Source organism: Panthera pardus, unplaced genomic scaffold (genome assembly GCF_024362965.1).
Source record: "Panthera pardus isolate Hobbes unplaced genomic scaffold, ASM2436296v1 HiC_scaffold_17, whole genome shotgun sequence".
NCBI lineage: Eukaryota > Metazoa > Chordata > Mammalia > Carnivora > Felidae > Panthera > Panthera pardus.
In genome coordinates, this window is record NW_026526732.1 from 32,264,817 (window position 1) to 32,328,631 (window position 63,815).

The 63,815-nt window shown below is 39.5% G+C and overlaps 4 protein-coding genes across 4 annotated transcripts; all 4 read right to left on the minus strand.

Moving 5' to 3' along the window:
- Positions 1–19,434: 19,434 nt before the first annotated feature.
- LOC109249842 (trace amine-associated receptor 6) lies at positions 19,435–20,526 on the minus strand. Its single transcript, XM_019420413.2, has one exon. The coding sequence runs from the start codon at positions 20,524–20,526 to the stop codon at positions 19,489–19,491; it is 1,038 nt and encodes a 345-aa protein (XP_019275958.2). The 3' UTR covers positions 19,435–19,488.
- A 9,720-nt stretch (positions 20,527–30,246) lies between these two features.
- LOC109249843 (trace amine-associated receptor 6-like) lies at positions 30,247–31,755 on the minus strand. Its single transcript, XM_019420414.2, has one exon. It carries the CDS (start codon positions 31,586–31,588, stop codon positions 30,551–30,553), a length of 1,038 nt encoding a protein of 345 aa, XP_019275959.2. The 5' UTR covers positions 31,589–31,755; the 3' UTR covers positions 30,247–30,550.
- A 9,015-nt stretch (positions 31,756–40,770) lies between these two features.
- On the minus strand, positions 40,771–41,802 carry TAAR8 (trace amine associated receptor 8). The gene has a single exon (XM_019420416.2). The coding sequence runs from the start codon at positions 41,800–41,802 to the stop codon at positions 40,771–40,773; it is 1,032 nt and encodes a 343-aa protein (XP_019275961.1).
- Positions 41,803–49,174: 7,372 nt separating this feature from the next.
- Positions 49,175–50,221, minus strand: TAAR9 (trace amine associated receptor 9). Its single transcript, XM_019420404.2, has one exon. The coding sequence runs from the start codon at positions 50,219–50,221 to the stop codon at positions 49,175–49,177; it is 1,047 nt and encodes a 348-aa protein (XP_019275949.2).
- Between the last annotated feature and the right edge of the window lie 13,594 nt (positions 50,222–63,815).

Here is a 63,815-nt window from a genome sequence, read left to right on the forward strand (position 1 = left end):
TAATCAGTTTTATCAGGACCTGCCATAGGTCAACATTCTAATATCTAGAATCTTTATTTCCTAACCAATGCCAGAATTTTAGCAAAAGATGCTCTGGGAGTTTGAGAATTCAGCTTGCATGGTAATTCAGCCAGCTATAGAATTGGGCCTGGGGCTTGGTTCTCAGAAACTCAGTCCTATGGCTATGGCAGAGAGGGGACTCTTTCAAAGTATTCAGGGAATGTTCCAATCCTTCATATGGGCCTTGAGCAAAGAATTCAAAGACTCTCAAGCTCATCATTTTCTTTCCCCAGGTTCTCCAGAGCAGTTAAAAGAAACTAGCCAATGTATTACACTTCTATTTTAACTAAAATGTGGTATGGCAGCAAATCCTTGGTCACCAGAGTCTCGTCTTCTGTAGGCACTTGATTACAGGTATCTACAATAATAATTTGAGTAAATGTTTTGCCACTATAGGCTATGGGCTAAAAATTCTCTTTCTACCTCTGGAAATGGGGTCATGAATGCATCAAAGAACCAATTCCAGGAAACCCCGAACCTATTCAGAGAACTCATCTTAAGATTCAATTCCTCTGGAATATAGTTCTTTTATCATTTTATGGAATCGGTCTTTATTTCTGAAGGTATGATCTGTCAGGATTTTTATATTGTCCAGTATTTATATAGCCATAACAGCATTCTTATGCTCATTATGTGAATAGCATATATTTTTTTTAATTCTTTTTTCCTTTAAACAGTGTGTCTCTTCTAGACAGCAATAGTGGAGATTTACTGTTTTTATGCAGCCTGACAATTTTTTGTCTATTAATTGGAGAGTTTAATCCACTTACATCTGATATAAATTTTACATATTTAAGTTAATTCTATTATCTGATATTTGTTTCTCATTTGTTACTTTTGTATTTTGTTTCCCTGTTGCTCCTTTCTTGCCTTAGTTTTTGTTAAAAAAAACACTTTTAGTTACCGTTATTTTCTTCTTTGGGCTTCTTATACATGGAGAAATATAATATGTAGACTTAGTAGATTCAATATTATTAGGATGTCCAATCCTTAAATGTTACCAGGAAAATATAACAATCTTAAATATGTATACAGTTAGTGGTAGAATATCTACACTCATAAACCATAAATGGCAAAACTAGAAGGAGAAATGAGCAAATTCACTGTCCTGATCAAATATTTCAGTATGTCCTTCTATAACTTTTACAGATGAAATTTTACACCAATAACAAAACCACAGGTTTTGGTTTTTTCCTAAAAATTGACAAGGTGATTCTAAAAGTTGTGTGAAACATAAAGACAACAGAATAGCCAAAACAATTTTAGAAAGAACAGCAGAGTGGAAAGCTTACATAACTTGACTTTAATACTTACTATCACGTTTCGGTTAAGACACTCAGGTATGAACCTAAACACAGAAACAAGATCAACAGACTAGAATAGCGAGTCCAGAAGCAGGTTCACATGTACACGGTTGATCGGTTTTTGACAAAAGAACAAACATCATTCACTGGAAAAAGAATAGTCATTTCAAGAAATGCTGCTGGAAGTGCTAAATACCCATATCTTACTACTGCTAATGCTACTAAACCTCAAATAATAATAATAATAATAATAATAATAATATTCCTCACAATATATTTAAAATTAATATGACATGAATTACAAAAGTAAACATTAGGAGTAGAATTACAAGAATTTCAGAAAGACCATAGAAGCATATAGTTGTGACAATGAGTTAGGCAAAGCCTTCTCAGGTAAGAAACAAAGTCGCTAACCAAAAAAAAAGTTGAACTTCATTAAAATTAAAACCTTTACTCATCAGAAAAACACTCTCAAGAAATCGCAAAGTCCAACATTCGTAACATATATTTAGAAAGGACTTGTACCCAGTCCACTCAGTAGTAATAAGAACTCTTAAAACCCAATTACAAGTGGGAAAAAATGTTAATGAATAGTTCACCAAAGTGGATACATCAATGGCCAATAATAACATGAACAGATTCTTAATATCACCATTCATTTCACTAAAAGCATCGCGAGATACTGCTAACATCGCCTGGACTGTTTAAAACAAAAAGAAATGGGAATACTGATATTGAAGACAACTTGGAGCAGGTGGGATGCTCACAGATTGTTTTGGGGCCCGTAAAATGGTGCAATTACTTTCCAAAACAGTTTGTAGTTTCTTGTACAGTTAAACATAAGGTTCCGATATGATCTAGCAATTCTACTCCTAGGTATTTCCCAGAAACACATGAAAACGTATGTCTACGCAAAGAATTGCACATGAATGTTTATAGCGAGTCTGTTACTAATAACCCCAAAGTAAACACAATAAATGTGTATCAACAGGTACATGGATAAAGTAATTGTGATTTATTCATATAATTGATTGCTATTTAGCAATAACAACGAACCACTAAATATTGCCAATAAATGGATGAATCTCCCAGACATTAAGCTGAGAGAAGGAAGGTCACAGAAGAGTACATATTGTGTGATTCATTCCCCGAGTGATTTTTAGACCTCACAAACTAATCTGTAGTAGTAGAATGAAGATCACTGGTTGCCTAGGGCAGGAGAAGAGAAATGGGTGAGATCTACTACAAAAGGCTCAGGAAGTTGCTGCGGCATTGAAAATGTTCTATATTTTGATGGCAAAGATGGATCTATTTATTGTAAGTCATCAGCCTGAACACTGTAAAAGTGTAAATTTTCCACACACAAATTATCCCTCATAATGAAAAAGCTGGTTTTTAAAAATGACCAGAACTCATTTATTTAAAAACAAAAATCTTTTTCAAAGCCTAAAGCTGAGCTCTGTTCTAGAAAGCTAAGAGGAAAAAGAACTTTGTCAATGGTAAAATCTAAAGTATAATGTAGGAATATCCACATTCCAAAGATTTTTCTTCTTTAATATCTTCCCAACAGTTCCCATTTAGAAACAAACTACCAAATAAACAAAAACAAAAAGCCTTAGCAGAAACCTGCTTTTTAGGTGGACATATACTTCCTTTATGTATTTCCATGAAGGAAACGCTATATTTCTATACCCCCATTTTGCCAAATCAGAATTATTAAAACTCAACCTTAGACATTCCAGATTTTAATAAATGATTATGCATTTAATTTCTTTAACACAAATCAACAATGAAAAGGAGAAAGAGCTTATTTGAAGGTTTTAGTGACAAACAGGAATCGTAAATAAATGGTTCTTAACAAAAATGGTAATGCGGTCTCCAGTAATTGGTAAGAATGAACAATATGGCTTTCAAGTTCTATACAAAGGTTTTCAAGGAGAGGCACTATTTCTATTTCTATTTCATGAAAAAGTCAGATGTCATCTGGAAATTAGAAGAGTATAAACTTATTTTTAGCCTAAAGATAATCATTATTTAGATTTTTTTTTTCTTTCCACACCTTGCACTATGGGGATTCAATCTTCAGGGCTCTGGGTATTTGGAATTATTTGGCTACTTTCCTGAGGGGACAGAGTGATTTGGGCATTGATAAAGCTCTGATAAATTAGGGGGAAAATGCTAATAAAAAGTGGCATTATGCATGCATCACATAACAGCTCTTTGATGACCAATGCTTCTCAGATATGAACTAGTGGGCGATACGGGGAAAATATTTTTTTAATTAAAATAAACAGCATCTTATGTAAAGATGAAAACTAACTGCTTATTCATTACAAAGTGAAATATTTTATAAGGTGAGGATATGAATCAATCACTTTTTAAACATGAAAATAGGAAATTTTACTCACAAAAAAATAGGGAAAGAATGTACTGGCAATTACTGGTATGTTGTATATATCTTTTTTTTTCCCTAACGATTTTTGAAAACTGGAATGCCACTTTTAGCCGTAGAAGACAGTTTCCCGGGTATCGAAATGAAGAATCATGAGCAGTGATTTGCTCCCCCCTGCAGCTGGGCAAAAGTGCTTTGAGAGCCTGCATAGATCCTGTGTCAAAACTGCCTACTCACCAGGCTCCCCCATGATTCTCTATGCAGTGTTTGACTTTGGGGTCACGCTTTCCATATTTGGAAGCCTCTTGGTGATGATTTTGATTCTTCATTTCAAGCAGTTGCACACACCTACAAACTTTCTGATCGTGCCCCTGGCCTGCGCGCACCGACTTCTTGGTGGGGGTGACTGTCATGCCTTTAAGCACAGTGAGGTCCGTGGAGAGCTGCTGGTACTTTGGGGAGAGTTACTGTAAATTTCACCCTTGTTTCTAAGGGTCTTTCTGCTACGCTTCTATCTACCATTTGGGTTTTATTTCTCTCGATAGATACATGGCTGTCACTGACCCTCTGGTCTACCCTGGGAATCGCCTTCCTGTGATAGCTTTCACTATCACTGATAGGCTACCAGTGATAGCTTTCCTGATTTCATGGGTGCCATGCTTCATTGATCCAATAATCGATGCCTTCTTGGGTTTCATCATACCCACATATATTTATGAAATATTGGTTTGGATTGCTTACTATAATTCAGCAATGGACCCCTTAATTTATGCTTTCTTTTATCCTTGGTTTCAAAAAGCCATCAAACTGATGGTCACTTGGCAGAGAAGCTCTTGAGAGAGAATTCCTCAACAATAAGTTTATTTTCTGAGTAAGTGTAAGTGATAGATTGAGAATAGATTCACAATGAACATGGCATTGGGAAGAAGAAAAATGAATCATAACTGTGCAAGATCTTCTCATGTGACATAATCGCAGTATGCTTCAGTTTTGACCCAAACACTTAAATTCAGGCTCACAGTTCAAGTTCATAGTTCTTTGGTAAATGCAACATCAAAACCCATTTGTGGAAGGAAATGGCACGGCCTTGGAGCCAGAAATGCCTGGACTGCAATGCCAACTTTGCCATTTAGCACCATGACCTTGGGCTGCTTCATTTCCTCTGAGCTTAACTGTACTTCTCTGCTTACTAATCACTCCCTGGTAGGATTTTTCAGAAAGATTAAGACAATAATATAAAGGACCTAGTATATTTTTGTTATTCTAACCCTGCCTTTGGTTACTTTATATTAGTTCTGCTCAAGCTATATCTTCTCTTTGTTTCCTTGTAATATTTTTTTAATAAACTGTAAATACAACTAAGAGACACTTAAGGAGGCAGTGACTCTTTGCTCTGACAGGGTAAAGGAATGGGTCTGCACTGCCTGGTGTTCAGATTGATGGGTCCAAACGTGTGATTTCAGAGCCAGAAAAAAATCAGTCAAGAGACATATCTCTTAACTGTAATATCAATGCAGGCATTTACAATGGGAAAGATAAATGGCATCATAAAAAACATTTATTCAGTAAGCTTCCTCCTGGTAAGTCTCCTCATAGAATTACGGTAGGCTTCAGAAATTTTGCCAGTTAACATATGTTTAAAGAAAGGGTTTTAAGCTTGTCATTCATCATGTTAAGATTAATATTCAAATTAATTTATGTTTTATTCATGTAATTGAACTTTGTTCCAAAAACTACTTACAGAAGCCTTCAAGGACATATGTGAAAATGTAAATTAAAAGTATGTTCAAAAGGAGAAAGAAAGCTGAAATATAGGGCATAAAAAGAAGCCAAGAAAGAATCTGCAAAATACATTTCATATGACCCACAAACTTGGTTCACGGGTGAAAAAACAAAGCTGAACTGGTCATGCAATTCACCATGGATAAACCAAGCCAGTTATTTCAGAGACTTTTCGTGGTACTAAGACTGAAGGGTGCTTTATGCCCCATGAACAATGTGATACGTCACTTGATGTTGTTCAGCTCTACTTTTATTGCCATCAGACACGGAGATTTTTTTTTTTATATTTTTTTAACGTTTACTTATTTATTTTTGAGAGACAGAGAGAGACAGAGCATGAGCGGGGGAGGAGCAGAGAGAGAGGGAGACACTGAACCTGAAGCAGGCTTCAAGCTCTGAGCTGTCCGCACAGAGTAAGACGTGGGGCTCGAACTCACAGACTGAGTATCAGATCTTGGGAGCAGGAGTGAATATATGTCAGAATATTCTTGCTGTATTTTTCAAATTTCTAGAATAATTTACATCAACAGTATCTACTACACAACATTTCTGTTCTTACACAAATGCTGTGAAGTGGTAAACCTTTCCTGAAATAGTGTATCATTTCCAATTCTACTGTGCTTATGAGAAACTGTCTTATCTCTCTCTTGTCTTTATTGGATTTTGTATATGATTAAAGGCACCCTAGAATGTTTAGTATCATTTTACCCACAACTCTTCAGTTCCAACACTGAATATCGTCAATGTCTTACGATTCCAGTGGTTTTAGTGTAACGACGTTTTCTCATTCTGTTCCACAGCTAGAGAATCCTCCTCCGGACTCATTTTAAAGATAAAGAAGCTAAAACAAAAGTGTTTAAGAACTCTGGTGAATATCGTAAAGCTTCTGGATTCAAGCAAGCACTTTCAACATCTAGTTTAATACGTTTACACTTGTCTTTTCTCTCTCTCTCTCTCTCTCTCTTTTTGGGGGGTAGCCTCTCAAATAGATTCGACAAACCATTCCATTTTTACCACTTTCTTCCTAGACCAACATACTATGGTACTTTTATAAGTGTTTGAAACTTTCGCTTGGAAGACACCAGCTACTTCCCTCATCGTTCTCTTCTGTGAACTTATTCTGGTTGTGTGCTGCCTTTGCTGTTGGCCTTTGCATCAGTGAACATTTATTAAGTGCTTCTGTCTGGTGGCAACACGTGGGCTCTGGAACTGGAAAGATATAACAATAAAGCCAATTTCAACCTAATAATGATTCATCCATGTCACGGAGCCCTCTCACTGGGTGCATGGGATCCCTTAACTGCACTCTCAGTCTTCTCAACAACCCTGCAAGAGGGCCAATGTTATTCTATTTCCTAAGTGAGGAGACTGAGGCTTAAAGAAGTGAGTAGAAGGCCAAGGTAGCATATTTGTTCAACAACAGAATCTTATTCATAGCCAGGCAGACAGAGAGTAAGTGCAGCAAACACCAACTATTCTTCCTTACAGAGGAGACTGTGGCCCCACCTCTGTAGTCAGGTCATTGGGAGCCATTTGGAACATGGGACTTTCCTTCTACCAAGGGTAAGTATGAGCATCATAAAGAAAAGTGCAAAGTTCTTTGGGGAGCTGGGGACATCGGAAGGAGTAATTGATTTGCTACGGTGTAACACAATTTTTTTTAACATTTATTTATTACTGAGAGACAGAGACAGATGGAACATGAGCATGGGATGGGCAGAGAGATGGGGACACACAGAATCTGAAGCAGGCTCCAGGCTGTGAGCTGTCAGCACAGAGCCCGACACAGGGCTTGAACTCACAGACCGCGACATCATGACCTGAGCTGAAGTCGGACGCTTTACCGACTGAGCCAGGCACCCCTATGGTGTAACATTTTAATCCATAGTTTCCCACTCATCTATACTCCTTCATTCTGGAAATAGTATATTTTTTTATGTTTATTCATTTTTCAAAGACAGAGAGAGACAGAGCACAAGCAGGGGTGCGGCAGGGGTGGGTGGGTACACAGAATCTGAAGCAGGCTCCAGGCTCTGAGCTGTCAGCCCAGAGCCAGATGTGGGGCCCAAACTCACGAACCGTGAGATCATGACCTGAGCCAAAGTCGGATGCTCAACCAACTGAGCCACCCAGGGGCCCCTTGGAAATAGTATTTCCTGTACAACGCTTTTCCCCCTGAGACTGAAGGGAGGGCCATTCAGATAAACTGTATCTTAACTGCTAAGTCAGGGTTGGCCCGCACATCATGCACAACCATGATCTTGTTGTTTTATACTATTCATTCTTTGGCTCCTTTGCACCTTTTCTCCACACAAATCCCCCCATCTCATCTAATCGTTGTTGAGATTAGAAGTTTCATTTTCTTTTTTCCACGGATCAGTTGTTAGTACATTATTATGAGTAACAGTATGATTATGTTTGCTCATGTATTTAACAGTCCCTTGCAAAGTCTCTCTGTTTTTCCATGTACAAAGATAAAAATAATAGAGCTTGTAGAAACATTTCTGTATGTCCTCCTTTCTCAGGAACCGCCACGCCCATTGTGTCCATGACATTACTCTCTGCTTTCTAGTGATCTGTTGTTCATAGTTGTTTATCCCAAAAAACTTCATGACTTAGGAGAATGTCCCTCTTGTTCTTCTTTATACCCCCAGCTGGACCTTACACTGTACTTGGAAATAATGGATAATCAATAAATGTTTACTGAATAAATAGATGTGTATTCATTTAAATATAGAACATTTTTAATAAGTTTATATAGAGTGTGCCTGGTCACATTGAGAAAATAATAGAATTTCCTTCAAGCTCTATTGATAGGAATGGCTCTTACCTCTTTAAAAACCTTATACTAAGCATATTTGGGGTTGTCTTTCTCTCGGCTCTGATTTTTCAATTGTTTGATCCTATCTGACCTTTCAGATTCTGTATGCATCATTCTTTATGCCTCACAGTGCTTATGATTATCAATGCTGCAGAAACATACGCGTTTATTTGTAGTATACGAGTGTGACCATTCATGGTTATGAATTTTATTTGAATTACCCTCTGACAAGAGTCTCATTCCCTAACTATAGGGCATTGGTAGTTGAATTCAAGGGACACAACAATTCCAAATCCAAACATGTATTTTTCTACACTCCCGTTACCACCTAGACATTAGACTGTGAAGGTAGACTCCTCATGGCTTGAAACTGAAAGTTATCTTTAAAATAATCTAAATTAAACCATCCTCTGTTGGATGCAGGCTGCGGCTTATGTAACCCCCACAAGGTCTGATTGCGGGCATCTCGTGAATTCGTGTAGAGTGTCGGCCACACTCCAGCAGCATCCGGGTGTGCACAGGGCCCGAGTCGATGCGCCCTCTTGTCCTCCAACACGGGCTCACAGTACAACCGCCCCATCCTGAAGGTTGCCTCAACTCTCCTCCATTCGATCTGGCTCACCTGGTTCTATAGATCCATGGTCTGCTCAAATATATACACAGACACATGGGGTTCTCAGTTAGCTTTGAAGAATTTTACAAGACTTCAGTTACAATGACAATTTGAACCAAAATTAGAATCCTGGTTCAAAAGCGAAAGTCCCTGAGAACTGGAAAAGAATTTCTCCATGGCCTTCGAGGACAAGTACTCTGAGGAGCAGCGTGATGCTGGCATGATGGCCATCCCTTAATTTTAAGCTGTTTCTTGGTGGTCCCTGTTTAGGAGCTTTTAAGATTTTCTTTTTGTATTTGTTGCATTGCTGCCTGTGTGATCTTTTCTGTTTGTCTGTCCTCTTCGCATTTTCAATCTGAAGCCTCGGACCTTTCTTTTACCCAGAAAAAGCTTCCCCTACAATTGTTTTCAATATTTTCTTCCGTTTACTCTTTGTGATTGCTCTTTCTGGAGCTTAAGATTTCTCCCAGGCTCTGTTGGAAAGAACAGCTCTTACCTCTCTGGTAACCTTATACTGTGTGTATCTTGGGTTGTGCTTTACTCTGGTTTTTCAATCAATTTGATCTCATCTGGTTTTTATCTTTCAGAAATACTTTTGGGGACATTTCACTGGGATTTCAGGAGTAAGGTACAGTGGTTAACTATCTTTGTAGGGCTGATTTTCTGACGGTAGGCACCAATTCAACTATTCCAGTTGTGAAAACACTGAAATGCTCACTACTGGTTGGTAAATATCTATTTCCCTGAGCCGCCATGAACCACCTGTTTATTTTCCGTAGAAAGTCCTCCCCAGACTGCAAAGGCTCCTCCTGATCCAGCTCTTGAAAGATCAATGCAAGGCTGGGGCACCTGGGTGGCTTGGTCGGTTAAGAGGCCGACTTCGGCTCAGGTCATGACCTCACGGTCCGTGAGTTCGAGCCCCGCGTCGGGCTCTGTGCTAACAGCTCAGAGCCTGGAGCCTGTTTCAGATTCTGTGTCTCCCTCTCTCTGACTGTCCTCCGTTCATGCTCTGTCTCTCTCTGTCTCAAAAATAAATAAACGTAAAAAAAAGAAAGAAAGAAAGAAAGATCAATGCAAGGCTAAGGAGGACGTCTCCAGGGCTGGCTTTGCCCGTCAGCATAGCTTACATTCTGACCGTCATTGCCTCTGTCTGCTTTACAGTTTTTTTTACTGTGTTGAAATATCAACCCTGACTATTGAGCTGGAAATCAAGTGGTCACACGCTGAAGAGCACTTCATCAATGATAAATTTATTTTAGGTCATGAATGCTTAAATAGGGGAAATTTAAGAATGAATTCAGAATTACCGAATGATCGTTTAATTAATTATCATTTGTTTCTAAGAAATGAATGCGATCTCTCAAAATGTGTGGTAGGGTGGTGGGACGTATTCTTCAAATTAGTCAGGAAAAGCATGAAGGAATGAGTCTCTGGTCATCAGATTCATCCTTCCTGCTTGCTAGTTTAATTGGAAGTCTGACTCATTGAATATGTTACTAGATTTGAGACAGTCTGTGCTTGGTTACATCACAAACATCAAATGGCTTCACCATTCTATCTACTAGAGCAGGCAAACACACTTTGACTCTCCCTTACTCATTTTTAATTCTCTAAGCAAATCTTATTGCTTTCCACTCAACTTCCACTACTTATAAGCCCATGATAAATTCTAGCTAATTCAGATTAAAACTTTAAAAGCACACCCAGTTCCATATTTTTTCAGTGGTGTCTAGGCCCAGGCCCTTGGGCCCTAGCATACAGAGGAGTATATATCTACTTTTCACTCTTTCTTCCTCTCTCCTTTTCTGCTTCTGCTTCCACCCGCCCTCCAGAGTGGGGCAGCAATGGAATAAAGAGAATATTACTAATGGGACAAAAGCTGTCCTCATGCCTGGTAGGGTCACTGTCTTGGTGGACAATGCCCTGAATGTGCCAGGTACCTAAGTGGAGGCTCTGTGATGAGGTGTATACATGACTTCTTTTGGGGGGCCAGGGAGCCTGCCCGCCATCTGGTCCCCTGATATCAGTGAGCCACTCCCGTTGAACTTCCAACTTCTCCTTAGAGTCTGTCCATGAAGGGAAACCTTATAGACCTTTCTTTCTAGGGTCTCTCCATCCAGGGAACCACTCCATTGAAGAAGGTACTGGCAAGATGATTCAAACTGATTCCCTGTTTAGATCTGCTTATTCAGTAGCCCTGCTGACCTGCCCTGTCTTCATGTCAAGTAGGGGAAAGTAGAGTTGGAGGAAGATGGCTGTGAGGCAGACAGGCCAGCAGGAAAAGAGGCCTGTCTTGTCACCTACTCAGGTGGCACTGATGCATGCCAGGGAGCAGAAGGATGGACTGTGTCCTGCAGGGCTGCCTGAAGAACCCGCATACGTACTGCACAAGAGGGATGTTACTGGAAGGCTCACAACACCAGGGTCATAAGCATGAAGCAAATGTGATGAGGGAACCAAATTCGGTGTAAAATTATTGTTCTCCTCTTCTTCTACTCTACCTGTTCCCTATGGAGAGGAGCAGAAAAGGAGGATGCGGTAAGGAATGAAAAATCAGATGCGTCCCATCCCTAAAACCAGGCTTTTTAAGTTCAGACTCGGCTAGCATTGGAAATAGCGAGGACAGGGATATTCAATTAGATACAGAGGATAGTTTTAAACTTGAGTTTAAAATTGGAGTCATTTAATTTTTAGAAATTGAATTCAATAAAATTGAATTTTTAACACTCACGAGTGACTGTAGAGATATGCCTGAGATTTAATGAAAGAATAAACAGGGAAGATTTGCTAGAGCCCATTTTAGAGACTGTGATTTGGGGAAAAATTAATTTCATGCTGCTTCTCATCCCAAAGATTTCCATAAGCAATTAAGACACATCTCTAAGAAATACTTGTTAAACACAAATTAATTATGTGATGAATCAAAATGAGAACTGATTCAGTTATTCATTAACTTGAAGGATTGCTTAGACTGGCAATTGAACATATGGATTTTGTAACCAATGCCAACCAATGTTCATTTACAGTTTAATCCTCTGACTCTGATTAGTGTTTGGTTACCTCTCGCCTCTAGTCCAAAGAGACAAGAGTACAAAACATTTCCCTCCCCTTCCTCTCATTAACAAATGTATGAGTGTGAGCACTGGAAAGAACACAGAGCTCATTAATGCATCTTTCTTCCTGATAATGAGAATTGTCTCACACTTTCAGTCACTGGGGAGATGTTTATTTAATGACTTTTTATGTTAGGAATGTCTGAGAAGTTCAAAACTTTCAAAGTGATTGTCGAGTGCAGAAAGAGACTGAAAACTTTGTATGATGCAAGATAATCAAAGTTTGCCTCCAAGTCCTGCCCTTGATGTTAGAAAATATAATCCCTGAAAAGCATGATTGCCACTTACCCTTGATCGTTATCTGATGCATTCCCTCAAGATGGTCTAATGAGCAAGATAGGAAGACTCATACATGTGCAAGAACTGTAGATTTAGGAAATGCCTCTAATTTACATGGCATCTCAGCTCTGGGCTAGTTGCTGTTTATAGACTAACCCCAGATATGAGTGTATAAAATAACCTAGATTCTGCTAATAACTTTCAATGTTATAGAAGAAAGAAAGAAAGAAAGAAAGAAAGAAAGAAAGAAAGAAAGAAAGAAAAGGAAGAAGGGAGGGAGGGAGGGAGGGAAGGAGGGAGGGAGGGAAGAAGGAAGGAAGGGAGAAAAAGAAAAAGGAAATCTGCATAAGAATTCTTTTTCTTAGTAGAAACCTCATATTTCCTTCTCTAGAAGGTTGATTTCTTGGACATCTGCTTCCATTGGATCATGTCAGATTTATTAACAGTCCTTATTACTTCATTGTCTTTATTTAGCTTAGAGTTGACCAAATGCTGCCCAGGTTTATTTGAGGGAGTAATAAAAGGCTTACCTGCTGAAAATACTATGTTTGCTATTAAAAATATCAGTGGGGAGCCCCTGAGTGGCTAAGTCGGTCAAGCGACTCTCGATTCTGGTTCAGGTCATGATCTTGTGGTTCGTGAGTTCAAGTCCTGCATCAGGCTCTGTGCCGACAGTGTGAAACCTGCTTGGGATTCTTTCTCTCCCACTCGGTCTACCCCTACCCCCTCACTCTCTCTCAAAAATAAATAAACTTAAATTTTTTTTAAATAGTAATGGGTCAAGATAGTGGTTTCTAGAAATTTGGATCAGAAATAATAAAACTGGTTAAAAAATTTGGAGAACTAAACAGATTAATTACCAAATTTTAACTTTGCCAACTAAGGTCATGGTAAAAAAAAAAAAGCAGCAATAGCACCAGGGACAACTTCCAGGTACTTTGCCATAATTTCATGTGAATAATGTTTTAATATCAAAAGTTGAAGAAGAATATAACCTGAGAATAAAGGACAGTCCTGTAAATTGAATAAAATTTCCATCATGCGACACATGTCCCATTGTTATTTTTCTCATCTTCCTCCCCGCAGTGAGAGGTTTGCCAAAGTCCAGTGCTGTTCCCAGACTGGCATCTCCGGATAAGACAACACCAAAATGCATAACTGTTGAGAATAACATTAGAGACACGTTTCCTTCTGTGTGGAGTCCCTGCACCTTCCAGAAACCTAGCCCTCACCTGATGACTGTGCTTCCCAGCAGGCAGGTGATGAGGTGGGTATCCTCCTTTGTTTGTCCTCGTGGTCCTAGAGCATTCTTTCTTCACCCTCCCTGAATACCCATCTCCTATGCTCTCCTCAGTATTGTCCGGCATGGACCCCAGGGTGCTCTTTCCTTATTTCACGTGAATGTTTAATACCCTGCACTCTCTCAGTCTCTCCAGCACTGCTCTCAATACGTACAACATGTAAAACATAAATACCTTGCTGTATTAGTGCTTGAGAAATAGTAATTCGTAAATAACATAAAAACAAAAAAAATAGAACTGTCGTATGATTTAGCAATTCCCCTGGATATATACCCAAAAGAATTAAAAGCAGGATCTCAAAGAAAAAAAAAAAAGAAATATTAATTCCTATAATCATCAAAATAACTCCACGAAGAAGGTAGTATTGGTATCCCCCCTTCACAGCAGAGAATACTGAGGCCCAGGAAGGCTGAGAAGTTGGGGAGAACTGGATTCTAGCCTAGACCGACTGGACCCAGGGTCCATGTTCCGGTCCATGTGCTAAGCTGCCTTCGGGGTCCTGGAAATCCTCTCCATCCCGCCTCAGTCTCTCACTCACACCGTTATAGTCGTTTCCAAATTAGGGCATCATGAAAAGGGGTGATTTTTTTTTTTTTTTTCTCTTTAAGCCGCAGGATACTGTCTGGCTCTCAGGCTAGAAAACGCATTCACAGAAACACTAACTTTGCCATTCAAATTTCCCCACAGGGCCTGAAGGGAGCCAAAGCATGCCATAAGAGTCCCCTTCCATTCCAAAGCCTTTCTTGCCAGTGAGGCAGGGTACACACTAATAAGCAACCAGTGTAGACTCACTCCGCTTTGCCTGAGTACCAAACTTAATGACAGGGGCGCCTGGGTGGCTTAAGTGTCTGACTCTTGATTTAGGCTCAGGTCATGATCTCATGGTTTGTGGGATCGAGCTCCATGTGGGGCTCTGCACTGAGCACAGAGCCTGCTTGGGATTCTCTCTCTCCCTGTCTCCCTCTGCCCCTCCTCTGCTCACGCTCTCATGCTCTGTCTCTCTCTCTCTCAGAATAAATAAAGAAACATTTTAAAACGTATAAAAACAAACAAACAAACAAACAAACAAAACCCAAATGACATTCTCGGTTAACAGAGGCACAGGTTCAGGCCATCTTAAAACAAGCAGTTCTTTTCTGTGTAGAGTCTGATCTGCCCACATCACCCACTGTTCAGAGACCAGGAGAAGCACGTGCTCATATGTTCCCTAACTTCGTGGGCGGAAAGTACCGTGGCCGTGGCAGTAGCTTCTCCTTCTGATGCAGCCCCTAAGGGTGCGTGCATGAATGGACACGTATGCACAGAAGTGCACGCACATGCGTATGCACATATGTGTGCGGAAATGGCCCAGCCTTTGGGATCTCCCTGCGTGTCTTCAAGCAGAAATGCCACACATTCAGCCCCCAAGGCCCCTCTGTGCTCTCCCAGCCCAGCAGATCCTTGCGGAGTAATTCTCTCTACTCCGTAGCCCAACAAGGAAAAGGAGACCTAACCCATCGGTTGGGTGGCCCGTGCTCCTCAAGACTGTCGAAGCCGTGAGAAACGAGGCCCAGACCAGAGGTGGCTGGGGAGATGCGACAACGAAGTGCGATCCTGGATGGGATCCTGGAACAGGAAGTCATTAATGGAGACGCTGGTGGCATCCAGATAAAGGCTGGGGTTCGGTTAACTGTATTCTACCAATGGCAGTTTCGCAACCGTGACAGAGGTCCTATGGCAATATGTTAACAATGGGGGAGACAGAGTGCACGGTATTCAGAAATTCTGTACTAGTTTTGTAACTTTTCTGTAAACCTAAAATTACTCCAAAATAAATTTACTAAAAACAAAAACAAAACCAGGCAGTATGGGTGGGAAGGCCCCCTCTACTGAGGGCAGGACTTTCGTGCTGGGAGGAAGTAGAATTACCCAGGAGAGACCCCACAGCAGCCGCTTGCCTGGGGACTGCTACTGATGCCTCCTAGGGCGTGTTCCACCTCATTAGTTACAGTTTGAAGGGAAATACGTTGCTTAACCATGAAGGTTTAGGAGTTACTTATTTAAACAACATCTTTTTGGATCAGTGTCACCAGCTGGGACTTTGAAGGGAAAAGGAAAAATCTTTTTGACGTCCAAGGGATGCCATGCCATTTGAGTTCCCAGAACTTTCTTCCTTCCCACTTTTAGGTGCAAAGATTGAGGTGTGTGCCCAAGCCAGAACAGCTGGCATTTCCAGCGTCTATCCATGGATCCCCTCAACTCCCGAGTTCTCCCGAACCTTTATCTTCCCCTCTGCAAAAAATAGGCTAATCTGATTTACAAACATTCTTTCCCCCTGGTTAAAACCCTAAAAAACTTCAACAGCATGGCAATGTTATGGTTAACAGATAATGAGGGATCCAATGATCTAGTATCTTCACTGTTATAAAATTCATCAGGAATCAACTATAATAGCCACAGTTGCTCAGCATGGAAATCATCCAAGAAGAAAATTTAAATGTCTACTGGCATGTTTATAGAAGTTAAAAAAAATTTTTTTTTGTAATGTGGACCAAAAGTAACTGCTAATACATTGTTGTATATGAAATAGATGTTTAAAGAACCTGCAGCAATAAAAAAAAAAAGTAGTCCCTAAAAGATACCAAGGCAGCTGCAATTTAGTTTCATTAGGTTAAGAAAAAATATAGCAAATATATATTTTCAAAAGATATTCTCCTAAAATAAAGCAAGGAAGCAAACAGACAAATCTAATTTCAATGTTCAGGTAAGAATAGAGATATATGTTAGAATATCAATTTTAGTATGTTTATTTCATCACAAACACTAAAATGATAACGATAAATGCAAAGAAACCCCCCTCACAAACTGCCCATTATATATAAAGCTGGACTTTGTAAAAGCATATAGAAATATGTGCTTTATATATATGTATATATAGAAATATACATATATGGGAGCCGTGTTACATCTACTGTTTTATAATCTGAGTCAGAGTGTTTTGCTTTTGTTTTGATTTTAATAAAAAAATATATTGTGCTTGTCTTTCCCTGTCAAGAGTTATACAAAGAATGCCCTGGTCATGCTTATTTCCTTGCCTGGCTCTTTTCTTAGGGTTACTTTCTAGAAATGGAACTACAGAGTTAAGTGACATGTATGATTTAAATTTAATATAAATATTTTAGTTCACTTCAGAAAGGAGGAATTAAATTATATTTTTCCCAAATGTATAGGAGCATGTTCAACTCTTATGAGGGTGCATAATTTCCCACACTCTAATTAACATTGGGTTTTATGGATCCTTCTAATATTTGCCAATTTGATATATGAAACTCTAATACATTTTTATTAGTATTTTAATTATTTGTATATTTGGTATTTTAATGTGTTCGTTAGTCATTTGTATTTTCCCTCTATAAAACTGTCTATTGACATGTTTAGTGTAGTATTTGTCTATGTCTTACTGTTTTGTAAAAGGCTTTTATGTTTTGAAAGCTATTAACCCTTCTTCATCATGTAAACTGCCAATAGTTTTTTCAGCGTTGTCTTTTTTTCCTTAACGTGACTTTGTTTTCTTTTAAAATTTAAAAAATCTTAAAGTAGTGCATGAATCCCTGTGGGTTTTCTGTTATTATTTCACCAATGAAAAATTATAAAAGCTTTATTTTCTTTAATTTTTATAAATCTGATAGAAATCCATTTTGATTTTATGAAATACATGAAGCAGGATGCTGAACAATATTTTTATCAGAAAGTTAAATACCACATCAACATTTCTTTCTTTTAATATAATTTTTAGTGTTTATTTATTTTTGAGAGAGAGAGAGAGACAGAGTGCAAGCAGAGGAAGGGCAGAGAGAGAGGGAGACAGAATACGAAGCAGGCTCCATGCTCTGAGCTGTCAGCACAGAGCCCAATGCAGGGCTCGAACCCACGAACCATGAGATCATGACCTGAGCTGAAGTCGGTCGCTTAACCGACTGAGTCACCCAGGCACATCAACATTTCTTGAATCCTTTTCCCATAAACACAGTGTTATTTCTTTTTATCATGGAAAACATATAAACTTTGGATACTGTTTAATAGAAAAAAAATGACATAAATTTTCTTCCATGGTGATTGAAGATAAAAAAATAAACCTCCTGATAAGAAAACTATCATATGAATAGATAATCACTGTTGAAGAAATTGTGCCATCTGCTCATGATTATTCCCACATTTACATTATATGCCCCCAACATATAAAATATGAGTCTTGTCCTGAGTTTGAAATAGCTCACCTTTATGGTTGAGAGACATTTTAGAAGCTTCAGAAAACTGCCCCTCCCCGCCCCGCTCCAAGAAACAAGCTGTTCAAATGAAAACAAGTTAACCCAGTTCAATAAAAGGCAGGAAATACAAGACACTAACAGGGAACATGGGATCAGGAAATCTTTCACAGTGAAAGAAAGGTAAGAAAGGAAAGTGAGTCCTGAAAGACAAAAACAGCAACTGACAAAGCAGGGAACTGCACAGATTTAAGGACCTTTGTGCCAACCATTATTGAGAAAATACATTTCTATCAAATGTTTAAAGATGTTCATTTCACCAAGGAAGTAAAAGCCTATAGGGTATGCTACTAAAATTGAGGTACCATTTCTCCGCCATCATTTAAAATGTCATTTTAATGTGCTATAATTCACATTTATAATTATTAGGAAATTTGCAACACATCACCAGATTGATGTCTTTTTTTCTCAAATTAACAATTTAGGTTAATTTAGAAATTAAATTTGTGGTCGATGAATGCTCTTTTACTTATAATAAGTTTTTCCTGCTCTCCCAAACCAAGGGTAAAGCATATATCAAAGAATTTAGAGCAGAGTTAACAATAACCAACCCAATAAAATATCTCATAACACATGAAGGTGTTATAAACCCCTAAAAAGAATCAGTGAATGAATCAATTGCATGTGGTAATCATGAGACCAAAAATGCTACACTGTGCCAGGGTATCAGCTGTTTTTCTCTCTTTTAGCCATCCTAGCCTCGCAAGTTCCTGATAATGATTTTGTTTTGTACTAACTAATATTTTCAATCTCTTTAGTATGTTTTCTAGCCACAAGAAAAATATTACTAGATGTAATATTAAGAAAGCTAAATGTGAAAAATAATAGAAATTCTATCACTATCCAGAATTGATTTATAACAAGCTAGCAACCACGTATGGAACAGAGGGCACTTACCAATTCCTTCATCCCATCCTCATAGGCACCCAGTGTATACGCTGTATACAAGAGGCAGGATCCAGGAGCTGCTGAAGCAAATTCCTGACACAGACACCATGCAGACATCCAGCATAATAGATTTCACTGCTGCCCCAAGTTTTCCTTTGGGAAAAGCAGCAAAACAAAGCCAAAAACAAACAAAACAAAAGCAAAAACAAAAACAAACAAGGCAACAACCATGTGAAAACTAACCACAGAGAAATTTTTGACAAGTTGGGAGTGAGCAGAAAACTTTCTAAGGAAAAGAGGAAAGAATTTTTTTTTTTTTAAAGGTGTTTTCAGGCTACGAAGGGAAGAATCAATGAAATAAAAGAGCAAAAGGGAGGGAGGGAAGTATGTGCAGAAAAGGAGGTATGGTGAGCTCTGTAGCCGTTAACAAATAGGGATTTGACATTTACCAGTCATGCAAATTGTTTTTTGAGAAATGACAAGGAAGTGCACCGTTAATACTGGAAAGCATTGATTTATCCTGTTAAATTTGAAGAGTAAATGGTTTTCTCTTCATTAATAGTCTTACTTGATTTTTACCAACTCGTGTCATATGGAAATTGTAAAGATTGAACTTCGTCAGTCCAAATGCTTACATTTGTTCAGAGAACAAATTCATGGTGGCTGAACTGTCCTCGAAAACCCAACCACTCATGATAATTTTTAAGGCCTTCCTGAACCACGGGTAAAATAAAGCATAAATCAAAGGGTTCATGGCTGAATTGTAATAAGCACACCAACAGCAAATCTCATAAATGTAGGCAGGGGTTATGAAGCCCATATAAGCATCAATTAATGAGTCAATACTATACGGTAACCATGAAATCATAAATGCTACCACAGTGATACCCAGGGTTTTTGCTGCTTTTCGCTCTCTCTTGGCCACTCTGGATTTATAACTAGCTGATGACAATTCTATTTTGCCCCCAGTGTCTTCAATCTTTTTAGCCTGTTGTCTAGCCACAAGAAAAATATTGCTATAGAGAATTATCATAACGAGGGTAGGTATAAAGAAGGATAGAAAATCTATCAACACCCAGTTTTGATTTACAACGGTCTGACAACCTCCTACGCAGTTGACGGCACGAGATAATTCCTCCAGCCCGTCATCATAAGCACCTGTGTAGAACACGGCACCACTGTATACAAGGGGCAGGATCCAGGAGATGCCGATGCATGTCCCCGACACGGACACCGTGAACTTGGTAGGATAGACCAGAGGCTCAGTAACAGCGATGTACCTGTCGATGGAGATGAAGCACAGGTGGAAGAGGGAAGAGTAACAAAACGCCACATCACAGCACGTGTGGAAGGTACAGAAACTCGGCCCAAAGTACCAGCAGCCCTCCACAGACCTGACCATGCTGAAGGGCATGACGGTCACCCCCACCAGAAAGTCAGCACAGGCCAGGGAGGCGATGAGAAAATTGGTTGGCGAGTGCAGCTGCTTGAAATGTAGGATTGAAATCACCACCAGGAGGTTTCCAAAAACGGCCAGCACTGCCCCCAAGCTGAACAGTGCGTAGAGAATGAGCCGGGGTCCGGGCGAGTAAGGGGCTTTCACGCAGGATCCGGTCACGTCCTGGTAGCAGAGCTGCTCGGATGCAGAGGGGGACGAGTTGGTGCTCATGGTGCACGTGGAGACGTGAATACGCCAGGTTGTCTAAAGAAATTATCAGATACTATTACTAATGTTTTTCCACTTTCCGCTTTCCACTTATAAATCTTAAATGCTTTCTATATAACCAACTAAAATTGAACAAAATTATATTGTAGGGGCACCTGGGTGGCTCAGTTGGTTGAGCGTCCACCTCTTGATTTTGTCGAGTCGTTGTCTGGCATTTCCTAAGTTTGAGCCCTGCTCCCCTACTTGGGGTTCTCTCTCGGTCCCCCTCTCTCTGCTACTTCCCCACTCAGGCTTGCTCATGCTCTTTCTCTCAAAATAAATAGACATTTAAAAATTATATTGTATAAGGTTAGTGGTGTTAATTTCAACTAAATAATGCCTGGTTTCTTTAACTTGATAAAATTCCCTTTTATTCACAAAAAAATATGGTTTTCTTTTTACCTCTAGTGTTCTTCTTTGCAACAGCTGCTGATATGGGATGTAACTGTGGAGTTGAAGGATCACCTCCTCTTTATCTCTGTGTTGTCGGACCTGTGTTACTAAGACATGCAGTCCTCCCACATAAATAAATGCTATCAAAGGGGAAATCCCTGCATGGAATCCCTATAGTATAAGGTGTGAACTTGGAAGATTATTTTCAACAGTGATGATTAGGAAAGGTATTCTATAAAACAACTCTTAACATTAAATTAGCTTAGCCATCACGCTTCTTGGGCCAAAGATTTCTTTTTTCTTAGACTTGAATCTTTCCCCTATTGTCAGTCCTGATGAGGTACCTCTTTGGGTTTTTGTACAGAGACACAATATGGTGTAAATAGTGAGAGTTAATACTTGGGTTTTTCTCTCTTGGCAGGAGCCATTCTTGTATCTGCACTGGCTACCAAGAAACAAAAAAGGTAACATACATTAAGGACGGTTTGAGATTGGTGAAATACATCACACACAAGCTTTAAAGAACAGCATGGTATTTAGACACACCAGCACTTCTGAGGTATTATGACTATCAGTGCTGGTAGAAAGGAGATCGGTTCTGTGCTCAGACATTGTCACTGGAAGCATATCTGTGATGTCTCTGTCCACGTGATAAATGGGCAGTGAGCCCTCTGACTACACACATTTGTGGTTCTAACTGATAGAACTTCTGTTCCGATGCTGAATGAATTCAAATAAGGAATAATGACCAGAAAGTTGGAAAATGGGAACACAATTCCTTGGTAATTTCCTAGCCCTGCAATGTTGAACTCCACAGAGCACTACTCAGACTTCTCGAAGAAAGGGTCAAGACTCTTGCCACTGCAGGGCTGTGACCTACACATGTGTGAACTTGCTTTTCAAATTATAAAGTGCCACAGGTATTATTATTAATCCATCTGTCCATCTGCTTCCTAATCTAGAAAATTAGATTCTTTCTAATATTATTTCTAATATTTCCTGAGAATCTGGTTTTGTAAAATAATAGTAATTGTTTCCATAGGCAAAGGTCTAGGCCAGGCTTTCTCAATTTCAGCACTGTTGACATTTGAGATCAGATAACTCTGATGTAAGGATCTGTCCTGTACATTGAACAGGATTTAGCAGCGTCCCTGCTACTAAATGCTGGTAGATTTCAGTAAAATTTCCCCAGGAGTGTAAATCAAAAATGTCTTCAGACATTGACAAGTGTCCTCTGGAAGATAAATGTCTCAATGACCTGCCTATTGAGAAACATTATTCTAGGCAAAAAATAATGATACATGATGCACACATTTAGGACAGAGAAATAACTTTATATCTCCCTTCATACTCTGAGATATATTCATTCATTCATTAATCAATTCAATATATATTTGTTGAGTGCCAGGAGTTGGGTGAAAAGCAATGAACAAAGGAATGAACAAAAAATCTGGGTACACATGATCCCTGTCTCATGAAGTTTGCAATCTTGAGCCGGAAACAAACCTTAAGCAAGTAAACAAACAAATGGATATATGAATACAAATTGTGAAAAGTAGTAAAAAGGTAAAAGACAGTAGCTCATGATGCAGGAAGCACTTAGGCAGGTGTGGATAAAGAGGTTTCTTCAAACAGGGTAAGGCAAACAAGCTACTTCAATATTTACAGAATTTTAATATAATATATGTGGGGGAAAGGAAATGAGAACAGAGTAGAACAATAGCTGGGGTTTTCTGATGTTTTCTAGTAGAGGGTAGCTTAATAAGAAAGGAATATTATGCCCAAAAAAGAAAAAGGCAGAGAGATGAGAGACAGAGACAGAGGCAGAGAGACAGGGATGAAAGTCTTGCTGTGGTCTAGAAGCAGGAATGAGGGGAAGACCTGATGCTTGTTCCAGAAAGAACCTGGACAGAAGCCCAGATCTCCGTACCTTAGTTTATAAAACAAAGAGCTAGACATCTTCCAGTTTTCTACCGGGTCTAATTTCTAATTATTCCCTCTTAGCTAATTCTTAGGATATTCAGTTAGTATTTATATTCTTCCCCTTTTCACCTGTCCCCCACAACTTTCAGGGTCCAATTTAGGACAGGTTTAGAAAATGCTACCACAATCAACAGGATCAAAACAAATTCAGAGTGTTAAATTTTTTGAGCCGAGGCGTAACAGAGGAAGATCTTAAAGTAGGTGCCCAGCCCCACCCCCTTCAGCTCCCTTGAATGGACCCAACAATTTCTAAAATATAATCGAGAGACCAGAGAGAGGGGGCAATACCTTGTATGGTAAAATGCTATTTCCAGAATGAAGAAGTATGGATGAGTGAAAAACTGTAGATTAAAATGTTACACCAGAGCAAATCAATTACTCCTTCTGATGTCCCCGTCTCCCCAAAGAACTTTGCACTTTTCTTTACGATGCTCATACTGCCCTTGGTAGAAGGAAAGTCCCATGTTCCAAATGGCTCCTAATGACCTGAATACAGAGGTGGGGCCACAATCTCCTCTGTAAGGAAGAATAGTTGGTGTTTGCTGCACTTACTCTCTGTCTGCCTGGCTATGAATAAGATTCTGTTGTTGAACAAATATGCTACCTTGGCCTTCTACTCACTTCTTTAAGCCTCAGGCTCCTCACTTAGGAAACAGAAGTAATAACATTGGCCCTCTTGCAGGGTTGTTGAGAAGACTGAGAGTGCAGGTAAGGGATCCCATGCACACAGTGAGGGCTCCGTGACATGGATGAATCATTATTAGGTTGAAATTGGCTTTATTTTTATATCTTTCCAGTTCCAGAGCCCACGTGTTGCCACCAGACAGAAGCACTTAATAAATGTTCACTGATGCAAAGGCCAACAGCAAAGGCAGCACACAACCAGAATAAGTTCACAGAAGAGAATAATGAGGGAAGTAGTTCGTTTCTTTATAATGAAAGTTTTTAGAAACTTACAAAAATAGAACAGTATGTTGATCTAGGAAAGGAAGTGGTAAAATTAGATGATTTGTCTAATTTTGAAAGGCACTAAAAAAAGACAAGTGTAAATGTATTAAACTAGATGTTGAAAGTGTTTATTTGAATCCAGAAGCTTTATGATATTCTCCAGATTTCTAGAACACTTTGGTTTTAGCTTCCTTGTTCTTAAAATGAGGCAGCAGGATGATTCTCTAGCTTGCAGAACAGGATGAGAAAAAGTTACTCTACTGAAACCACTAGAATCAAAAGAAATTGATGATATTCAGTGTTGGAACTGAAGAACTGTGGGTATAATGATACTAAACATTCTAGGGTGCCTTTAATCATCTGTAAAATCCAATAAAGATAAGAGTTTCTTACAAACACAGTATAGTCAGAAATAATACACTATTTCAGGAAATTTTGCCACTTCATAGCATTTGTATAATAATAGAAATGATGTGGGGCGCCTGGGTGGCGCAGTCGGTTAAGCGTCCGACTTCAGCCGGGTCACGATCTCGCGGTCCGTGAGTTCGAGCCCCGCGTCAGGCTCTGGGCTGATGGCTCGGAGCCTGGAGCCTGTTTCCGATTCTGTGTCTCCCTCTCTCTCTGCCCCTCCCCCGTTCATGCTCTGTCTCTCTCTGTCCCAAAAATAAATAAAAAACGTTGAAAAAAAAAAAAAACAGCAAAAAAAAAAAAATAGAAATGATGTGCTGGTAGATAATGTTGATTTACATTATTCTAGAAATTAGAGAAAAATAGCAAGTATTATTTTTATGTATTCATTCCTACCCCAAAGATATGATGCCCCGGTTTTGAAATCTTGGTGTCTGATTGCCCCAAAACTAAAGCTAGAACAGAATCAAGTAGTTTAATTGCATTGTGCATGAGATGTAGAGCACCTTCCAGTCTTACCACCAAGAATAAGTCTTCATCTCCGAAATAACTATTCCATCCACTGTTAACTGCATAGCTAATCAGTTTCCCTTTTCTACCAAAACCAAATCTATGGGTCATAATGAAATACACTTACTAGGTTCTGTCTTATTATCATGTTATGCCCTTCATTTCAGTTTTATTTGACACATTTTTTGGATTAAATTTTATTTTATTTCATTTTACTTTATTTTATTCGATTTTCTTCCAATATAGTTGACATATGGTGTTATATTAGTTTCATGTGTACAATATAGTGATTCAACAATTCCATACATCATGGAGGAACTCATCACAAGGGTACTCCTTAATCCCCATCACCTATTTCACCCTTCATCTGTCTCCCACCTCCCTTCTGTTATTTATAGAGAACATCAGTTTGTTCTCTACAATTAAGAGTCTATTTCATGACTTTCTTTCTCTCCTTTTTTTTCTTTGCTAATTTTTTTTTTGTGCTTTAAATTTCACAGATGAGTGAAATCATATGGTATTTGCCTTTCTCTGATTGGCTTATTTTGCTTAATATTACACTCTCTAGTTCTATCCATGGTGTTGCAAATGGCAAGATTTCTATCTTATTAGAGCTGAGTGATATTACATTGTATTTGCATGTGGTGTGTGTGTGTGTACCATCTTTGCTTTATTCATTCATTTGTTGATGGACACTTGGGCTGCTTCCATAGTTTGCCTATTGTAAATAATGTTGCAATAAACATAGGGGTGAATGTATCCCTGTTAATTAGTGTTTTTGTATTTTGGGGGTAAGTACCCAGAAGTGCGATTACTGGATTGTAGGGTTGTTCTGTTCTTAACTTTTTGAGGAAACTCCATACCGTGTTCTGCAGTGGCTGCACCAGTTTGCATTTCCACCAACGGTGCAAGTTCCTTTATGTACACATCCTTGTTAACACTTGTTGTTTCTTTTATTTTTTATTTTAGTCATTCTGATAGGTGTGAGGTGATATCTCATGTAGTTTTGATTTGTATTTCCCTACTGATGAGTGATGTTAAGTATCTTTTCATGTGTCTGTTGGCCATCTGGGTGTCTTCTTTGGAGAAATGTCTGTTCATGTCTTCTGGTCATCTTTTAATTGGATTAAAATCTGAATGTGTATTCTCATATTTAATATAATTGTTGCTGTATTTGGGTTTAAACCAACTAAATATATTTTTTCTTCACATTTTTTCTTTGTTCTTTTATTACTCTGGACTCATTTTAAATTATTATTTTTTATTATTCACCCTTTTTCTCCCATGAAATTATAAATTGGACTTACTTATACTGTTCTGTTGGAATCCTAGAGTTTTAATATGTATCCCTGATTAATTAAATTCTCCAGTGTTAATAATTTTGCCAATTCAGGGCAATGCAAAAGCTTGCCAGGCATTTCAATATATACTTTAACTCCATTTGTCTTGGCCATTTTATTGCTACCGCGGTCATTTATTTTAATTCTGCGTATAATTTAAGTCAAAAAGACATTTATTTTTACTTTTAGCATTCATTTTATTTTTCTGGTATTGACACTCTGTGGCACACTTCGTTACTTCCCACACTACAGTGTTTCCTCTGGGATTATTTTCCTTCTAGGTTGAAAACTCCTTTTAGAGACGCCTGGGTGGGTTAGTCGGTTAAGCGTCGGACTTCGGCTTAGGTCATGATCTCATGGTTGGTGAGTTCTAGCCCCACATCGGGCTCTGTGCCGACAGCTCAGAGCCTGGAGCCTGCTTCGGGTTCTGTGTCTCCCTCTCTCTCTCTGCCCCTCCCCTGCTCATGCTCTGTCTCTCTCTGTCTCAAAAATAAATAAAACTTTTTAAAAAATTAAAAAAAAAACTCCCTTTAGTTTTCTCTTTGCGTGGGTATGCTGGCAATGAAGATTCTCGGGTTTTATTCATCTAAAAATATTTTTACTTTGCATTCAATTTTGAAAGGTATTTATGCTACCTTCAAAATTAAGGTTGCCAGTTATTTGTTATAAAGGCTTTAATGATCAGGGCACCTGGGTGTGTAAGTCAGTTAAGCGCCCAACTCCTGATTTCGGTTCAGGTCATGATCTATCTCACAGTGGTGAGATCCAGCCCACTTCCAGCTCTGTGCTGAAAACACGGAGCCTGCTTGGGATTCTCTCTGTCCCTCTCTCTGCCCCTTACCCGCTTGTCCTTGCTCACATGCACACACTCTCTCTCTCAAAATAAATAAAGTTTAAAAGTAAAATTAAAGAAACAAACAAATAAATAAAGGCTTTAATAATAATACTGAGTTTTATCCAAGTGTGTTGGGAGCAAATTTACCAAGGAGATGAACTTAAAATGTGTCTAGTAGGTTAAGAAGAGAGATTTATGGTAAAAACAGAACATCCAGAGGCTCCTGGGTAGCTCAGTTGGGTAAGTGACCGACTTCGGCTCAGGTCATGATCTCGTGGTTCATGGGATGGAGCCCTGCATGGGGCTCTGTGCTGACAACTCAGAGCCTGGAGCCTGCTTCTGCTTCTGTGTCTCCACCTCTCTCTGCCTCTCCCCCACTCGCATGCGTGCTGTCTCTCACACACAAAAATAAATAAACATAAAAAAAACCAGGAGGATATCGTCAGAGAGGACAATGTGCACTAAGGTGTGGAGAGGGGAGAGGACATACAATATACACGGTGACAGGTACAGTTCTTGGCTACCATTTACTCAGCTGTGCTACAGTGCAATTTATTTTTGTGTAATGCTCTTTTTTAAAAAGTTTATTTATTTATTTTGAGAAAGACAGTGTGAGTCGGGGAGGGGCAGAACTCATGAAACTGTGAGATCATGATCTGAGCCGAAACCAAGAGTCAGAGGCTTAACAAGTCGAGCCACCCAGCTGCCCCTTGTTTTACAATACTCTTAAATCTTGCTTAGAGGCTCATAGCCCACCAGGAACAAGAAACAGATCCCAGTAAATTTAGGGATTCTGCTCCTTCCCCCCCCTCCCACCCCCGGGGTGACATCCAAGCTCCAGGGGCCTTGGCCTCCACAGTAGCATCTATGGGTGTTCTGTGAGGTCTATTAAGGAATCCGTCTCCCTGCCTCTAAGGAGCAGACCCAGGGGCATCCCCTTCAGGAAGAGAAGTGCTCCTTCCAGCCTGCTGGGAAGCTGAGTCTCTCAAAGCAGGTGATGGACTGAACATCTGCCCTGTTGCTGTTTTCGCTTTTCAAGAGGGGACCTAAAGCGTAGAAATAAAATACAAATGACAGATTGAGAAGTGACTGTTGCTAGCTCCCATAGCTCCTGAATATAGCACATTATTAATATTAGAGGGGAAGAGTTCGAGAAACTTAGAGATCTGCTGCAAAACAAACAAACAAACAAACAAACAAACAAAAAAACCCCAAATGCTTAACATTAAGATGTAATTCCTAAGATAATTTAATCACTTTAAGATGTAGTCCCTGAAATATGCCAACGCAGCTACAATTTCATTTCTTTAGGAAGAAAAATGTAGCAGAGATATATACTCAAAAGATCTTCCCCTGAAATAAAACAAGCAAATACATCGACAAACCTAACTTCAATGCTCAGGTAAAAGTAGAGACATGTATGGGTAGTATCTCTTTTGTTTGTTTATTTATTTATTTATTTATTGCAATATCTATTTCAATATTTTCATCTCATTTTCATACATTAAAATGATAAAGATAAATTACAAAGCAAATTCTCCACCCCACCCCACCCCCACCAGATACATGCTGTCTATTACACATAAAGTTACACTTTGTGAAAGCATGTAGGAAGTGTATCCATATATGTGGGCATATATCAACTTATACAGAACTCATTAGTGGTTTTTTTTTTTTTTCTTGCGAGATAGAGAGCTTGAGCAGGGGAGAGGCAGAGGGAGAGGGAGAGAGAGAATCTTAAGGAGGTTCCATGTCCATGATCTCTCGATCATGACTTGAGCTGAAATCAAGAGTTGGATGCTTAATCAACTGAGCCACCCAGGCACCCCTTGTTAGTGCTTTTTAATGGCATCAAAACATCCCATTATGTGGTTAGAGCATAGTTTATTTAATTCAGTCCACACTGCTCCTAGATTATTCCAAGTAATAATTAAGAATTATACAGCAAATGTCCTTGTGATGTTTGCTTCCTTGACTGACTTTTTTTTTTTTTTTTGGATTCCTTACTAGAAATGACATGTGTGTATTAAAATTTATAAAAAAATTTTAATTCCCCTCCGAAAACTGATACTAAGTTGTATTCTTGAGAGATGTATGTGAGCAAGTTCTATTTTCTCAAGAGTGCCCAATTTTCCATACCCTAATTGTTATCAGGTATTTCTTATTCTTCTAATATTTGCCCACTTGATATATGAACCAGTGCCACATTTTAACATTTTAAAATTATGTGTACATTTGGCATTTTAATGTATTTATTAATCATATTTTTTTCCTCCGTAAAATTGCCTATTTATTTGTATGGGAGGTGTTAAGCTATGCCTGTTTTGGAAAAGGCCTCTATGTTTTTAAATCTATTAACCTTCCCTTCACCATGTTCGCTGCCAGTAATTTCCCCCAAGTTTGCCTCCCTCCCCCCAAATTTGGCTTTGTTTTCTTTTGAAGTTTTAACATTAAATTTTTTTTTATTTATTTTTGAGAGAGAAAGAGAGAGAGAGAGAGACATACAGAGCGCAAGCAGGGGAGGGGCAGAGAAAGGGGAGACACAGGATCGGAAGCAGGTTCCAGGCTCTGAGCTGTCAGTACAGAGTCTGACCCAGGACTCAAACACACAAACCATGAGATCATGACCTGAGCCGAAGTCGGACGCTCAACTGACTGAGTCACCCAGGCGCCCTTGAAGTTTTAAAATTTAAATTATGTGCAGAAAGCTACAGGCGGTTTCAGTCAGGGTCCCTCCAGTGAAAAATTATAAAATATTTTCTTTGACTCTTCTAACATCTGAAAGAAATTTGTTTTGCTTTTGTGAATGGCATGACATCAGGTGTTTAACGATATTCTCCAAAGAGCTTTAAACCATATCATCCCTTCTTGAACAGTTCATCCTTCTACCATAACTTATAATATATTGTTATTTAGTTCACCAACAATGTACCACTCTGGATAGTGTAATAAAGAAAAAAGAAATGACAGAAAACGGCCCTCCACAGTGGCTGGAAGGAAAAACAACATACCTCATAGGATAAGAAACAATCACATAAAGGACAATCTCTGGCATGCATTTTACAAGGTCTGCTCATAATTATTCCACAAAATATCTCCAACGATATAAAATATGAGTCTGGCTCTGAGTCTGGCTCTGAGTCTGGAGTGACCGATGTGTATGGCTCGGAGATCTCCAGGAGCTACAGAAAGATGGGCCCCCAAGAAACAAGCAGCTTAAAATGGAAGTCAAGCACACCGAGTCCAGAGAAGACAGGGATGGGCGAGATTTCACTGGAAACCTTTGAAAGCGGCTTAAAGACAAGGTTGAAAGGGAGGCCTGGACATGAAAAATAAGTAAGAACCGACAAAGCAGGCAAGTGCACAGATTTGGGGAAACTGGGAAATATAAACTCTGTGTCAACCATTGTTTAGTAAGCACATTTCTGTCAAATACTTGAAGATGTTTATTTAGTTCACCACGAAAACGAAGCAGAAAAGTTATGCGCCTGAAATTGAGGTACCATTTTTCCTCCTCAATTTACTGGGTCATTAAATTCCCAATATATCAATAAATTCCTCAATTTGAAATTTAGGGTTTTTTAGAAAACAAATTCATCGTTGATGGACTGTCTACTCTTAATGCTTGACCACTTATAATGAGTTTTATTGCTCTCCTAAACCAAGGGTAAAATAAAGCATAAATCAAAGGGTTTACAGCAGAGTTGTAATAACCAAGCCAGCAAAATATCTCATAAACATAAGAAGGTGTTATAAACCCCCCAAAAGAATCAATGAATGAATCAATCATGTACGGTAACCAGGAGATCAAAAATGCTACCACCGTGATACCCAGGGTTTTAGCTGCTTTTCTCTCTCTCTTACTCACCCTGGTTTTGTATGTCCCTGATGCTTCTGTTTTGCTACTAATGTTTTCAATCTTTATAGCCTGTTTTCTAGCCACAAGAAAAATGTTACTGTACAGCATCATCATTACAAAAGTAGGTGTGAAAAATAATAGCAAATCTATCAAAATCCAAAACTGATTTATAAGTGGCCGACAACCGCCTACGCAGCTGAGGGCACTTACTAATTCCTCCAGCCCGTCATCATGAACACCTGTGAAGAACACGGCACCACTGTATACAAGGGGCAGGATCCAGGAGATGCCGATGCATGTCCCCGACACGGACACCGTGAACTTGGTAGGATAGACCAGAGGCTCGGTAACAGCGACGTACCTGTCGATGGAGATGAAGCACAAGTGGAAGACAGAACAATAACAAAATGCCACATCACAGCACGTGTGGAAGGTACAGAAACTCGGCCCAAAGTACCAGCAGCCCTCCACAGACCTGACCATGCTGAAGGGCATGACGGTCACCCCCACCAGAAAGTCAGCACAGGCCAGAGAGGCGATGAGAAAATTGGTTGGCGAGTGCAGCTGCTTGAAATGCAGGATTGAAATCACCACCAGGAGGTTTCCAAAAGCGGCCAGCACAGCCCCCAAGCTGAACAGTGCGTAGAGAATGAGCCGGGGTCCGGGCGAGTAGGGGGCTTTCGCGCAGGATCCGGTCACGTTCTGGTAGCAGAGCTGCTCGGATGCAGCGTGGGACGGGTTGGTGCTCATGGTGCTGCTGCAAACAGCTTGTAAACGTGGAGAAGTTCTGCCCTTGGCCAGTCACACCAAGCAGAGCGGTTTCTTATTTCCTAAGGCGGAGAAAAGGTCCTTTGCAACTGCCTACCTTTGTTACAGTTATCAGACAACATCTCCATGGCCTGTCAGGTACTCCTATTAATTTTAATGTCTGAACACTTGAAGTAATATATTCAATTCAAATGTTCAACAAATCTTAGCTTAATTCATTGTTACCATTATTTTGCTTACCTTAGAATATACTTGGAATCCATTTTCTAAGTGCAATTGTTTAATTTCAAGTACATCTTTTACCAATTTGCTAATCCCAAAGATTTCTTCTTGCCTTACAATTTGTCAATAATCTTTTATTTACCTGGTCGTGGTACAGGGATATTTCTCTTTGTCAACGTTAGTAAGATATGTGTGATTTGTTATTTATCGGTTACCTTTTATTACACCCACCCCAAGACTGTCTGAAGAGTAATGACAAAATCCCCAGAAGCACTGCTGAATCCCACACCCCAAATCCACACCCAAAAGCTAAGGTGGAATCCCTGTAGCGTAAGGTGTGAACAGGGACAAGAAACTTATATTTAATTATCTCCACTAAAGTTTGTTTGGCTGTAGCCTCAATGCTAAAACTCCCAGAGACAACTTGAAAAAGGAAAATGAGAGAAAACTCTCACTCATAAGCAACGATGCAAAAAATCCTACACAAACTGTTACAAACTCAATCCAGAAATATATAAAAAAGATCATACATCATGATTCGAGTTGATGCCAAGAATGAAAGTTTGCTTTGAAATTAGACGATCTATTAATACAAATCAGCATTGTAACAGATTAAAATCTAACAATCATCTGATGAAGTGAGAAAATGTATTTGATAAATTTCAAACTGTATTCATCACTAACAAGAAAAATTCTTAGCTTACTGTAAAAAACTAGAGGTCTTTTGTACCTATAGAGGTCTGTACAAAAAGGACCTATCGCATATGATACACTCAATACTGAAATGTGACAATATTCTCTTCAAGATGAGTAAAAAGGTTTAGATGCTTTAGTAAAAGATTCAGGGAACAGAAGTTCTCCCAAGACGCCCATAAATCTGCCTGCAGTTCAATCATTTGTGTAGTGCAATATTTATATTTGGTTATTTATGAAGCATCTATTTGTGCAAGGTCTTCAACATACAGGAATAAACACAAAATCTCTTCTTCCCTTAGCGGGAGTTTCCATGTTAAAGTGAGAGACAGACATAACATAACAATTCACTGTGCTTCCAGCTAAAATTAACACATGTAAAATCACAATGAGATACCCCTTCACACCTACCAGAATGGCTAACATTAACAACTCAGGAGGCAACAACAGATGTTGGGGAGGAAGCAGAGAAAGAGGATCTCTTTTGCATTGCTGGTGGGAATGCCAACTGGTGCAGTAACTCTGGAAAAACAGTATGGAGGCTCCTCAAAAAATTAAAAACAGAACTACCCTATGACCCAGCAATTGTACTACTAGGTATCTACCCAAAGGATACAAAAATGCTGATTCGAAGGGGCACATGCACCCCAATGTTTATAGCAGCCCTATCGACAATGGCCAAATTACATTACGGAAAGAGCCCAAATGTCCATCAACTGCTGAACGGATAAAGATGTGGTATATATATACAATGGAATATTACTCAGCAATCATAAAGAATGAAATCTTGACATTTGCATCAACGTGGGTGGAATGAGAGTGTATTATGCTAAGCGAAATAAGTCAGTCAGAGAAAGATAATGTCGTATGATTTCACTCGTATGTGGCATTCAAAAAACAAAAGGGGAAGGGAAGCAAAAACAATATAAAAGCAGGGAGGGAGACAAACCATAAGAGACTCTTAAATACAGAGACCAAACTGAGGGTTGCTGGAGGGCTAAATGGGAGATGGGCATTAAGGAGGGCACTTGCTGGGATGAGCCCTGGGTGTTACATGTAAGTGATGAATCACTAAATTCTATCCTGAAATCATTATTACACTATATGTTAACTAACTTGGATTTCAATAAAAAATAAAATAAAATAAACACATTTAAAAAGTGTAAAGTGAGAAATGACGTCAACAACTAATAGAACTGGGGTGAATAAATAGAATTCACTGAGGGTATAAATTTAGGGCCCGGATAGAAGGATGAGGAGGAAAGGAAGGTACTAATGTAAAGAACAGGGAAAGATTCAGATGTTGTGCACAGCTTTGTACATCCCAATGATCATTTCAGATTTTATCCGATGACTAGTGCGTGGAGGTAGAGAAAACATACATATTAGCAGGTGAAGATCTCACCTACCACAGAAGGCAGTCTTCTTGATTTTTTGGTAACATGTCTTTAACTCTCTTGTAAGCCCCTATGTCATGGGATCCCACTGTCTTCTTCCAAGCTTTCCTCTAAATTCCAGGGTCCTATGCAGTCTGCCTCGATGCTGCATGCATAGACTGGGATTGTCTTTGTAGGTGTCCTCTAGGATGAAATGGCCGTCTATCTCATAATGAAAACACGGATGTTCACAGGACCCTAAACTCTGAAAAAATGTGCTTATCAATAGCCCCCCTCTAGACTATGAATCTGGCAACCTCTTACACTGCTCCAGTCCATCCAGGTGTGGCTCAGTGAATGGCATGCTGTTTTGGCTTTTTCAGAATTCACAGCCTCATCAGTCTTTCCTCTATCTCCAGGAAAGAGTTCCACTCTTTTGTTTGAGAGTATGTGATTAATTGAGGGTCTGAAACCTGAGTCTCAAGCCCCCTCCTTTTCGGTGTCCTTGACTCAGAGATTTGAGTTACATCAGAGTAGTCTGTCATTTTCTCTCTAGCTTTCCTTCCCTCCTTCCCTCCCTTGCCTCCGCTCAGCCTCTGCTAATACCTCATGTCCGTCCATGAAATTGAAAACATTCTGAAGTTCTCTTTCAACTCTGTCTCATCATAGTAACCAGGTATTTCTCAACATGTAACTGCGGAGCACCTACCTAACATCTTTATACAAGTTTTCTCAGAGGGGCATCTGGGTGGCTCGGTCGGTTGAGTGTCTGACTCTAGATTTCGGCTCAGGTCGTGAACTCACGGATCGTGGGTTCAAGGCCCAGGTCAGACTCTTCACTGATGGTGAAGAGCATGTTTGAGACTCCCTCTACCCCCGCCCCTCTCTCTGCCCCTCCCCTGCTCAAGCTCTCTCTCTCTCTCTCTCTCTCTCAAAATAAATAAATAAACTTAAAGTTTTTTTTCTTATAATTGGGTAATAGCTCTTATTTTACGGCTTTTAATTGTCCGTTTTACAGAAATGCTTCCTAAAACATGGTAGTAAATCTAGAAAGACCCACAAGTATTTTCTGTGAACACAGGGCACAGGTGTGCAAAACGTGTTACTTTATTGTTTAGGCAACTATCATTTTCACAGTAGCAGACAACTTTTGAACACCTGCTATATCTTGGGAGTTTACATGTATTCAGTTATTAAACTGACACACACACAAAACCCAATGAGGTCAGCATAGCTGCTAACCCTATTCTGTAGATGAAGGACTGAAACCCTGCAAGTTGATCACTTATCCAGCGTGAACTTCTAGTAAATGGTAACTGGGGATTTGTATCCAAGCAGTTTAGCCCCAGGTTTTGTGTTCTGCTCCTCTATGTTGTACAACTATAAATGAACCTAAGGTCTGTGCCATGCCCCTAACTTCCAAGTGATAAAAACTTCCTCTCCGTCTATCTGGGCTTTCCCTACCTTCTTCTCTGAGTCAACCACACATCACCAATGACTCTGTAGATTAGAGATCTGGTCTGGGTGACCATCCACTCTCCCTGATATTCAATGAGATGTCCTGCCTGGTTTCTGGACGTGGGCCCAGTCCTGCCACAGAGCAGTCATCGTTCCTACCTGGTAATAAGGCTTCTTTAGCTCTTACATTTATTGGCCAATTCCTTTCCCTTTTCAGAAAAATTCAGCTATACTTGTGGCATCACGGGCGGTGGAACATTTGGAGGGGTTTCTAGGACCTGTCATGACTCCAAGGCATGATCAGGGGCTCAAGAATCTTTTACTGTCCCTGTACCACGCAGAGCAATGAGGTGCTCTGTGGTGCTGTCTCAGGCTACGTGCTCAGCCTATGCAGCCATTTCTGCCCGGTGGTCTTTATACACACTGAGTTCTGTCCAGGGAAAGGAGAACGAGTTTCCCCTTGCATTTGGAGCTTGTCCCTGCAAACAGACTTGATATATTAGTTTCCTGTCACTGCTGTAACAACTCATCACACACTTGGGGGCTTATAACGACAGAAATTTTATTCCTGTAGAGTCTTGGAGGCTGAAAGCATGAAATCCAACATCAAAGCAAGGCGGCGCGCCCTCTGCGGGGGCTTGGGGACAATCCATCCTTCTCCCTGCTTCTGCTGGCTGCTGACATGCTGTGGTCTCGTCGCTCCAGTCTCTACCTGTGTGATCACACTGCCTTCTCTTCCGTGTGTGTCATCTCTCTCAGCCTCTTTCCTGTAAAGACTCTCGTGATGGCCTTTTGGACCCACCTGGACAATCCAGGCTAACTTCCCCATCTCAAGATGCTTAACTCAATCACACCTTCAGCGACCTTTATTTTTTTTCTCCAAATAATCTTTAATATGTATAGGTTCCAGGGTCTAGATATGGATCTCTTTGTGGGGTTCTTATTCAACCCACCACAATTGCATATCAGTTGCATATCACCCCTTTTCTCAAACCAGACCGTATCCAGGAGAAATCGGGTGCTCCTCCCTCAGAGACCTTCACTATTTTCTCACTTATTTTTGTACTCCAATTATCTTTCTACTCTTGCTCGGGGATGTAGGCAAGCTTTTCTATAGCCCTTACTTCCCCAAATCTGTTCAAGGTAGGCTCTTTTTCCTTTCTCCCAGGGCCTAGACTTTTGAGACTCAAGGCCAAGAAAACAAACACCTTTTTCTTTTTTCTTTTTAAATTTTTTTTTTTTGATTTTTATTTATTTTTAAGAGAGACAGAGACAGAATGCAAGTGGGTTAAGGGCAGAGAGAGAGGGAGACACAGAATCCGAAGCAGACTCCAGGCCCCGAGCTGTCAGCACAGAGCCCGACATGGAGCTCGAACTCACGAGCTGTGAGATCACTACCTGAGCTGAAGTCGGATGCTCAACTGACTGAGCCACCCAGGTGCCCCAAACATCTTTTTTTTCCTCCATTTTCAACGAAAACCATTAGAATAAAATAAATATTCTAAAGAGTTTTTTCAAGTTTATCTTTTTGACATTTTGACTTACCATGTGGAAATATTAAATCTATAGTTAACCTGGCAATCTTTTCCATGAGAAACTATGAAAATAATCTCCAGCATTATCTTCTAAATTTTCCTGGCTTTATATTTTACACTAAGATCTGTCCTGAACAATATGTATGTAAGGGCACATGTGTGAGTAAGGGAAGAGTGAGAATCAGAACTTTTTTTTTTTTCCCAAATAGATATCAAAATATTCAAACACAACTTCTTGACTGGCTCATCTTTCCTCATGACTATGTGACATCATAAGTTTGCATTATGATCAATTATGACAGCGGTAGATGATGTTTATAATATGCCAGTATAGGGCAATTATTCCCATGTCATGAGGAAGAAATGAAGTGACATACCACATGAAAGTAATTATATTGAAGAACTATTTATTGTGGTGAATGTATCATTTTGTCGTGGTTAATTGTCCAATGTCCTCTAAACATTAAATGTCAGGCTTGAGCCAGATCTGAATGTGACATCCGATTCCCTTACTGTTGGAAGAGGAGAAGTAAGAGGAACTCAACTCCTCGCTAGAGCATGAAGCAGAGGGAGCTGAGGACATTTAAGAAAAGAACTCCAGCAAAAGAAAATGTTGGAATGAAAGTTGGCTGAAAAAAACAAGAGTCTAGGGGAAGGCCAAGAGCACATGACATTAATAGAGAAGAGGAAGAAGAAAATGAGCATTGAAGCTAACAGGGAGGTAAGCATAAAAAGTGAAAATACGAAGAAATTCACCACCCTCCCGAACCCCACCACCACCACCACCACCAAAGACAGGGAAGCAGAAAAGTGACAGAGCAGAGAAATGGGCAGAATCAGCGGTAGGAAATAGGACCTCGTTCACCACGTCAGTCAATCTGTTTGTAGATGCTTGGAGAAGCTCACTCTAAACAATATTTAATTGAACTTGAAGAACACCTTTTTTCAAATTTGATATCATAATCAACACTGTATTCTACATCATAATACATCGGAAATTCCCAACATCCCACAATTTCCTTGATCTTAACTTAGTTTTATCCTGAAAACATATTTATGTTGATTTCTTTACTTTACATTTCTTTACTTCTTGACCAGTTATATTAAGTTTTAATTCTCTCCTAAACTAAGGATAAAATACAACAAAGAATTTAATCCTGAATTTTTGAATCCATATCTCGGGTAGTCATTCCTAGGAAAGACTATCATGAAATATATGGAAGAATCTAATTTCTTTCTTTTCTCTCCTTTGTGACGTTTCACATACCCAGCAGATTTCATATTTAGAATTGTATTGGAAGTCTTGGTAGCATTTGCCACAATATATTTTGCTTGCCCATAAGATAAATTTCAAAAATCCTTAATTTGCCTTTGAACTTCTGTCATATTCATTGTAATTTAGCAACAATGTAATGCTATGAGACATTTATAAAATGGGACCCTTCTACTCTCTCAGTTACTTTTTTCTATGTTTGTCCACTATACTCTAAAAATAAGGAACATGAAGTCCTTTTTAAAAGCTGTGACAGCCAATCTGATCTATTGAGTATATAGTAAGTGGCAGCATGAATTGGTCATTGTGCTATAATGTATTCATTGTCATACGGTTGGCCAAGCCAATCCTCTATTTGTGGAAATTAACCCTCCTGTCAAAAAATGTCCACACTCCCGTCTGCCTATGAAAGTCCAATGCTTGAAGACTCATCGAAAGGCCCTCCTACTAAGGAAGTAGAGTCTTTGACAATTTTTAAGCCCTCAGTTCATGAGACCACATGTGAGTGAGAAGACAATGTCCTAGAAATGCCCAACACCAAACACCACCCTTACGACAAATAGTGACAATGAGTCCTCTGTTCACAAGACTTAGCATCTCTGACACTTTTTTCATTCTCAATAATGTAATTTAAAATGTGTAGCCCCTATTTGGTACGTTATGTTCTAGTATAAGGTCATCATTTGATATTCTGATTACTGAAGTGTCATGTGTCACAGAAATAATCCTTGTAAGCTACATTATAATAAAGTCTCATATCAGATCTTCAAAAATAAATAAATAAATAAATAAAAATAAATAAATAAAATGTGTAGCCCCTATTACCTACAAAATCATGTTCCTTGAGGAAAATACTATATAAAACATACTTTTTATTGTTAGCTGTTCCTAACTCAGGTACTTGCCTGTAATTTATGCTCAATATTTGCTTGAAAAAAATGAAAAATCTCAGTGAACGCCAATGGGAAAAAAAAAGATTTCAATCATCTTAATTGAGTGACCCAAAGATAAACCAAAAAGAGGAAAAAAAATGGTTTTGAAACCAGTACTCTATTACAATTTAGATTCACTATACAAAATACTGTACATATGCATTCCAGAATACTTTTGTTACACCAACAATGTAAAATATTCCAGAGAGCAAAATGTAAAATTAGAGCATCGTTTTTTATATCCTTTTTATTAGAAGTTTTTGTAGCACCAGCAAAGACTTTTTCACCCCACAACATTCTGGGAAAGGGAAGCATGCAGTATATTCAGGTGAGAAAAGTTAGTGTCACTGATAGCAATAATTGATCATTCTTTCCCTTGCAGAATTTCCAATTGCTAATGATCGCTGGGCCACCTTTCTTGTGGCACGTTTCCATTAGCGGTTTTTCACTTCTGTGCAATGTCCGTAGTTAATACCTGATTCCAAGGCCAAATTACTGACCCCAGGATATTACAGGTGAATATTCCAAGATTCTGCCCAGCCATTAAGCAAGAAAGGCTTACCTCCTGCCCCAAAAGCTCCTGGAAGGTACAGACAGTATCACAAATCATTTGCTGAACAGACCCTTGGGTAGTGTCACCAACTCTGGGCTTGTGCCTGTTATGGGCTGCATGGTATCCTTCCAAAATTCATATATCAAAGTCCTAACCTCTAGTACTTTAGAATGGAACCATGTGCTGAGATAAGACCTTTTAAAAGGTAATCAAAGAGAGTTTTAAAGGGTGATCCCCAGCCCAATATTCCTGGGCTTCTTACAAGAAGAGGAGATAAAGGGATCCTGGGTGGCTCAGTCAGTTAAGACTCCGACTCTTGATTTCGGCTCAGCTCATGATCTCACGCTTTGTGTCATTGAGCCCTGTGTCGGGCTCTGCACTGACAGCATGAGCCTGCTTAGGATTCTCTCCCTCTCTTTCTCTCTCTCTTTCCCCTTTTCTTGCTCATGCTTGTATGTGTGGGTGCAATGCTCTCTCTCTCTCTCTCAAAATAAATAAACATTTAAAATGTGTATTAATAAAGGAGATTAGGACAAGGACATAAATATGGCATAAACCATATGAGGACACAGAGAGAAGCTAGCCACCTATAAGCGAAAGAAGTGGGCCCTCAAATGAAACCAGACCTGTTGACACCTTGACTTTGGAATTTTAGCTTTGAAATCATTAGGAACAGAATAAATTGCTCTGGTTTAAGCCACCTAGTCTGTGGTACTTTGTTATGACAGCCCTAGAGATTAATACAGTGTTGTAAAAGACCATTTGAAGATACATGAGAGGTGAGAGGTGACCATAAAAGAGAAAATGATTAGAGAGATCGCAACCGAAATGAGATTCAGAATTCAATGAAATTGGAAGAGACAAGTACGTATAACAAGGACGTGTACAGAGCACCCAGGCAGATTACGTACGTAAACCACTTCATTATTTACTGTTTGGTTCAGTAATATTTCTGCAATGATCTAATGCAGTTATCTTCTTGTGATGTTGTTCCTAGCTAATTTGAAAAATATATAGCTATTTCCCCAATTTTGAAAGGCTTTATTCATTTCTTATATCTAATTTCATCATAAATGTATCATTTTTAAAATATTTTTAAATTTCTCGACTTAGTGTTCATACTTATTCAACAAATAAACTGATGGTTGATGAGCTCTCCTTTAAAAATTCTCCACTTAAAATAACTTTGATGGCTTTCCTAAACCAAGGATAAAATAAAGCATAAATCAAAGGGTTAATGGCTGAGTTATAATAAGCACCCCAACAGCAAATCTCATAAATATAAGCAGGGGTTATGAAGCCCACATAGGCATCAATTACTGTGTCAATTGTATATGGTAGCCAAGAGATCATAAATGCTACCACTGTGATACCCAGGGTTTTAGCCGCTTTTCTCTCTCTCTTGGCCACTCGGGATCTGTAACTGTCTGAGGATGATTCTGCTTTGCTACCAGTATTTTCAATTTTTATAGCTTGTTGTTTAGCTACTAGAAAAATCTTACTGTAAAGAATTATCATAACAAGGGTGGGTATGAAGAATAACAGAAAATTTATCAAGATCCAGTCTTGATTTACAACAATTTGACAACCACCTATACAGTTGAGGGCACTTACTAAGTCCTTCATGCCATCGTCATTGACACCTGTATAGAACACGGCACCACTGTATACAAGGGGCAGGATCCAGGAGATGCCGATGCACGTCCCCGACACGGACACCGTGAACTTGGTAGGATAGACCAGAGGCTCAGTAACAGCGATGTACCTGTCGATGGAGATGAAACACAGATGGAAGAGAGAAGAGTAACAAAACGCCACATCGAAGCAACTGTGCAGGCTACAAAATCTGGCCCCAAAGTACCAGCAGCTCTCCACAGACCTGACCATGCTGAAGGGCATGACGGTCACCCCCACCAGAAAGTCAGCTAAAGCCAGAGACGCAATCAAGAAATTGGCAGGGGAGTGCAGCTGCTTGAAATGCAGAACGGAAGTCATCACCAGCAGGTTTCCAAACACAGCCAGAAAAGACGCGAAACCAAACACTGCGTACAGAATCACCCTGGATCCAAGTGAGTAGGGAGTTTTCACACACGATCCGTTCACATTCTCATAGCAAAGCTGCCCAACAGGAGGTGGGGAAAGATGGCCGGGCATGGATTCTGCAGTTTGATGCCTGCTGTCTTTCTGCCCTTCCTTGCAGTAGGAAATAAAGTTTTTCAGTTCTGAGAATTAAAAACAAAAAAATCAAATCGCATACTTGAGCAATTGCTTTTAAGTATTGCCTCCTATTCTATCCTTTTCCCATTTTAAGTATAAAGAGAAGTTAAAAGAATTTCAAAACTCAGAAATGCATCCTTTCTGACTTTAATGCATGCAATTATTTCTGTAATTACATCTAAAGCTCATAGATACTGAATTCCAAGCTAATCTATTATGAATTTTCATCAAGCCCGAATCCATAGTATCTGAAAAATTAAAGAAATGCAATTTAAATACCTGGTTCTTTATACCTGTGAGGTCCTTCCTTGCAACGAATAATCACATATAATATAATTACATATTTGAAAAGTCGCCTTTTAATAGACTTCCACCTTCACATTGTCTGAGAAGTTAACACCTAGAATGTTTTAGGAAGCCAGCCAATAAACTTCACCCATTATAAATCCTCACTAGGAATCCCTACAGTGTAAGGTGTGAATCCAGAAAGGAAACTTTTGCTAATTATAATTAGTTAAGTCTTTCTGCAGAATGTATTACTTGGTGTTCTATTATGTCGCAGAAAGACATGATTTTCATAACCAAGAGATTTCCTTAAGTTCAACTGTCCCAAAATAGCCTCATCCAGTACTTGGCAGTATATTACCTGTTTACAAGACTGGCTGCATAATTTGTAGAGACCAGGACAAAATAAAAACATGGAGATCTTTTCTCAACAATATGGACAAAAGTGCCCTTACGTATAAAGCTTTTTCCTTTTTTCTGTAGTCTTTCTTGAGCTGCTATGATGTTTGATTTTTATTTATCATGTCCCACTTCCTCAGATATGGAGGTATTTGCAGGGCAAGTGCAGACCCCCACAGATGCCTGGAGACCCTGCCCTAGGACTCAGTACACCTGGCCCACCCATTGCCAGTTTTCCCCTCCCACCAACTGCTGAAACAATGTGCGTGCCCAGACTGGGGGTCTAGGAAGCCGAGGAAGGCATCTGCCCTTCCCCCGGGCCTGCCACCTCAACCAAAGGCAGATTGCTGACACCCTCGGGATTGTAACCTCCACATTGGGCCCCACTCAAAACGTGGGCTGAGGGTGGGTAAAAGGATTGCACTTGCTGGGGCACCCTTCTAATGTGCTGTGGACCTACCAGCCTGGATGGGATAACAACTGCCGTGACTTACCCTAAGACCATGGAGCGCCATCTTGCTTCAACCCTCCCTGCCCTGTATCCGGTCCTCCAAGAGGGCAGTCTTAGTAGGTCAGGGTGAGGAAGGGAAGGCTGGACCAAGTTGAAGGTGCCGGTGGTGGAGGGGCTGGGGGACAGGCGGCCAAGAACTAGTCCAAGGGAGCAGGGGAAGTTGTATAATGCAGGATAATCGCATGTAATGTGTTTTGAGGGTTCCAAGCCCCCCATGCATGCTCTGTTGTGTCTTAGGACTTTACATACAAACTCCAAGTCAAAGATAAAATTTTTGAACATTTCAAGATGACAAAAACAGACATCAAACCCCAATAGCAGAGTTCTGTGCCACTGGGCTGTTCATGAGCCCAAAGAAGGGCCCTGCCTATTTCATTTCAGAGATTAAATGAGCTCTGCAATAGCAATTAAATGATGAAGCAAAGAAAATCCAACGGGGGTGACAGTGAAACTGCCAGATGGGAAGGCTCAGGAGCTGAGAGCCAGGGAGTTCCAATAGTAGCAGCCTTTCCTGACACAGACGTTGCCCTTGCAATATTAACAGGAATTTAGGGAGCTCAAGTAGGAAATTGAGGATACTGAAAGCTACATAAAAAGATTTCAGGTCTGAGGAAATAAGCTACCTTTGATCTTATAAGGCAAGTAAGAAGTGCTAAACACTTCTGTCCTCCACAACAATATATTTAAGACTTGGAAAACACAAATATGATCTGTCACTTAGGATATAGTATATTGGGGGACTCCTGCGTGGCTCAGTTTGTTGAGAGTTTGACTCATGGTTTTGGTCTAGGTCACGATCTCACACTTGGTTGGGATGGAGCCCAGGTTCCACACCGACAGCACAGAGCCTCTGAGGGATTCTCTCTCTGTCCCTCCCCCACTTGCTCTCTCTGTCTCAAAAGTAAATAAATAAATAGATAAATAAATAAATAAATAAATAAATAAATAAATAAATAAAATATATTGGAATAAGAACAGAACAGATATTAAAGGTGTGACATGAAAACAATTATTCAACTGATCATCCACCAAATTCCTCTCGGTGATACTATCTTATCTTCTCTTTATATTCTCAAACCTGACTCGATTCCATCCCACTCTAATTCAGTAACTTTGCCTCCCTGCTTTCCGAAAATGTGAAACACACAATTGAAAGGCTGAAAGAATGTAGGGCTCCAGGGATGTATGATGGAGGCAGGAAACACGGATGACCCCCAGATTTTTAACTTGCCAACAGGAAACATACAGTGTGTAGAAGAAAGACGACATTTGGTGAGGAAAGATGATGGGTTAGGTTCGGATTGGACGGCGCACAATCTTGTGTTTTCTATGGCAAAGAAGGAAGCACATTACCTGGTGGACCTCTTCGGGATCCAAAACAACTTATTCCAGCCTTAGGAATACTGTTCGGGTCCATATACTGAGTAACAAAAAAGTCTGCCAGATTTGTATAGGGATTGGAGTCTGGGTCTGGGCTACAGTTAATTGCCATGCAATTTAGTGGCCTAGTGGTGCTAGAGGTGTTCATAATGGTAAAAAAAAAAAAAAAAAAAAAATGCAGTTTAGATTTTATGGAAGTTTTCAGTGGGAGAACTATAATGCATTCCTCTGGGGTTCTGAGCAAGGCTATGCTATTTACAGCGAAGGATAAAACACCTTTTGAAAGATGGCTCTTTGGGTGCTATAGAGGCCAAATAGTGATGGGACACTTGACATTGTGATACCAAGTGATCATCTGTGTCTTACTAGCCATGATTATGTAGGTCTTCTTGAATCTTCAAAGTCATAAAGTTGGGTGGGTCTGGCAAATTCTTGGTGAAATGGAAACTATACACCCGGAACCAAGACTGAGCAAAGCCGGACAGCATGAGCCTGGAGCCCATGTCACCCACCACAGTTGCACCAGTGTCCCTTCCGTCTCACATCTCAGCAAACTGAAGAGGATGAAAAGACCTAGCCTGGTTTATGGATAAGCTGTCTCAGTCTGTGGGTGCAAACCAAAAATAGATAGCAGTGGCCTTACAGACTTGCGTTGGCCCAGGGATGAAAATCTTCTCAATAGGAAGACATTTGTTTTGACTAATTATATTAATTGAAGGACACCAAAAAGTTATTCTACCTGAACTTCACTCTTCATTAGCTTTTTATTCTTTTTCTAAAGTACTTCTCTCTGAATGTCCCCTAAAGTGTCTCTTGGGCCTTCATCCACTCCAAAGGGAAACTCTGAGAATAGTATGTTTTATTGTGAATGCTCGAATATGAACAATTAAATTAACTTAGCCGATGGTTATTGCTTAGGAGCTCAAATTACTGGTGGGAAAGGACACAGCACAAATAGTTGTTCCCAGCCAGCAGTGAAAGGGAGCTCCTAGGAGATGGTAGAAAGTAGAGGCAGGGCAGGCTGGGGACTCAAGTGGAATTTGTCTGTCCCGTAAATGCAACCAGGATGAGTCATAACAAGGATCTTATCCGTTCTTACCTTTGAAATGGTCTATACTCCTTAGCTTAGTACAAACCTCAGAAGCTAATGAAATTTGTCCTTTGACATGAGACATAGTTGAGGGCTTATCTTTACACTTGGGCTGTGTGTGTGTGTGTGTGTGTGTGTGTGTGTGTGTTTGAACACAATAAATATGTCAGCACCCAAGCAATGCTTGGGAAGATAGTTCATGCGTTTTCATTTCTGAGAAATATTGTTGGTTTTTCTGGCTGGGTCACAATGGTAGGAAAGCATTGACTTTGAAGGCTGACAGACAGAGGTCTAAATACGTAGCTCCAGCACTTAGTGCATATAATTTCTGCAGAGCTGGTTTCCTCATTAATTATTCCTATGACTAATAGTAGCAAGAAAAACAAAATACTCCTCATAATCCACATAATAGGAAAGCAAGGTAAGCAGTTTATACACATGTCCTTTTATTTATGTAGCTATATGTAGTTTTTGATTCAGATTTTTAAATTTCTGCCTTCCTTGACTCTTATGAACACACTTAGAGAAGTTATTCTCCATGAAGGGTTTATTTTGACCTTACGTCATTTTCTGAACCAGCTAAGTGGTTCATTCCATAGAACCCTGCAGTTATTCCTGCATGAGCTCTGATTTCTAATCAGAAAATATTATGTTGGGTGGGTTTAGGGCAACTTTATCAGTAAGTGGCAGGGCTGTGAATAATCCGTCAATAACACATTACAACGACAGCGTAGACCAGGACTAGGTGCTTTCAGAGAGCCAGCAGTGCAACTGGGCACTGCTGTCACGGCATTTCCTCATTTATTCCTGATGTCCTAATTGATGATCACCTGAACCACAGCTATTGTTCTGTGACTTTCAATGTCTGAGCTCTCCATTTCAACTTTTTTCTTTTTTTAATTATACAAAACCTTATACAATGTAGCAGCCGTACTTTCAGGATTTACTAAATTGAGAAAAATACATGTGGACAAAAGCTATTATGGATTCAGTAAGGCTTTTATGTGAATTTTTAGTTTGTGAATTAAAAATAAACACGTATTTTAAATAGTAGTACATACATTGTATTTATGTGCCCTACAACATGGGGCATAAGTGGTCTAATCAGTTCTTTGCAAGAGTTCTGCTGCCTCCCGTTGGCTGAAGCAGACAACTGGGGAACCAGAGCTCATTAGGATTAAGAGACGCAGCTCAGGAACAAGTGTCAAGGTCAGGTTTTACTCTGAGGACAGTCTTGCAGAATGAAGCCTGTTTCCCATCGCCAATGTGTCTTGTTTCGAATGGATCGATGGCCCTGATGCCGTTTGGTATGCAGCTAGCCAAGAAATTAATAGCTTACTTGTATAAATAATTGAGGTGTAGAGGAGGGGAGTAATGCTATAGCAATGGTCTAGTTCGTTTGGGGGAAAATAAGTCAGTATTATTTTTTTATAAAAAGCTTCCTACAAGAAGAATAGAAAAATAAACAAGAGAGAGCACATTTGAAGTATTATTCTCCATTTACCGATATGTACAACAGCTTCAAAACATCACTGGACAGAATTTCTGTAATTTTATCTAAAGATTACACTCTATATAGTGCGAGTGACCAGAAGTCTAGTATATATTTTTAAGCCTCCCTGATTGATTTTTCTTATTGTTTATGAGTGTCAGTGTAAGTTTACACTTGCACTTGAGAGAAGGACACGTTTCTATGAAGACAACATTCCTGACTCACCATCAAAGGGAAGGAATGTGGGCGGGGCACCTGAGCTGTGAGCCTTTGAAAGGTGGTCAATACACCTGTTCCTTGACTTTACCGTCTCAATCACAAACAGGTACTATGCTACAAAGGCATTCATTCGTATTCCTTTCATCCTCTTTAAGTTATCTTTAACTTCCCCCCAAATTCTCTGAGCTCTGTCTGAAAGATATTAACATGCCAATATGAAACAGCTTAATTTCACATAAAATATTTCCAAACAAATTTATTTACAAAATCTGTAACATGTAAAGTTTATGTACCTCTATTTACTTAGCTATCTCTTCTTTTCATTTCATAAAACAGATTTGTACAGAACAGTCTGTGAAAATAAGCAAAGATTTAAGGCTGTGAATCAAAGATTTGAGAAGGCGAATCACCCTATTATTAGTTTCTTTCAAATTTTAACTCTACCTTAAAATAGTCAACATATATTCTTTTAGTTAAAATGAATTAAAATTCATGTGGCTAAGGGGCATCCGGGTGGCTCAGTCAGTTAAGCGTCCGACTTCAGCTCAGGTCGTGATCTCACCGTTCGTGGGTCCGAGCCCCCTGTCAGCCTCTGGGCTGACAGCTCGGAGCCTGGAGCCTGCTTCGGATTCTGTGTCTCCCTCTCTCTCTGCCCCTCCCCCACTCGCACTCTGTCTCTGTCTCTCTCTGTCTCTCTCTTTCTCAAAAATAAATAAACATATATTTTTAAAAATTCATGTGGCTAAGACAAGCTATCGTATGAGAAAACTGGAGCTATTCCTAAAATGTATAATGCCAGTTTGGGTGTTAGCTATTCCAAAATAATACTTGGTTATATTTGGGTCACTCAGCTTTATATTTCCAATGTCAAATACAGTGTCTGGTGCAAAGAAAGGACTCAAAAGCCACACATTTGTGAATGTGAAAATTATACATATTTTACTCCAAATTTCTAAACAAGAAGTCCAGAAACCATTTTTTTGTTCACCTGCTTTTTGATTGTAATAAATTATGTTACCCAAAAGTAAGATGTAGTGTGTAATCACATAATCATCACACACGCTTTTTGTGAAGGCAGCCTCTGTGAAATGGAGACAAAGCACTGTCAGGGTTCAGAAAACACAGGAGTTCCAGGGTTTTTTGCACAATGCTCAGCGACTAGGAAATTCCATATTTCAACTCTCTACAAAGTCCTTTTAGACTAAAAAAAGTTCCAAGAATTTTAATCTTGTATTTACTTTTCAAACAAAGTATACTTTAAAGAGGATTTTGGCCCCAGGGTGCCTGGGTGGCTCAGTGGGTTAAGCATCCGACTCTTGGTTTCAGCTCAGGTCATCAGTCTTGCATGGGGCTCCCCTCTCACAGCGTGGAGCCTGATTGAGATTCTCTCTCCTTTTTATCTCTGCCCCTTCCCAGCTCTCTCTCTCTCTCTCTCTCTCTCTCTCTCTCTCTCTCTCTCTCTCTCTAAGTAAATAATAAATAAACTTTAAAAGAAAAAAAAAAAGATTTTTGTCCCTAAAACATCTAACTTACAAGTTAGGCAGAAACTCTTCTTTTGTTTCTCTGTTTTTTGAACAACTGAACATTGGTAAAGAATGTGGGAGAAACTACAAAGCTTCAAATTGTTTGAAGAAACAAGTAGGAAATTCAGAGAAGATGTTAGAAATCACCATAGAAATTAGAAACCCATAGAGGAAAACTAAGAATACTAAATAGGAAGTAATCAGGATTTTTTTTTTTTTTGGTCTATAACTAAATTAAAAAAAAAAATGCTGAAGTACATAAGGACAACAAATGCTTTAGAACAACTAAATGTTGAATATAACATCCTCCCACTTGGCAGATGATTACACTTGCCTCTCTTGATTGAAGTGCTTAATTTCACACTTGACCTTAATTCCATGTTAGTTTCCAAATCCCTGCAGCCATCTTGTCACTCTATATCTGCTTCTTCAGAAAACAAATTGATCGTTGACGAATCTCTCCTTAAGACTTTACCACTTATGATAAGTTTTATTGCCTTCCGAAACCACGGGTAAAAGAAAGCATATATCAAGGGATTCATAGCTGAGTTGTAATAAACACACCACACTAAAATCTCATAAACATAAGGAGGAGTTATAAAATTCATGTAAGCATCAATCACGGCATCAATAATGTATGGCAGCCAAGAGACAAGAAATGCTGTCATAGCAATACCCAATGTTTTAGCAGCTTTTCTCTCTCTCTTTGCTACCCGTTCTTTGTAACTCTCTGAGGAAGACTGAGCATGGCTGGCTGAACTTTCTATCTTCCTAGCCTGATGTTTGGCCACCAAAAAGATCTTACCATATATCAACACCATGGCGACAGTGGGTATAAAGAATAGAAGGAAACAAAGTAGAACCCAATTTTGATTCAGTGGCGCCTGACACCCTCCTACACAGGTGAGAGCAACAACCAAGTCCTCGATTCCTTCCTCATTTGCCCCAGTGTAGAAGATGGAAAAGCTATAGGTGATGGAAAAGAACCAAGAGAGAACAATGCATATGCCTGATACCAAGACAGTAAACTTGGTTGGATAAGTCAGAGGATCGGTTACAGCAATATATCTATCAACGGAGATACAGCATAAATGAAATAAAGAAGCAAAACAGAAGGAAGTATCAAAACATGTATGAAATTTACAGTAACTCTCCCCGAAGTACCAGCAGCTCTCCACAGACCTCACTGTGCTGAAGGGCATGACAGTCACCCCCACCAAGAAGTCAGCGCAGGCCAGGGACACAATCAGAAAGTTTGTAGGTGTGTGCAGCTGTTTGAAGTGAAGGATAGCAATAATAACCAGTAAGTTTCCAAACATGGCCAGCACAGCCCCAAAACCAAGGACTGTGTACAGAATTGCTCGAGGACCCGGTGAGTACGAGGTTTTAATGCAGGATCCATTCACATTCTCATAGCAAAGTTCCACAGCTGCAGCTTGGGCGGAATTGTTCACCATTGCCCTGTGGTTTGAATTACTTTAAAGTTGTCAAATTCCCTATTTAAGCGATTTAAAACAAGAAGAGGTTAATTTCAAGAGTGTCTAGGAGGGGGAAAATATCCGGTTAAAATGGAGGCTAGTAATTTTCTACCTTTTTTTTTCTTTTTTTGGCATGTTAACTACCACCCCTTGATCTTTCTAAAAAGTATCCCCATGTTTTTAATATACTTAGAGTGGGAACTTGTTTCAGAAAGCCATTAAAGTATAGCCAAGTATAGTACAAAATAAATAATTGGCAATACATTTAGTCCAACGATATATATGTACATCTTAGGTATTAGATTGATATCAGATAATAATAGATTAATATATATTAAAATGTAATTGGCTCATCATTAGAAAAATCCCCTTTTTTGTGTGACTTTACCTTTGGAAATTTCACCTGTAACCACCTGAGTTGAGAAATAATTAGGCTACCAAAGGTTGAGTTATATTCACTAAGTTATCTCCCCTGAGTAGCTACTTCAGCAGAAATGACAAGCTATACTCCATTTTTTCAAGAAGGGAAAAATAAATTACGTCTTCAAATTATGACCTCCAAATCCCTATAGTATAGCATGTGAAGACTGAGGAAACATTTGTTCATAATAGCTTGCTAAACTTACTTAGGTAACACACTTCTTCTATGGGTTATATTTTCAGAGTTTGGGTGTTTTTTTTTTTTTTTTTTTTTTATTTACTCATGGTTTGGACAGCTTGAGATGATTTGCAGAACTATTCTTAGAAAGTGATACTAATATAATTTGTGTGTAAGTATTTTCCAGGCTAATAGCTAGTTTCAGATGTCTAAATTCGATAAGATTGTTTGAAATAAACAATAATTCCCCTAGATGATAAGATTGATTAAAGTAAACAATAATTCCTCTAGACCTTCACCTCCCCATTCTTAAAAAAAAAATAGTATAGTTGTAAAACTAGCACAGAGAAGTAGGCACTCCCTGCAGTACACTGGATCTAATTTGTAGATTAGTCACGTCTCTGGCAGGAATGGATTCAAGCAAAGTTACCCAAAGTTCACATAGAGAATAAGTTTCTTTCTTTAGGTATCTGAGAGTTTTTCTTTTAATCCTGAGACACACAGTCTTAAAACAGTTTGCAGATCTCACCAAGTAACAGTGAATAATTAATTTTTACTTTATTTAATCATGAAAAGGTATAATCTTGCATCTAAATCTTAATGTTTGAACTAGAGAGTGGAGTATTTGTATTGCCATGTATCCCATATCATAGGTCTGACCTCTGTTGAAAGTGAAGGATCCTAGAAAAAGCTATATGCATGGGGCGCCTGGGTGGCCCAGTCGGTTGAGCGTCCGACTTCAGCTCAGGTCATGATCTCACAGTCCGTGAGTTTGAGCCCCACATCGGGCTCTGTGCTGACAGCTCAGAGCCTGGAGCCTGTTTCAGATTCTGTGTCTCCATCTCTCTCTTGTGGGGGGTGTGGGAGGCGGGGGTATACACCCATGGTGTTTTCAGGCTTTGCCATTCTGGGTGTTTTAAGTCAATTCATTTTTCCTTTTATTTCTCAGTTTAATGCTTTATTTAGGCCCTCACTGGTTTGATGGCGTAAATCTATGTCCCATCTTTACTCCTGGGATTCCCCACTTGAGTGCATCCATGTACTCACAAGTTAGTCTACCCAATAAAATCTCCATTTGACATGCTCTGTATTTTCTTCTTCTTCCTCAGCTATCCTGATAAAGTCTACCAGATCTCTTATTTTATTCTCAATCTGACTAAAGGAATTTTACCATTGCCACCATAGATGATGCCCTACCTGAAAGTCTGAGTGTCTATGTAAAAGATAATATCCTCCCCAACCTTTAACCACACCCCCCCCCCCCCCCCGCCATTTCATTGGTGTCCAAGTAATGCTTCTACTGTGAAAAAAAAAAAACAAAAACCCTGAGCCCTTCTTCAGACCTTCATACTCGGACCTTAGAATAACAGATTTCAGTCCTATAGAAGGTCTTAAAATGTGTCCTTCCAAAGAAGCAAAGACCCTTGAGAAGTAACGAGTACTCCTAAGACCCACATCTTTGTGCTTAATACTTTTCGCCAGTAAAATGAAATAGAGCTTCAAAAAAACATGGTTCATCCAAGTGATGGGACAGGGAAAGTATAGGAATAAACTGGAATATATTTTTATATCAGAAACTAAGACAGAGATTTTTTTTTAATGTTGGCATTTTACAAAGACACTGTTGCTAACTTGAATAGACTCCCACTAGTCAGATTTGGATAATTTGTGTGCCAAAATAATGAGGGAGAATAAAAGGTTGTAAATGGGTGTGTTGTGTGGGGAAAGGGAATCTATAAAGCCATGCTAATGATAGATAGATTAGATAGATAGATAGATAGATAGATACATAGATAGATAGATAGATAGATAGATAGATAGATAGATAGAAGGGCTCTTCCTTACAGTAGAATACCAAGCACAACTGACATAGAGAGAGAAAGTGCTAGAGCTGGAACATCATAATTTTGGAAGCATCACATTAATATTGACTAAAGCAAGAATCATCTATTGATGCTAAATCTTAGAATAGGGGAGAAGAATTTTGATGAGAATCTGGTATTTATATGGTATAAAATGTCATCTCCTACTGACTCCTTATTAGTTGCAAGAGAAATAAAAATAGTAGCTATCCAGTGAAGAAACCAAATAAAACCTTGACTGGGTAATCAAATCAACATCACTAATGATGTTGATTGAGGAGGACATGGCCACATATACCTCTGGAGAGATATTCTGAGAGGCACACGATAAGACGTATATGGTATTCCAGTCAGGAATGCATAACCAGAATCTAATCATGAAGAAATTTCAGATGATACCAAGTTGAGAAACATTCTATTTTTGAAAGGCAGGAGGAGGGAAGGTTATAGTCTTCAAAAATGTTTGTGTGATAGAAGACTGAAGAACCTTTCCAGAATAAAGAAGACTGAAGGGCAAGACAACTAAAGGAAATGTGTGGTTTTAGAACGGAATGTATTACTGGGCCAATCGACAAAATGGAAATATGAGTGGTAGATGGTAAAAGTATTGTGTCGGTATTGAATTACTGAGATGTTTAGGGCTAATGGGCCATGATGTATACAACTTACTCTGAGATGGTTCAGGAAGAAAATTATATTCTCATATCGATAAAGATGGAGAGAGAGAGGGCAAATGTCAAAGCAAACAGGGCAAAATTTTCCTAGGTGAACCCAGATAAAGAGTACGTAAGTGTGCTTTGTACAACTTTGCACAGCTTCTCTGTGGGTTTAAAATTATTTCCAAATAAAAACTTTCTTTTGCAAAACACAATTTTGAAAACTTGGACCTTTAGTAGCTTCCTTTTTATTCATCATCATGCGCAAGCCACTCTCAACCCCCCACCACCTTGCCCCTAGAAAACCTCTATGCCAGCAGTGGTTCTGGTGTCCTGCCTGAGTGAACCAACCTCTCCTGTTCACACTGCCACTGTAAGTGCAGAAAGCCTTGAGATGCATCTCATTTTAACATAATGCTACCTTTTACACCCCCGAAGCACAACGCTTCACATCTTCACTCGTATTTCTGCAACTTCATGATTTCTCTGTGAACGACAGAGAACGTAAAATGAGTCTATCTGAGTGGCTACGGTTGTAGAATAGGGAGGAATAGTTTGCCCCATCTGAGAGGCAGGGCTGTGAATCATGGAGGAACTTAGGAAACCAGAGAAAGGGAAAGGGTAATTGTGCTTCTACCCAAAATTGACTTCGAAGTGGTTTTTCGGGTGCCCAGAATATAATCCTACACCAACAGAACCAGAATTTCATGTAAGGAACCTAGGCATTGTAGGTATATTCAGTGACCATATAGTGAAAGCCATTAGCAATTGCCAGAATTCAACCAAATGTCATTTTAATATCTAAAAATTGAGACAGTATTAGGAAAGAATGCATGAATAAGGCAGAAATGAGGCGCAAAGATATTAAGAGGTAGATGGAACATTCATGGACAGGATCTTCCTTTAGAAAAAGAATATAAAATTACAAAAGCAAAGTTAGTTATGTAACTGTGAAGCAGAGAAAAATCACCACGGTTTCTTAGTTTTTACCTAAGAAACTAGGTAAACTTGAGCCTAAGTGTCCATCTTGTTATCAAGCACCTGATGTGAGAGGTACTTCTGTGACCATCCACTTGAAAATTGCTTCTTCCCATAATAATCACTGTGGCCCTTGAGAGCTTGGAGATGTATCATTCAATAGAAGAATCCTTCCATATTAATTTCAACAAATGTGAGTAATCATTTAATTCAAAGCTGAGATTGTTATCTGGTCATTTTGGGCTCTGAAAGCTACCAGGCATAAAAGGAGATTAGGGGGGAGCCTGGGTGGCTCAGCTGGTTAAGCATCTGACTCTTGATTTTGGCTCAGGTCATGATCTCATGGTCATGAGATCGAGCCCCACGTCAGACTCCATGCTGACAGTGTGGATGGAGCCTGCTTGGGATTCTCTCTCTATCTCTCTCTCTGCCCCTCCCCTGCTTGTGCTCTCTCTCTCTCTCTCAAAAATAAATAAATAAACCTAAAAAAAAAAAAAAAAAAAGGAGGTTAGGATATTTGCTCCTGCAGCAGTAACCCTGGGCTGTCCCGTGCAGTGAGCACAGTAAATGATATGGCTGGAACTCTTGACCAGTGGCAAAGGTTAAAGAAATAACTTAGTCAAATAAAGGTAGGATTTCTAAAGGCTCGATTTTCTCAGAAATGAAGCACCCCCACTGAGTAAATAAACCTAACAGCGAAGGTACTGGCCAAAGGCAAAGGAAGATGAAATCAGTGGTGGGAAAAAAAAAAAAAAAAAACATATGTCAACTACAACCCCATGATCAATTGTAGAAAAGGGGATTGTTTCACTTAACATAATTTTCCCAGTATCTTAATTTTAAAACATGTATAGTATAATTCCCTTTTTCATTTCTTTTATCTCCCTCTATCTCACTACTTTACATAGGGTGTATTAGTGGTGTTTAACTTTATAATTTACTCTGTAAGCTATTGGACATTGAGAGAGGATTGTATGCCATCCAGAAATCATAAACTTGGAGCTGGAAGCAATAATTAAGAGGACCGAGTTGCCACTTGGGTAAGAAGTGAATGTGTGTGGGGTTATATAAGGAATACTATGTGAAGAGAAAAAGAAGCACTTGAAAATGTAAGTATGGGGAAAAGAGAATGTTGACTGTAGGCGACATGTATTAATTTGAATGCCCAGTATTCAAATATTCTTCCTATTGTGACGATACCAAGCTAGGGGAAATCAACACCTGTGTTATGACCCTCTCCCTACACCAATGCCCAAAGGGTGAATGCACATAACCATTCAGAACTCGGATAAGAGGTTCTTCACAGCAGCTGCAGTAGAGTCCAAAGAGCAGGCAATAATGTTGTTCCATTAATAGGGTGGCAGAGGCCAGCTGAGAAAGAAAATTCCTGCAGAGGAATCTTCCTCTGGTTCCTCTCTGAATCTGGTTCTCCAGCCTTCCTAGAGATTTGGGGGCTTGATCTCATGACCCTGAGATCATGACCTCAGCTGAAATCAAGAGTCAGATGCATAACCAGCTGAGCCACCCAGGCGCCGCCCCCCGCCCCCATCTCCTTTTATGCCTGGTAGTTTTTGGAGCTCAAGAATCTTCCTAGAGATCTCCTGCCTACCCTAAACCTTTCTAATTAGTTGAATTTCTCCATAAAACCACTTAAAATGAGAAATAAGAATGAGAAAAAATGAGAATTCCAGGGTGATTGCTTGCTTTGGGGCTTAGATTACCCACAGAGGAGAAAGTTGGGGTAGGAGCTGGGGAGGGGAGGGGATTTTCAGGTGGGGTTTGTTGAAGCTGAGATGCCTATGGACAAACAACCTGGGACTTGTCCACTGGACAAATGGATAGATTTTTGTAGAAGCAAAAGGCTAGCAAGTGTTATTGGGGACCATCATATGTCATCATCAATCACTGAGGAAACTGACGGTGCTAAGGGATAGATTATTTATTATGAATATACTATGTGTCAGACATCTACTGAGAGTCACTATAACACCATAAAATTACAAGTCAGTGAATGACTTTACAATTCCACATTATGGCCTGAATAAAATTTTCCAAGATGCTAGATTTATTTTGTAGAGCATGGAACAAATTAGGTATAATGACGAAATTTCCATTATTAGATTCTCTCTGGACCAAAATCTTATTGATGCAATATTTTCCGTCACATAGTTCAAATGATATTATAGGGTTTTTTTCAGCCATTAAAAAAATTTCCGTTTCTTGACTTATCGGTGTCAAACATATCGTCAGTTGAGACAGTTTCTTTGATTTTAAGACAAAACTGTGTTTCTAAACACTATATTCTTGGTTTTGAGAGGATTTAATTTATAATCTAGAAATCATATACTTAATAGTAATATAAATTATTACGCTTGAAAATTGGATCCCCAAAATAATAGGTAAAAATGTGAAGGGGAATGGGGCATATTAACTCATTACCTCTTGGCATGTTTTTTTTTTTTTCAAATTTTTACTTAAATTCTAGTTATTTAACATATAGTGTAATATTGGTATCAGGACTAGAATTTAGCAATTCATCGCTTACATATAATATCCAGGCTCATCATAACAAGTGCCCTTCTTAGCACCTATCACCTATTTAGCCCACCCCCCACCTACCTCTTCTATCAACTCTCAATCCAATCTCTATCATTAAGAGTCTCTTGTGGTTTGTTCCCCTCTCTGTCTCTCTTTTTTTTCTTCCCATGTGTTCATCTGTTTTATTTCTTAAATTCAACATATGAGTGAAATCATACGGTATTTGTCTTTCTCTGACTGACTTATTTTGCTTAGCATCATACACCCTAGCTCCATCCATGTTGTTGCAAATGGCAAGATTTCATTCTTTCTGATGGCTGAATGCCCTGTCTTTCTTACGGAACTATTTCAAAAGTAAGGTTTCCATTCTCTTTTACGACGCTCTCATTTTTTCCCCCCATACTCTGCTGCCCCTTAGCGGTCACTCTGAACAGTACTGGGCAGCCCAAACAAAAGCTGAGTCGGTAAATGCCCAGAAGGAAGTATCTCTTTAAAAATGAGCCCCTTTGCCAACAAAATTAGCCCCTTCCCCCCATCCCTGCAAAATAAGCCCCACACCAAACACTTTGAAAGCTTGTCAGGTAGGTGGCTATCTCCACTCTCTCTTCCAAGCCAGCCCTCCATAGAAACGGACAATTTTTCAAACTTTGGTCCTCATTAGAATCATGTGAGGTTCTTAAGCTCTCCAGTTGCTACACCCCAAAGTTCCAACCTCTCTCTAGCACTGAAGTAAAACCCAAAATATGCTTCTTCAACCAAGCATCCCACACAATTCTGTCATTCTTCTACAGACCCCTTTTTTGAGAAACACTGTTCCAGGGGAATCAGCACAGTGGTCAAGGACAGAACTCTAAATTTAGGTCAGAAAAATCACGTCCATTCATTCCACTCAGACTTGCTGAGCACCTTCTAGTGCCAGGCATCTAAGTGCGAGGTGCTAAGAACGCAGATAAAAGCCACAATCCCTAACTTGAATAAGTTCATAGTTGAGTTTGGGAGAGGCCAAGTAAACAATTACAGTGCTCTGAGATAAGAACTCTGGAAAGAGAGACTCAGACAAGCACTCCCAGAGATGTAGAGGGGGGTAGGGGAGGGCCTTGGGGAGAGCCAGTTTGATGGCATTTACCTCAGAAAGTTCTCCAGGTAGAGACTCTGAATTGAGTTAGGAAGGATGGATGAGTGGCACTTAAGCTTCCCGTTTCTGTGACCCTGCACACATCGCCAAACTCTCTGAGCTTCACCTGGTCACTTGCATAACTAAAGGACAGGTTATATGCCTGTGGATTTGTAATTGTGTGGCTGTTTCTGGTGCTTTTTGCTTTTACTTGACAGTGTGTCTTAGGGTTTACTGTCATTGCAGTGTTTGTGACAGGTGAAATAAAGCACCCCAAGATGTCGTTCACTGACTCCAGATAGATCCACCCCCCTAATGTTTTATGGTCCCATTTACACATAGGGTGCAGATGCCTTATGAAGGACAGCTGCTACTCTTCCAACTAAAACAGGTAAGATCCTAACTGCTCACTGAATCTCCTTAATAATTTCACGATAATCAACCAAACGGAAAGCTGTAATGCATTTATATGTAGCCTTGTCATTGATCGTGGAACTTCAGTGAAACCCAAGAAATGTTTAAATGGAAAACAGGCTGAGACCATGTAAGATGAGAGGAAATGGGAAGGACCAGAGATGGAGGGAAGGGGTAATGAGAAGAAGACAGAGGAAAGGATGGTAATTCTCCCTCCTTCGCAGCCCAGCACCACAAACACCTCTTCATGAGGTCCCTCCTAAAGCAAGGTCACCAGCCGTGCACAGTGTTTTTTCTGGCCCACAATTCCTGCAATAGTGAAAATTAACACTTACCCTGTGCTAGGCACTCTCACAAAAGCATCTTTTCATTGTTAACTCGTTTAATCATCACAATTCTATGAGGCAATGTTATCATTTCTACCTGACGCATGAAAATGGAGGTAGGGGCTTTGACTCACTTCCCAGGATTCACAGACAGTAAGGTGCAGAAGTAGGATTTGTATGAACCTGTCCTAGATTTCCACTCTTTCCGTAAGCTATCTGAGGACAAGGACTTGGTAGTGGCCTTTTATCTCCGTCTTCCTCATTTCAGTGGCTTGTGAAAAGGGAGGCACTGAAAATCATACTGATGACTTCAGGAAGGAAAAAGGAAGTTGGAGAAAGAGTGGTTTAGCAAGTTTTGAGAAGAGACATTGGAACTCATAACCGGGAGAATTCAAAGCCAAGACTCAGCTGATTATCTCCTAAACTATAGATGAGCTGACTATTGTAGGAAGTCCTTCACTATTTTTAATATTTACACTTTTTTTACAATCTCCAATAATCTTTACTCCAATCTTTAACACCATATTGCTTTTTAAATTGAGATATAATTGACATTAAGATGGTGTTAATTCTAGGTATACAACATAATGGTGATGAGGACTTTTAACATGGACTCTCTTAGCAACTTTCAAATATACAATACAGTATTATTAATCATAGTAACCACTCTTCCCTGGATTTATTCATTTTATAACTAGAAGTTTATAACTTTCAACCACCTTTACTCATTTTGCCCACCCCCTACCCCCTCCCCTCCCTCTGGCCACCACCAATCTGTTCTCTGGCAACTACCAACCTATTGTTTGTACCTTCAAGTTTGTTTGTTTGTTTGTTTTCAATTCTATGTATGTGACATACAGGTTTTGTCTTTCTCTATATGATCTATTTCATTTAGCATAGTCATAGTGCCCTCAAGTTCCATCCATGTTGCAAATGGCAGAATTTCCTTCCTTTTTATGGTTAAATAATATTTCACTGTGCATGTGTGTGTGCCTGCGGGCATGTGTGTGTGTGTGTGTGTGTGTGTATTCCAGTTTTTTTATGCATTCATCTATCAGTGAACAATTAGGTCATTTCCCTGTCTTCACTATTGTAAATAATGCTGCAGTGAACGTGAGTATGTAGATATCTTTTCAAACCAGTGACTTTGTTTCTTTCAGATAAATACCAAGAAGTAGCATCAGTGGATCATATGGTAGTTTTGTTTAATTTTTTGAGGACCCTCCATGCTATTTTCCATAGTAGCTGCATCAATTTACATTCCCACCAACAGTGCATGAAGGTTGTCTTTCTCTATATCCTCACTAATATTTGCTATTTCTTGATTTTTGATAATAGCCATTCCAACGGGAGTAAGAAGGTAGGTCATTGTGGGTTTGATTTGCATTTCCCTGATGATTAAAAATATCTGCACTTCATATACTTATATATGTGTCTTCTTTGGAAAACTGTGTATTCAGGTCTTCTGCCAATTTTTAAGTTGGATTATCTTTTTGCTATCGTCATATGAGTTCTTTGTAATTTTTGGATATTAAACCATTTGTCAAATACATGATTTGCAAATATCTTCTTCCATTCCATAGTTTGCCTTTTTGTTTTATCGATGATGTCCCCTGCTGTCCAGGAGCTTTTTAGTTTGATGTGGTCCCACTTGTTTATTTTTGCTTTTGTTGCCTTTGGTGTCAAATCCAAGACTGATGCCTAAGAGCTTACTCCCAATGTTTTCTTCTAGAAGTTCTATGGTTTCAGGTCTTATGTTCAATATTTTGCATGTGGTTCTTCAGTTTACTTAACACAATTTGTTAAAGAAATTATTTTTTCCTATTGTATGTTCTTGGCTCCTTTGTCATAAATTAACCGATCAGATATGCATAGGTTTATCCCTGGGCTCTGTATTCTGTTCCATTGATCTATGTATCTCTTTTTATGACAATGCCATACTGTTTTGATTACTATGGTTTCTAATATACTTTGATATTTAAACTTTCAAAGACTGCGTTCCAGAATAATCTCACCACAAATAGAATTTATGGAAAACATTCTGTCTTCAACTATAAAGACCAAAGGATATATATAATGGAATATTTTATAATATTATTATACATATTATTGTTTATATATGTATGTATATTGTGCATATGTGTATAATGTTATTGCATATATAATAATACTGTAATATAGGTCATTTCATTATAGTTGCCCAACCATTTCCTCAGTATAGATTTCTAAAGGTGAGAAGGATGGGTTGAAGAGCTAGTACATCACATTTAAAAGTTTGCAGGGTCTGTGTCAATCTGTAGAGCTACAACTTTGTAAGCGTGTCCATTCCCCCCATACACCTACACCTGTCAGTACTGTGTTATTATTATTCTTTCTCGTATTGTCAGTCTGTTAGGTCTAACAACGGTGGATTTTACCTGAGCTCCGTGATCTTGGAAAACAGCTGTGGTTAAGGTCCTCGCACCTTTGGTGTTCTGGGAAATGACTTATTGAAATAACCACCCTTCCTTATATGATACAGATAAGACTCACAGATGTCTCCCCAACCCCCAACCCCCACGTTTACCTATGACAAGGCCGGAAAGAAAAGGTTCCCATTCTTTGCTTCATAAATGATTAGCTGAACTTCTGGTCTCTACAGATCAGCTGGAACAAAATGCTTGTTAACCAAACTTTGCTTAACACTTGCTCCTTCCCCAGGTTCCTGAACTTTGGTCCACCACCCTCAGCCTGAGCCAGCACACAGCTGGCCTCTCCAGCTGAATAGACCCGTCTCAGGGTAAAACATTTTCCGATCTTGTTTTCCTACCCACTCCAAATGCTCACACCCAGTTCTTTCTAGTTCTGTTTACTCCCGTCTATAAAAGAAAAGTCGTATGGCCTGACTCCTGAGACATTTGCAGATCTTATGGTCAGAGGGTTCTCCCCATCACAACAGCCTCTTCCCCCCATTGCAATAACGTTTAAGTTAAGTCTCTCCTTACTAAGTCCAGATTTGTTTTTTACTTGACACGTCAAAACGTTGACGGCAAAACAGCTTGTTTTGGTTCACTTTCCTTTGCGTAATTTTGTTTGCTTTCCAGGTGTGGTTATTGGCTATTTTGGTGTCTCTCATTCAGTTTACAAACCTTCCCAGATTCGCTCACTCCCAGCGGATTCCAGCCATTTGTTCCCAGAAGATCCAGCCACCGGGTCAACACTGGTTCAACAGTGCTGGGTCTCTCAACATGCCTACCATGAACGTGGGTTTCTGCAAAGCCTTCATTGTGGGCCCTGAGTGAGCCACAGCAACAACAGGACACAGCCACAAGCCAAGCCAAGCCACCGAGGCCACAGCCTCTGTTTCACTTTTTCCTTGAAACAATGTACAGTTCTGTTTGGGATCTGACTTTCTAGAACTTAGGTAACACAACCCGAAAGTGCAGAGGGACTTAAACGCCCATGGGGTGACCTTTGGTCCATGAAAATCAAAAGACGAAAGGGAAGCAAACTTAAATACTCCTCCCTCCTCCCCTTTCCCTCAAGCTTCTCCAGATTTGGTTCCAAATCACTGTGGGTATCTGAAAGGCCGATCTGGAAGATGTCCCACGCCACTGGTCCCAACTGCCTAAGCCATGCTTTCTTGGTGATGTGCCACTTTATATTTCTCTCCCTCTCTCCTGCCTGGCTTCCCCTTTCCCCTTGCTCCTGCTCCCCTAGGATTACTGTAAAGCTTTACTATGGGGATGGGGGAGGAAAGGAGATGTTGCATAAAGATACAAACTTGCAACCAGTAGACAAATAACCTGGAGCACAGTGTAGTGATTAGAGACAACAATATTGCATTATAAACATCAAATTTGCTATTAAGAAATGATTAAAGAAGACAGTTTAAGTGATAGAAACAAAAGCTATTTAATACTTCATGGGGCACCTGGGTGGCTCAAGTCAGGTGAACGTCTGACTCTTGATCCCGGCTCAGGTCATGATCCCAGGGTCATGGGATTGAGCCCCGCATCGGGCTCCGTGTTAAGCATGGAGCCTGCTTAAGATTCTCCCTCTCCCCCCCCACCTCTCTTTCTCTGCACCTTCCCTTCTCACACACTCTCAAATAAAAAATAAAAATTAAAAAGAAACACTTCATGTAGTGGACAGTCTCCTTTCAGAGAGCTGCAAAATGGGGTGGAAGGCAGAAAACTTTTATAGGATGAAGAGTAAAGAACAATGAAGAGAAAAAAAATATCCGATTGACTGGGGCCACATAGCCAACCTTGTTTGGAGTGAAGAGGCCCACAGTTGGATGGGCATTTGGGGATTGGCTGACTGGAAATGCTGCTTCTCTGGTCAAGCAGAGCATATACAAGGACACAAAAGTTAATCTAAGCTTTGGTTTGCTCACATGCATCCCGGGTAGGAATGGCTTAATGTTGGGCTTAGAAATTTATTTCAATATTGCTAAGACACAAGATCTTAATTATTGGCACCACAAAATGAAATGGCAATTATGTGACATAATCTAGGTGTTGGCTAACAATAAAATGGCAATATATGGCAATATATAAATGTATCAAAATAACAGGTTTACATCTTAAACTTACTCTGTTACATGTCAAATATATTTCAATTAAAAAAAAAAAAAGCTTTAGTATGTAAAATTTGGCCTTAGGCTCTATTTTTTAGGAAACGGATTAAGACACTTCTGTGAATTGTCCGTTCTGAACTTTTGTTAATTTTTCTAGTGCGATGTCTTAGGCTGTTTCTCTCAGTGTAGAAACTGAAGTGAGGAACAAGACAAGTTAGGGAGAATACTCACAGGAGAGAGGGACTTAGGAAAGTTGGATGAGCAAAGGGCAAGCTGGGAATGTGGTCTCTTCTGCAGAGAGCTTCAGTCCATCCCAAATGGAAGATCGGGAACACAAGCCACACCACACCACAGAACCACAGAATTGGTTCCACCACAAGCCCAGGAGTTGATGTCAATCAGTCACCGACAGAGTCCTTGAGTCAGGGAATGTTGCTCCTGAGTGGGACAGCTCCCTTATGATAGGAGAAAATACGATTCAGCAGACAGAGAAAGATTAGGGCCTGAGGTCCCTGGGTGGGGAAAA

Excerpts from the sequence above, each read along its gene's own strand:
- TAAR9 (XM_019420404.2), bottom strand. The coding sequence starts at position 50,221 with ATGGTGAACAATTCCGCCCAAGCTGCAGCTGTGGAACTTTGCTATGAG.
- LOC109249842 (XM_019420413.2), bottom strand. The coding sequence starts at position 20,526 with ATGAGCACCAACTCGTCCCCCTCTGCATCCGAGCAGCTCTGCTACCAG.
- LOC109249843 (XM_019420414.2), bottom strand. The coding sequence starts at position 31,588 with ATGAGCACCAACCCGTCCCACGCTGCATCCGAGCAGCTCTGCTACCAG.
- TAAR8 (XM_019420416.2), bottom strand. The coding sequence starts at position 41,802 with ATGCCCGGCCATCTTTCCCCACCTCCTGTTGGGCAGCTTTGCTATGAG.